We start from the raw sequence: 72,089 nt of genomic DNA, 5'->3' as shown, positions 1-72,089 counted from the left end.
ATTTCCAAAATCAATGCACGCGCGCTCTACAGCTAGGTCCTAACTGCCCTTTGCCACCATGGATTTGCTTAAAACCTCCTGCAATCAAAAGTATCCATATCCAGCTGTGCTCCCAAACCCCAAAATCCACCCACAAACACCTGGAACCCCGCAAACAGCACCTCAAAGACAAGAAAGTCAGCAAAAACGCAAAAAAAACTTTTAACCTCCGATTTTGTGCAAACCACTTTTATCCGGTATTAGACATTCCCAGCAATGGCCCAAGACCCGTCAACCCAGGCGGAAAGATGGATAAGACCTCCAAACAGCCAAAAATCAAAACTACAAAAATGGGGACATGGACATTTTCAGGCAAATTTCCAAAATCAATTCATGGGCGCTCTGCAGCTAGGCCCTATCTCCTCTTTGCAACCATGGATTTGCTTCAAACCTCTTGCAATCAAAATTATCCATATCCAGCAGTGCTCCCAGACCCCAAAACCCACACACAAACACCCGAAACCCCCCAAACAGCAACTGAAAGAAAAGCAAGTCAGCAAAACCGAAAAAAAACTTTGCCTCCGATTTTGTCTAAACCACTTCTATCCAGTATTAGACATTCCCAGCAATGGCCCCAGAACCCAGCAGCCACCCACATAAAAGCAGAACACCCTAAAACTGGCAAAAAGCAAAAATGGGCCTACTACCTAGAATTCATTCTAAATACACTGTGCAGCTAGGCCCTAACTCCCCTTTTTCACTATGGATTTCCTGAAAAACAAATGCAATCAACATTAGACTGTGCCAGCAGTGCTCCCAGACCTCAAAATCTACCCACAAACACCTGGAACCCCCCCATAACAGCACCTCAAAGACAAGCAAGTCAGCAAAAACTCAAAAAAAAATTCACCTCCGATTTTGTCCAAACCACTTTTATCCGGTATTAGACATTCCCAGCAATGGCCCAAAACCCGTCAACCCAGGCGGATAGAAGGATAAGACCTCCAAACAGCCAAAAAGCAAAACTACAAAAATGGGGACATGTACATTTTCAGGCAAATTTCTAAAATCAATCCACGCGCGCTCTACAGCCAGGCCCTAACTCCCCTTTGCCACCATGGATTTGCTTAAAACCTCTTGCAATCAAAAGTATCCATACCCAGTAGTGCTCCCAGACCCCAAAACCTACCCACAAACACCAGGAAGCCCCCAAACAGCACCTCAAAGACAAGCAAGTCATCAAAAATGCAAAAAAAATGTTGCCTCTGATTTAGTCCAAACCACTTTTATCCGTTGTTAGACATTCCCAGCAATGGCCCAAGACCCCAGCAGCCACCCTCAAAAAAGCAGAACACCCCAAATCTGTCAAAAGGCAAAAATTGTCCTACTACCTGGAATTCAGTCCAAATACGCTGTGCAGCTAGGCCCTAACTACCCTTTTCCACCAAGGATTTCCTGAAAAACAATTGCAATCAACATTAGACTGTGCCAGCAATGCTCCCAGACCCCAAAACCTACCCACGAATACCTGGAACCCCCCCAAACAGCACCTCAAAGACAAGCAAGTCAGCAAAAACGCAAAAAAATGTCACCTCTGATTGTGTCCAAACCACTTTTATCTGGTATTAGACATTCCCAGCAATGGCCCCAGACACGTCAACCCAGGCGTAAAGAAGGAGAAGACCCCCAAACATCCAAAAAGCAAAACTACAAAAATGGGGACTTGGAAATTTTCTGGCAAATTTCCAAAATCACTCCATGTGCGCTCTGCAGCTAGGCCCTAACTCCTCTTTGCCACCATGGATTTGCTTAAAACCTCTTGCAATCAAAAGTATCCATACCCAGCAGTGCTCCCAAACCCCAAAATCCACCCACAAACACCCGGAACCGCCCCAAACAGCACCTCAAAGACAAGCAAGTCAGCAAAAAAACACAAAATAAATTTAGCCTCCGATTGTGTCCAAACCACTTTTATCCGGTATTAGACATTCCCAGCAATGGCCCCAGACCCCAGCACCCACCCAAAAAAAAAGCAGAACACTCCCAAACTGGCAAAAAGCAAATATGGGCCTACTACCTGGAATTCAGTCCAAATACGCTGTGCAGCTTGGCCCTAACTCCGCTTTTCCAAAATGGATTTCCTGAAAAACAAATGCAATCAACATTAGACTGTGCCAGCAGTGCTCCCAGACTCCAAAACCCACCCACAAACACCTGGAACCCCCCAAACAGCACCTCAAAGACAAGCAAGTCAGCAAAAACGCAAAAAAATTCACCTCAAATTTTGTCCACACCACTTTTATCCGGTATTAGACATTCTCAGAAATGGCCCCAGACCCGTCAACCCAGGCGGAAAGAAGGAGAAGACCCCCAAACAGCCAAAAAGCAAAACTACAAAAATGGGGACTTAGAAATTTTCAGGCAAATTTCCAAAATCACTCCATGTGCGCTCTGCAGCTAGGCCCTAACTCCCCTTTGCCACCATGGATTTGCTTCAAACCTCTTGCAGAACAAAAGTATCCATACCCAGCAGTGCTCCCAGACCCCAAAACCCACCCACAAACACCGGAACCCCCCAAACAGCAACTCAAAGACAAGCAAGTCAGCAAAACCGCAAAAAAACTTTGCCTCCGGTTTTGTCCAAACCACTTCTATCCCGTATTAGACATTCCTAGCAATGGCCCCAGAACCCAGCAGCCACCCACAAAAAAGCAGAACACCCTAAAACTGGCAAAAAGCAAAAATGGGCCTACTACCTGGAATTCAGTCCAAATACGCTGTGCAGATAGGCCCTAACTCCCCTTTTCCAGCAAGGATTTACTGAAAAACAAATGCAATCAACATTAGACTGTGCCAGCAGTGCTCCCAGACCCCAAAACCCACCCACGAACACCTGGAACCCCCCAAACAGCACCTCAAAGACAAGCAAGTCAGCAAAAACGCAAATAAAGTCACCTCTGATTTTGTCCAAACCAATTTTATCCGGTATTAGACATTCCCAGAAATGGCCCCAGACCCGTCAACCCAGGCGGAAAGAAGGAGAAGACCCCCAAACAGCCAAAAAGCAAAACTACAAAAATGGGGACTTAGAAATTTTCAGGCAAATTTCCAAAATCACTCCATGCGCGCTCTGCAGCTAGGCCCTAACTCCCCTTTGCCACCATGGATTTGCTTCAAACCTCTTGCAGAACAAAAGTATCCATACCCAGCAGTGCTCCCAGACCCCAAAACCCACCCACAAACACCCAGAACCCCCAAACAGCAACTCAAAGACAAGCAAGTCAGCAAAACCGCAAAAAAACGTTGCCTCCGATTTTGTCCAAACCACTTCTATCCGGTATTAGACATTCCCATCAATGGCCCCAGAACCCAGCAGCCACGCACAAAAAGCAGAACACCCTAAAACTGGCAAAAAGCAAAAATGGGCCTACTACCTGGAATTCAGTCCAAATACACTGTGCAGCTAGGCCCTAACTACCCTTTTCCACTATGGATTTCCTGAAAAACAAATGCAATCAACATTAGACTGTGCCAGCAGTGCTCCCAGACCCCAAAACCAACCCACGAAAACCTGGAACCCCCCCAAACAGCACCTCAAAGAAAAGCAAGTCTGTGAAAATGCAAAAAAATGTCACCTTCGATTTTGTCCAAACCAATTTTATCCGGTATTAGACATTCCCAGAAATGGCCCCAGACCCGTCAAACCAGGCGTAAAGAAGGAGAAGACCCCAAACATCCAAAAAGCAAAACTACAAAAATGGAGATTTGGAAATTTTCAGGCAAATTTCCAAAATCACTCCACGCGCGCTCTGCAGCTAGGCCCTAACTCCTCTTTGCCACCATGGATTTCCTTAAAACCTCTTGCAATCAAAAGTATCCATACCCAGCTGTGCTCCCAAACCCCAAAATCCACCCACAAACACCCAGAACCCCCCCAAACAGCACCTCAAAGACAAGTAAGTCAGCAAAAATGCAAAGAAGAATTCACCTCCAATTTTGTCCAAACCACTTTTATCCGGTATTAGACCTTCCCAGAAATGGCCCCAGAACTGTCAACCCAGGCGGAAAGAAGGAGAAGACCCTCAAACAGCCAAAAAGCAAAACCACAAAAATGGGGACATGGACATTTTCAGTCAAATTTCCAAAATCACTCCACGCTTTATCTGCAGCTAGGCCCTAACTCCTCTTTGCCACCATGGATTTGCTTAAAACCTCTTGCAGAACAAAAGTATCCATACCCAGCAGTGCTCCCAACCCCCAAAATCCATCCACAAACACCCGGAACCCCCCCAAACAGCACCTCAAAGACAAGTAAGTCATCACAAACGCAAAAAGATTTCACCTCCGATTTTGTCCAAACCACTTTTATCCAGTGTTAGACATTCCCAGCAATGGCCCCAGACCCCAGCAGCCACCCACAAAAAAGCAGAACACCCCAAATCTGGCAAAAAGCAAAAATGGGCATACTACCTGGAATTCAGTCCAAATACGCTGTGCAGCTAGGCCCTAACTCCCCTTTTCCACCAAGGATTTCCTGAAAAACAAATGCAATCAACATTAGATTGTGCCAGCAATGCTCCCAGACCCCAAAACCCACCCACGAAAACCTGGAACCCCCCAAACAGCACCTCAAAGACAAGCAAGTCAGCAAGAACGCAAAAAAATGTCACCTCTGATTTTGTCCAAACCAATTTTATCTGGTATTAGACATTCCCAGAAATGGCCCCAGAACAGTCAAACCAGGCGTAAAGAAGGAGAAGACCCCCAAACATCCAAAAAGCAACACTACAAAAATGGAGACTTGGAAATTTTCAGGCAAATTTCCAAAATCACTCCACGCGCGCTCTGCAGCTAGGCCCTAACTCCTCTTTGCCACCATGGATTTGCTTAAAACCTCTTGCAATCAAAAGTATCCATACCCAGCAGTGCTCCCAAACCCCAAAATCCACCCACAAACACCCGGAACCCCCCCAAACAGCACCTCAAAGATAAGTAAGTCAGCAAAAATGCAAAAAACAATTCACCTCCAATTTTGTCCAAACCACTTTTATCTGGTATTAGACCTTCCCAGAAATGACCCCAGAACCGTCAACCCAGGCGGAAAGAAGGAGAAGACCCCCAAACAGCCAAAAAGCAAAACCACAAAAATGGGGACATGGACATTTTCAGGCAAATTTCCAAAATCACTCCACGCGCTATCTGCAGCTAGGCCCTAATTCCCCTTTGCCACCATGGATTTGCTTAAAACCTCTTGCACTCAAAAGTATCCATATCCAGCAGTGCTCCCAACCCCCAAAATCCACCCACAAAACACACCGACCCCCCCAAACAGCACCTCAAAGACAAGCAAGTCAGCAAAAACGCAAAAGAAAATTCGCCTCCGATTTTGCCAAACCACTTTTATCCGGTATTAGACATTCCCAGCAATGGCCCCAGACCCCAGCAGCCAACCGCAAAAAAATAGAACACCCCCAAACTGGCAAAAAGCAAAAATGGGCCTACTACCTGGAATTCAGTCTAAATACGCTGTGCAGCTAGGCCCTAACTCCGCTTTTCCACCATGGATTTCCTGAAAAACAAATGCAATCAACATTAGACTGTGCCAGCAGTGCTCCCAGACCCCAAAACCCTCCCAGAAACACCTGGAACCCCCAAAACATCACCTCAAAGACAAGCAAGTCAGCAAAAACGCAAAATAAAAATCGCCTCCGATTTTGTCCAAACCACTTTTATCCGGTATTAGACATTCCGAGAAATGGCCCCAGACGCGTCAACCCAGGCAGAAAGAAGGATAAGACCCCCAAACAGCCAAAAAGCAACACTACAAAAATGGAGACTTGGAAATTTTCAGGCAAATTTCCAAAATCACTCCATGCGCGCTCTGCAGCTAGGCCCTAACTCCCCTTTGCCACCATGGATTTGCTTCAAACCTCTTGCAGAACAAAATTATCCATACCCAGCAGTGCTCCCAGACCCCAAAACCCACCCACAAACACCCAGAACCCCCCAAACAGCAACTCAAAGACAAGCAAGTCAGCAAAACCACAAAAAGACATTGCCTCTGATTTTGTCCAAACCACTTCTATCCGGTATTAGACATTCCCAGCAATGGCCCCAGTACCCAGCAGCCACCCACAAAAAAGCAGAACACCCTTAAACTGTCAAAAAGCAAAAATGGGCCTACTACCTGGAATTCAGTCCAAATACAGTGTGCAGCTAGGCCCTAACTCCCCTTTTCCACTATGGATTTCCTGAAAAACAAATGCAATCAACATTAGACTGTGCCAGCAGTGCTCCCAGACCCCAAAACACACCCACAAACACCTGGAACCCCCCAAACAGCACCTCAAATACAAGCAAGTCAGTAAAAAAGCAAAAAGAATTTCACCTCCGATTTTGTCCAAACCACTTTTATCCGGTATTAGACATTCCCAGCAATGGCCCCAGACTCCAGCAGCCACCCGCAAAAAAGCAGAACACCCCAAATCTGGCAAAAAGCAAAAATGGGCCTACTACCTGGAATTTAGTCCAAATACGCTATGCAGCTAGGCCCTAACTCCCCTTTTCCACCAAGGATTTCCTGAAAAACAAATGCAATCAACATTAGACTGTGCCAGAAGTGCTCCCAGACCCCAAAGCCCACCTACAAACACCTGGAACCCCCCCCAAACAGCACCTCAAAGACAAGCAAGTCAGCAAAAATGCAAAAAAATTCCCTCTGATTTTGTCCAAACCAATTTTATCCGGTATTAGACATTCCCAGCAATGGCCCCAAACCCGTCAACCCAGGCCTAAAGAAGGAGAAGACCCCCAAACATCCAAAAAGCAAAACTACAAAAATGGGGACTTGGAAATTTTCAGGCACATTTCCAAAATCACTCCACGCGCGCTCTGCAGCTAGGCCCTAACTCCCCTTTGCCACCACGGATTTGCTTAAAACCTCTTGCAATCAAAAGTATCCATACCCAGCAGTGCTCCCAAACCCAAAATCCACCCAAAAACACCCAGAACCCCCTCAAACAGCACCTCAAAGACAAGCAAGTCAGCAAAAACACAAAAGAAATTCGCCTCCAATTGTGTCCAAACCACTTTTATCCGGTATTAGACATTCCCAGCAATGGCCCCAGACCCCAGCATCCACCCGCAAAAAAGCAGAACACCCCCAAACTGGCAAAAAGCAAAAATGGGCCTACTACCTGGAATTCAGTCCAAATATGCTGTGCAGCTAGGCCCTAACTCCCCTTTTCCAAAATGGATTTCCTGAAAAACAAATGCAATCAACATTAGACTGTGCCAGCAGTGCTCCCAGACCCCAAAACCCACCCACAAACACCTGGAACTCCCCCAAACAGCAGCTCAAAGACAATCAAGTCACAAAAACGCAAAAAAATGTTCACCTCCGATTTTGTCCAAACCACTTTTATCCGGTATTAGACATTCCCAGCAATGGCCCCAGACCGGTCAACCCAGGCGGAAAGAAGAAGAAGACCCCCAAACAGCCAAAAAGCAAAAAAAAATGTTATATAGATTTTGCAAAACAAAGAAAGACAGACACACAGGAATAAAAGTGAATAAGGACGAAAAAGAAAGTTAGTTATTCATTGACTCATTTTCAGGGCTAGGTGTCAGGGAAGAAGAGCTCGTCCTCAAACTCTACGAATTCAGGTGGGAGTAGGTCACCTGACAGAGAAGAACTTCCCTCATCTAAGTTGTTGTCCTTCTCGTCTTCTTCCTGCTTCCATTCTCGTATTTCGTAATCTGGTGGTATGAGGTGCTGATCATCTTGATCATTGTTAACATCTCCACATTTTTGGGCGACAGGCGGGTCCTTTTGCAAGTTACAATGCCACCAGCACTGAAAGCACGTTCAGAAGACATGCTTGCGAGTTGGCAAGACAAGTAATTTATAGCCAGGTTGGTGATCTCTGGTCACAATTCTCTTTTATCATGCCATTACACCAATGGGTCATCATGAACATAGACCTCTGTTGAGTCATTCAGATAGTCCTGCACCATCGACTCAAGGTTCTCCAGGGTTCCTCCACTTTGCTTACTTTTTGCTGGGACCTTTTGAGAAGCAAACCCAAGCAGAGTTAGCCAATCCTCTTCTTCACACAATGTTACTGTTGTGTCTGGTGCAGATGATACGGTTGCTGGTGTCTTTAACGGCTGAGAGGGAAAATCACTCATTTCTGCCACAGCCACAGATGCAGAAGTGGATTATTTTGACTCCAGTTGGCCTGCTGATGCTGATGTACTGCCTTTTCCTTCAATTTCCTGCCGTTCTCTTTCAAACCGACTGGCTGAAACAGCTAGCCAATGTTTGTACTTTGTAACATCTGAGTGATCAAAAGGAAATAATACTCTGCCTGCCACTGCCTTTTTGTACCGTGGATCCAGAATAGTAGCACAGATGTAATGCTGTTCTGTGTGGATCTTTTGAAGACGTTCATCGCACAGTAGGCGCTGTAATAACTTCTCCGCCAACTCAAATGCTTGTCCTTTTTTGCGCACAATGGGGTAGCTTTTCCCAAATTACAGTCCTCCCTTCTGACTGCACGTGTGAAGACCTCAAAAGGACGAAGCATGTCTGTCAGGCTTTTAACTAGCTTCCATTGCTCCACCTGTATCCTCAGGTCCTTCATAGCTGTACCCTGTGTAAAGAAATACTTATCGACTACTGCATACTGCTCAAACAGACGCTCAAGCATGTAGAAGGTTGAGTTCCAATGTGTTACCACCTCCTGGATGAGTGCTTTCACTGGCAGTTTACGTTCATGTTGCAGGCACCTCAACTGCTTCCGGGCCTTAAAAGAATGGTTGAAATGTGTGCACATTCTTCGGAAGGTGGTCAGTAACTCGCACACTGGACTTTCTTCACTCAAGAATTTTTTAACAACCAGGTTTATACAGTCACCAAACACGGCACTCTGAAATAGTTACCCTTATCCATGGCCTTAACTACATTGGCGCCATTATCCGTGGAAACATGACCAATAATGCATTTTCTTGGGGACAGCCATTTAAAGACCTTTGTGTTAAACTCATGTAAAATCTTTTCTCTTGTATGACTTTTCTCCATGGCAAACATGCCTAGTGTTGCATGTTTCCGAGCAGCTTCATAAACTTTGTCTGGGTCAACACCTGCGGTTAGCTTTGCTTTACCCCTGAAAAAGAGACCCAGTGTGCAGTGATGCACATGTAATCAACGACTTGGCAACTGGTCCACATGTCTGTTGTCAGATGTATAGTGTGAACAGCACTCTTCTGCAAAGCTGCCCCAATCACCTCCAGCACATCTTCATATAGTGCTGGAACCGCAACTCCGGCAAAATAGAACCGGCTAGGAACCTTCCATTTAGGGCAGAGCGTTGCCACTAATTCAAAAAAACCAACCCCTTCCACAAAAGAAAAAGGGAGAAGGTCCAGCGCTAGCATTTTAGCCTGCTTAGTGTTATACAGACGCGTCATTGGGTGGTTGCGTTCAAATGGCGCATCTGAAAACAACATGCTTCTAATGGTGGGCTGGACCATTTTACGGGATGATGATGACTTCTTTGACCCAGTTACGCTCGGTGATGATGAACTTTTTCGCATTGGTGTCTCACTCTCTCCCACACTCTTAGTGTGGCTCATATATCTTGCAGGGGGTGTGCTGCTGACAGGGGTACTGGGTGTAAGTGAAGAAATGTTTGACGCTTCTTCCTCCTCGTCATCATCAGATGAAACATCAACGGATACAGTTTGTTGACTTGCAATTCGGGCTTCCTTGATCTCCTTTAGGTGCGAATGCCATTTGACAGTGTGCTGTCTCTCAAGATGACCTCTCTGGCCTCCAGTACCATAGTTGGTACCAAGCTTACCACGACTAACTCGAAACTTACAAATGGTACAAATGGCTATGTTTTCCCTTGTTGGGCTAACACTAAAGAAGTCCCAAACTGCAGACTTTAAATGTCTGTGGCGGGCAGAGGAGGCGATACTGGGAATGCTAATGCCAGATGAAGTGGAGGATGTGTGTTGTCGAACTTTACTACGTTGTGCACTTGCAGCACCACTAATTGAGGAAATGGAGGTCGAGGTGGATGGAGGTCCTTTCTGGTGAGAAAATATGGAAGTGGTAGGTGGTGGTGTACAGGTTAACTGCATTGGTGGGGGTCCCATTGCCACGTCACCAACATCACGCTCAGCAGCATTTTGGGCTAGGGTAAAAATGTCTGTTTGCTGCATACCTGCTGGGGCTGCAGTGACGTCTATGATGACTGCGTCCTCGTCGTGAGAGTCTTCATCAGCATGAGTATACGCCACTTCTTGTTCAGCGTCATCATCACACTCCATAACTACGAGACTTTCGGGGACCTTCCTTTTACGCTTAGCTACCTTTGTCAGATCATGGTGTGCCTCACTCTCAGACGGCCATGGTGGTTCCCGATTTTCATCCATATCATCAGAAGGAAGGGTGCTTGAAGAAGATGTAGACACCATCCTTGATCTTTTCCTTGCTAGGGATCTGGAAGGCAATGAATGAGCAGGAGAAGTGGCTTCCTCAAATGATACCTCGGCTTGAATGTCGATTTCCTGATGTGCCCCTACTTCGGGAGGAACAACTATTGTGGGCACTTGTGCTGCTCCGTGCACCTCTGCTTGCGCATCTCCTTACGCCGCCCCTCCTTCCACATGTACTTGGGCTTGTACTTGCACATGTGGTTGTTGTTGTGGCTGTGGTTTTTGAACACTTGTCAGATGAGTTACAACAACCTTTGTTGATTGAGAGATGCTGCTACTTTCTTGCAATGAGCCAACATCACTCGTCGATGGTGATTGAACAACTATACTGGCTGCCTCTGCAGCACTCAAGGGCTTGGACTTAAGTTGGTGTGGTGGTGGTGGCACTGAGGCCAATGGAGCGTGGCTGCTACTCCCAGCTTGGTCCCCAGCAGACCCCGCAGCTGCTACAGGCGTACTTTCTTTTTCCAAAAAATGCGGCGGTCGGCACACCAGTCTCCTTGGTAAGTGGCGCCACTTGCTTCTTCTGCTCCTTACTGGCAACTTTCTTGCTAGAGGATCTACAGACAACTTATTTGGGGGACATCTTCTTCAGATGTCAAAACAGCAGGCCACAGTTGCACAAGTTGCAGAGTGGTCTGTGGTCACACATGATGTTGCGCTGCACACACTGCAGCAGGACTAGTTCCTGGCACTGATGAGGAATGATGAGTCTGATGATTCGTCTTTCTGAACTTAAAAGCAAATGAAGCCAGAGGAACATCAGTCAAATAAATGTTACATATGTTGCGCTTCAATTAATAGTTTGCAAGTAAGCATTTTTATTATACACGCCCCCCAAAATGGAAAGACCAATAAAATGCACCAGTGACAGAGTACCCCTAGGTATAATGGATGAAAGCATGGCAGACTGGGTGCAGGCCTATGGCACAACAAAGCACACTGCCTGGCTTCAAAATGGCCCCTAGACCCCCACCACATGGCCAGGCCCTGCCTGTACCAGTCTTCAAAAGGGCCCCCACCCACATGGACAGGCCCCATCAACACCCCCAAAAATAAAAAAACACACAAAAATCACCACAATCCAATGCCATCCATGCCCTCCGTGATGTTTACATTAAAGAGACCCCACAGAAAGACTCGGTCCATGCACCACTGAGTACCTCTGGGCAAAAGGCCCCAACAACAGACCCAAAAATAAAAGAAACACACAAAAATCACCACAATCCAACCCACTGACTACCCCTGGGCATAATGGATGAAAGCATGGCAGACTGGGTGCAGGCCTATGGCACAACAAGGCACACTGCCTGGCTTCACAATTGCCCCTAGACCCCCACCACATGGCCAGGCCCTGCCTGTACCAGTCCTCAAAATGGCCCCCACCCACATGGACAGGCCCTATCACCACCCTCAAATATCGAAAAACACACAAAAATCACCACAATCCAATGCCATACATGTCTGCAATCATGTTCAAATTCAAGACACCGCACAGAAAGACTCCATGCACCACTGAGTACCCCTAGGCATAATGGATGAAAGCATGGCAGACTGGGTGCTGGCCAATGGCACAACAAAGCACACTGTCTGTCTTCAAAATGGCCCCTAGACCCCCACCACATGGACAAGCCCTGCCTGTACCAGTCCTCAAAATGGCCCCCACCCACATGGACAGGCCCCATCACCACCCCCAAAAATCAAAAAACACACAAAAATCACCACAATCCAATGCCATCCATGTCCTCAATTATGTTCAAATTCAAGACACCCCACAGAAAGACTAGGCCCATGCACCACTGAGTACCCCTGGGCATAATGGATGAAAACATGGCAGACTGGGTGCAGGTCTATGGCACAACAAAGCACACTGCCTGGCTTCAAAATGGCCCCTAGACCCCCACCACATGGCCAAGCCCTGCCTGTACCAGTCCTCAAAATGGCCCCCACCCACATGGACAGGCCCCATCACCATCCCCAAAAACTCGAAAACCACACAAAAATCACCACAATCCAATGCCATCCATGCCCTTAATCATGTTCAATTTCAAGACACCCCACAGAACGACTAGGCCCATGCACCACTGAGTACCCCTGGGCATAATGGATGAAAGCATGGCAGACTGGGTGCTGGCCTATGGCACAACAAAGCACACTGCCTGTCTTCAAAATGGCCCCTAGACCCCCACCACATGGCCAGGCCCTGCCTGTACCTGTCCTCAAAATGGCCCCGACCCATATGGACAGGCCCCATCAACACCCCCAAAAATCAAAAAACACACATAAATCACCACAATCCAATGCCATCCATGCCCTCCATGATGTTTACATTAAAGAGACCCCATAGAATGACTCAGTCCATGCACCACTGAGTACCCCTGGGCAAAAGGCCCCAACGTTTATGTTTATGTTTGCAGATTTCTAGAGCGCATGGCTGCCCGTAAGCATCCCAGCACTAATGATAGAGTAGGTAGGAACAGGTGAGTGGATTTTAAGGGAACAGCCAGGTCTTCAGAAGCCAGCGAAAGGAAAGAAGATTGGGCTGGGACCGGATCTCCAGTGGAAGTGCATTCCAAAGTCTGGAGGTGTTGTACGAAAACAGGCGTCCTCCTGATCGGGCCCTCTTGATCCTGGGTGTTGACGTCAGGTGAAGATGTGTGGAGTGAAGGGTTCTACTAGTTTTGAGTGGGGTGATAAAGTCTTTTAGGATAGGAGGGGCATGCCATACAGGATTTTATGGGTGATACACAAGGCCTTGAAGTGTATCCTTTCGAGTATTGGCAACCAGTGCAGTGACCTGAGGGCCGGCTTCGCTGAGCAGCGGTTGTCGGTGCCCGTAAGAATCCGAGCAGCAGTATTTTGTACAACCTGCAATTTGGCTGTCACTTTTTTTGGGGCGCCAAGATAAAGTGCATTTCCGTAGTCCAGTCTGGACAGTATAAGGCCCTGAATCAGGAGCTTTCTGGACTGTGAAGGCAACAGCGGGAGAATTTTTCGCGCGGTGCGAAGGAGGCCGAAGCAGGCCCCGGCTGTTTTCCTGGCTTGAGTATTAAGTGTTAGGCCTTGATCCAGCCAGATCCCAAGGCTTTTGATGTCGGACTTTGGGGTTGGAGGTGGGCCTATACATGGAGGCCACAGCGTCTCAGGACGGAAATGTGGCTGATTGCCCATAACCAGGATCTCCGTCTTATCGCTGTTGAGCTTAAGATTGGACCTGCCCATCCAACTGGCTATATCCCTCAGACAGGAGTTCAGATCAGTGGAGGGATGTTCCTGTTGGCCTAATGATACCACAAGCTGGGTATCATCAGCATATGTCAGGAGCTTGATACCGTAGGGGGTGATGATTTTTTCAAGTGGGGACATGTACACATTAAAAAGTGTAGGGCTCAGGGAAGAGCCCTGGGGGACACCACAAAGATGGGGGGTTGTGTTGGAACTAAAATTGCCCTCGGCTAACTGAAATGACCAATTGTACAGGATGGACTTAAGCCATGATAAAGCAAGTCCTGAAATGCCCAAATCTCTCAATTGCTGAAGCAGCGTAAGATGATTGACGGTGTTGAAGGCTGTGCTCAGGTCCAGGAGGATCACTGCCACTGATCCCCCTGCGTCAATGATCTTCCTAGCCTCTTCAACCACCGCCATCATTGCAGACCGTACCCTGGCCTGGTCGGAATCCCGTTTGTGAAGGTTTAAGTAGGTCGCTTGCTTCTAGGTAGTCCGATAACAACAGCCCAAAAATCAAATAACGCACAAAAATCACCACAATCTAATGCCATCCATGCCCTCCATGATGTTTACATTAAATAGACCCCACAGAAAGACTCAGTCCATGCACCTGTCAGGTTCCTGCAGCACCGCGCCTACCCAATCTTTAGGGAACTACATCTACCATGATCCTTGTAGGGAGGAAGTATAAGGGAGGTGTTTCCAGGAAGAGAGTTGCTCGTAATTTTGTGTCCTTTCTTTGTGTTTTCGAGTTCCTGGGAGAAGACAGCGTCGAGCTGCTTCAGAGTTTTGTGAAGTGAGAGCACTGATCAAGATTTCCCGGCATTGAGGTATTGCAACATTGTATCAGCTGGGAGCCCTGTCCGGGCGCTTGCCGGCTTTGCAACATTGTATCAGCTGGGAGCCCTGTCCGGGCGCTTGCCGGCATTGTAACATTGTATCAGCTGGGAGCCCTGTTCACGGGCGCTTGCCAGCATTGTGAGAATTGCTACTTTGTTTCCTTGGCTAAGGAAAGCACCGTCTTGTGTGTGCCATTTCCAAACCCGGCTCTACTGGGTTTTCTGTTCCCGGAGCTTGGCGGCGGCTGCTGCAAGTTACCGTGGAAGGATCATTTCTTGTCCTGCAATGTCCGGAGTAGAGTGGTATTCCACTACCTACTGCCGGCTAGTTGTTTTTGTTTGATCTGAATCAGATTCTAATAGCGGAGCGTGGTGGTGGTCGCAACCACACACTGCCGTTATATGGTTTAAAAGACTCTTGTTACTACATAAGTGTACACCAACGTATCGCATCTTTTGGGCTTAAAGATATCATATGCGAATTCAAGGGACAGTACTGTGCTTAATGGAGTGACAACGTGGGGGATTATACCACAAACTCTTTTGAGAATAAATCCGGATGATAGACTTGTGCATTATCTCAAAGACTAATTTAGAGGAACAAGTCATTTTTACCCGGGGGGGGGTCTATTACAAAGGTTCTTTCTCCGCATAACACGGTGTGTATTACAAAGGGTACACTGCTGCTAGATCTTACACCTGTGTGTTATATGTTATGATAACCATTGTGTTTCCTTTCAGGAAGTTGAACTGATATCTCATTTAAACTTGTTGGAGGAAAGTGCACAGCCCTGCAAGGTATTCAGAGTTTGAGAGAGTATTACTGAGAGTAGCCTTGATATTTGATTGGTGTTATAAACGTATGCTCTGTCGTTTCAGATCCCTTGTCCCTGCTGACCCCTTCCCGTCCCCGGTCTCTTTTCATTATTTATCCCTCGCCTGATGGTTCGAACCCCCTGTGTACACATTCAGGGTGTTGGTAACATCAGGAGGTGGACCCCTTTGTTCATCAATCGGATTCTGCGGAGCAGGCCCTGACAGAATTACGAGCCCACGATATATGCTCCGCCTGATACGATTGGTGAACAAACATGGCTACCCTGGAGGAAGTGTTGCAAGCGCTTGTTATAGTCCAACAAGAGTTAGTGGCCTCTAGAGCTGAGGCTACGGCTTCTAGAGCAGAGGCTACCGCCTTCAGAGAAAGGGTGGATAGGTTAGTTGGTAACCCTTTTGATGCTGCTACGCTCAATCCCCGTATCCAAGTAACGGTACCCCCCCCTATACCGTTGGCAAGTCCTGAGAGGTATTCGGAGGATTAATCCAAGACGCAGATATTTCTTACACAAATCATGATGCACTTTTCTTGCAAACCCTTTCCCAACCACCATTCTAGAGTAGCGTTCGCCATCTCCTACATGATAGGGGATGCAGCAAGCTGGGCTGTCCCACTGGTAAGGAGAGATGATGCTATTCTTTCAGATTGGGGGGCCTTTAGGACCGAGTTTGAGAGGGTGTTCGATAGACGGGCCACCACATTCAGGGCTGACAGGGAATTGATGGAGTTAAGACAGGGACGTAATGAATTGATTACATACTTAACGTCATTTAACAGATTGGTGGCAGAGTCTTCCTGGCCTGAAGAGAAACAGATGTCCATTTATTATCAAGGGCTACGGGATGGGATGAAAGATGTCATAGCGCAAATAGATTCCCAACCGACTACCTGTGCCGGTATGATCAATCTTTCCTTACGACTCGATGGTAGAATGTCAGAAAGATCAGGGGACAGGAGAAAATGGGACAGAGGTTCCCCTAGGCCAGAGTATTTCAGCAAGAAGGGGCCATCATCAATAGGGGAGAGCCATGAACCCATGGAGATAGGAGCAGTGAGAGCTCCCTTAACTAGAGAAGAAAAGGAAACCCGTAGAACTCAGGGGCTGTGCATGTATTGCGGAAGAAAGGGACATTATGTGAGAGAATGTCCCTCCAAGCCAAAGACTACAGGGAGTTGGGTTAAGAAAAGGTTAGCCATATCTAGCACCGAGTCATATGACAAATATAATGAAGGAAGGGGTGATCAGACTCCCTTAAAGCTACCTTCTTTGGTTTGTGAGGTTCTTCAGGATTCGGTATCCCACATCGTGTTGTCCATGTGTCTGGTGAGTCAGTTAGGGGGTCATCAAGTTCTGGTGATGATTGACTCTGGGGCCACGGGCAACTTCATAGACAGCGGACTAGTAACATCTTTGAACTTGAGACGCATACCCCGGATGCACCCAGAAGAAGTGTGGGCGGTGGATGGGAAACCCTTAAAGTCTGGGAAGATCACTGAACAAACAGAGGAAGTGTTGTTGGTGATAGACTTACCCGAAGGGGAACACCAGGACAGGTTAACCCTCAACATAATCGAGGCTCCACAATATGAGGTGATTCTGGGCATGCCCTGGCTATCCTACCATAACCCAGATATTGATTGGAAAGAGAAGAAATTGAGGTTTCTTTCACCTGTATGTCAGGAACATATGTCAGCACATCCGGTTACTCAGGCTAGAGAGCTGTCTATTCCTTTTCAGGTGGCTACTGCGGCCGAAAAGGAGGTTTCATTACCTAGTGCATATCAGTCGTTTGCGGATGTATTTAGCGAACAGTTGGCTAATGAACTACCACCCCATCGTTCATACGACTGTTGCATTGATATGGTGGAAGGAGCCCTGATGCCCTCCTGTCGTGTGTATGCTTTATCTGTGCCCGAAACTACTCACCTCAAAGAGTATCTAACTCATTATCAAGCTATAGGTTTCATCCGCCCTTCCAAGTCCCCTGCAGCCTCTCCTTTATTTTTCATAGCGAAAGCTAATGGTGAATTGAGGGCTTGTGTTGATTACAGAATGCTGAACAAAAACACTGTCCGTAACCGGTACCCTCTTCCCCTTATTCCGGTGCTGTTAGATCAAGTAAGGAAGGCCTGCATTTACACAAAGTTAGATCTTCGGGGGGCGTATCACCTTGTGAGAATGAGGGAGGGCGATGAATGGAAGACGGCCTTTAAAACATGCTATGGGTTGTTCGAATATACTGTTATGCCATTTGGATTGTGTAACGCCCCGGCCGCTTTCCAATACTTCCTGAATGATGTTTTGAGGGATCTGGTAGACATCAGTGTGGTTGTTTACATTGATGATATCTTGATATATTCTTGTAATGTAGGGATTCATCACGACCATGTGTCACAGGTCCTACAGAGATTGAGAGAGAACAATCTGTTCTGCAAGCTTAGTAAATGTGAGTTTGGAGTAACCACTGTGGAGTTCCTGGGGGTCATGCTATGTCCAGAGGGGTTGCAAATGGCAGAGAGAAAGGTGCAAGCAGTACAATCCTGGCCCACACCGAAAACAGTGAAAGAAGTCCAATGTTTCCTGGGTTTTGCGAACTATTACAGGAGGTTTATTGATGGCTTTTCGCGCATTGCTGCGCCTCTTTCTCGATTACTAAGAAAAGGGGTGGTGTACGGTTGGTCGCAAGAAGCAGAGCATGCTTTCACTCATCTCAAGAGGGCGTTTGTCACCGCGCCCATTTTGGTTCATCCACAACCTGAATTGCCCTATATTGTGGAGGCTGATGCCTCGGATGAGGCAGTTGGGGCTATTTTGTCTCAGAGACATGTGCAAACAGGTCAACTCCATCCAGTAGCGTACCTCTCCAAAAAACTGAGCCAAGCCGAGAAAAACTACACCATAGCAGAAAAAGAACTACTTGCTATTAAAAAGGCCTTCCAGGAGTGGCAACAGTATTTATGGGGGGCCATACATCCAGTGACTGTGTTCTCGGACCACCGTAATCTGCAATACATGCGAACAGCTAGACATCTGTCGCAGAGACAGATGCGGTGGATGCTGTTTTTTGCGGAGTACAATTTTTTGATAACCTTCCGCCCAGGTGCCGAAAACAGGAAGGCGGATACTCTGTCACGCTTGGGTGATACATTGGAGGTAAAGGCCGATCCTCCAATGGATGCCATCATTGAACCTAGTAAAGTGATCTGTGTTCTTAATGCTGATGTCTTCCTAGAGACAATCAAGGGACAAAAGACCGAGGCTGCCTGAAGGTCATGGAGTAGCAAAGACACCAGACGATCCCTCGTCCGTGGTCTGCCCTTCGTAGAAAACAAACTATTTTTGCCTACCATGGAAAGCAGGAAAAAGGCTTTTGAGTGGTGTCACACTTCACCAATGTCAGGTCATCAAGGCATAAAGAAATCAGTGCTCTTGGTTCAAAGACAGTTCTGGTGGGATACCTTGTCCAGAGACGTAACACTTTGGGTGGGTCAGTGTGAGGAGTGTGCACGGGCCAAGACATTGCAGAGTCAGAGCAAGGGAAAACTTATGCCATTGCCCACCCCAAAGAAACCATGGCAGAGTATCAGTATGGACTTTATCACAGGGTTGCCTTCTGATCATGGACATACAGCTGTGCTAGTGGTGGTAGACAGCCTCACGAAAATGGGACATTTTATACCATGTAGGAACCTCCCCACGGCTGGTCAAACAGCACAGCTGCTTTTGTCTAATGTCTTCCGTTTCCATGGGATTCCTGAAGTCATCATTTCAGACAGGGGACCTCAGTTCATTGCGAGCTTTTGGAAGTCGTGGTGTTTGGCGTTGAAGATCAAAGCCTCTTTGTCAACCAGTTTCCATCCCCAGACAGATGGTCAGACTGAAAGGCTCAATCAGACATTGAAGAAATATCTACGATGCTATGCTACTGAGGCTCATGATTCCTGGGTGTCCCTGTTGTGGCTAGCTGAATTTGCCTATAATAATGCCTGGCATAGTTCGTTGGGGGTGTCCCCTTTCTATGCTAATTACGGATTCGATGCCCGGGCCTTGCCTATCACCATTACTGAAGAAGTGGGTAATCAACCTTCGGTGTTGGGTTCGGTCCAACGTTTGCATGCGGTCCAAAAGAAAGTGTCCAAACATTTGGTTCGAGCCAAACAAGAGTACAAGACATGGGCTGATAAGCATCGAGGTGTGGGTCCTGTTTACCAGGTGGGGGACAGGGTGTGGTTGTCCACCAAAAACATCAGGTTCAAACTCCGTTCGGTGTTCCATCCTAAATATATTGGTCCGTACGTTGTTGTGAAACAGGTGAACCCTGTGGCGTATAAACTGAAACTTCCTGCCTCGCTTCGAATCCACCCGGTTTTTCACTGTAGTTTGTTGAAACCGGCCTTGTCTGCTCGACGGAGGGCTCCTCCTCCAGTGCTGTGCAACGATGGACTGGAGTATGTGGTACGCTGCATAAAAGACTCTAAACGTCGCAGAGGCACATTGTGGTACTTGGTGGCCTGGAAGGGTTACTCGGCTGAGGACGACTCCTGGGAGCCATCTACGAATGTGCATGCTCCTGTTGCTGTTAGGTCATTTCACCGAAGAAATCCTGCCAAGCCGGGGCCTAGGAGGCGCTAGGAGGAAGGGCATACTGTCAGGTTCCTGCAGCACCGCGCCTACCCAATCTTTAGGGAACTACATCTACCATGATCCTTGTAGGGAGGAAGTATAAGGGAGGTGTTTCCAGGAAGAGAGTTGCTCGTAATTTTGTGTCCTTTCTTTGTGTTTTCAAGTTCCTGGGAGAAGACAGCGTCGAGCTGCTTCAGAGTTTTGTGAAGTGAGAGCACTGATCAAGATTTCCCGGCATTGAGGTATTGCAACATTGTATCAGCTGGGAGCCCTGTCCGGGCGCTTGCCGGCTTTGCAACATTGTATCAGCTGGGAGCCCTGTCTGGGCGCTTGCCGGCATTGTAACATTGTATCAGCTGGGAGCCCTGTTCACGGGCGCTTGCCAGCATTGTGAGAATTGCTACTTTGTTTCCTTGGCTAAGGAAAGCACCGTCTTGTGTGTGCCATTTCCAAACCCGGCTCTACTGGGTTTTCTGTTCCCGGAGCTTGGCGGCGGCTGCTGCAAGTTACCGTGGAAGGATCATTTCTTGTCCTGCAATGTCCGGAGTAGAGTGGTATTCCACTACCTACTGCCGGCTAGTTGTTTTTGTTTGATCTGAATCAGATTCTAATAGCGGAGCGTGGTGGTGGTCGCAACCACACACTGCCGTTATATGGTTTAAAAGACTCTTGTTACTACATAAGTGTACACCAACGTATCGCATCTTTTGGGCTTAAAGATATCATATGCGAATTCAAGGGACAGTAATGTGCTTAATGGAGTGACAACGTGGGGGATTATACCACAAACTCTTTTAGAATAAATCCGGATGATAGACTTGTGCATTATCTCAAAGACTAATTTAGAGGAACAAGTCATTTTTACCCGGGGGGGTCTATTACAAAGGTTCTTTCTCCGCATAACACGGTGTGTATTACAAAGGGTACACTGCTGCTAGATCTTACACCTGTGTGTTATATGTTATGATAACCATTGTGTTTCCTTTCAGGAAGTTGAACTGATATCTCATTTAAACTTGTTGGAGGAAAGTGCACAGCCCTGCAAGGTATTCAGAGTTTGAGAGAGTATTACTGAGAGTAGCCTTGATATTTGATTGGTGTTATAAACGTATGCTCTGTCGTTTCAGATCCCTTGTCCCTGCTGACCCCTTCCCGTCCCCGGTCTCTTTTCATTATTTATCCCTCGCCTGATGGTTCGAACCCCCTGTGTACACATTCAGGGTGTTCGTAACATCAGGAGGTGGACCCCTTTGTTCATCAATCGGATTCTGCGGAGCAGGCCCTGACAGCACCACTGAGTACCCCTGGGCAAAAGGCCCTAACAACAGCCCAAAAATTGAAAAACACACAAAAATCACCACAATCCAATGCCATCCATGCCCTCCATGATGTTTACATTAAAGAGACCCCACAGAAAGACTCAGTCCATGCACCACTTAGTACACCTGGGCAAAAGGCCCCAACACCACCCCCAAAATCCGAAAAACACACAAAAATCACCACAATCCAATGCCATCCATGCCCTCAATCGTGTTGAAATTCAACAAAACAGTTGTATCATGCACCCATAACTAACCCTGGTCCTACTGGATACTGTGGCTACCCACAATATATTTTATTTAAAGCTCTGAAAAAGTTCCAAAATTGTAGTTGCAGCAACTGTAATGCCCCAAAGAAACTTACTTGTGAAATTTCTAATCCAAAAGTGATCCAAAGAAAATCAAAAAGGCCTCAAATCCAAATATCCAGAAGCATCCACAAAAAGTAATCCTTCCAGGTCAAGATGCAAATCAAAGTGACCAGGACATGAACAAAGCACTGGGTGGAGCCTGCTGGACAGGAAGAGGAAGTTGGAGACTGTGGGGCACTTCCTTCCTCCCACCCCCTCCCCCTGAAATGAACTCCTTGCAAAGCAAAGTGCAGGCAAATGTCAACCTGAGGAGTGATTCTGATAAAAACCATCATTTTCAGAAGGTTTATGCTGCATGCTGGTGGATTTCTTGTGCAGAATAGCAAATTTTGCAATTTCGCGAGTGCAAGATTGTTGCTGCCCACCGCATCTACGTGTTCGCAATTGTTTACTCCTGCGAGGCGTGATCACAGGCCTTTATGACGTACTCGCGTTGACAAACTCTCGCTGTGCAAGGTGGCAAGCCGCGATGACATAATCGCGGTCGACAAACTCCCGTGGGATCCCGCAGCAAGATCCAAAACGGCGCAGCACACGCAAAACATGGAGAAAAATAAGTCTGCAAACGCTGAATGACGGTAAGTAAACGCCGCGCGCCGCAATATTGTATCACCAAGGAAAAAAATCCGCTGCGTGCGAATTTGCAAATTTTCGGGAAATTCGCGAGAATTTGCGGGTTGCGGATTTTCCGAAAATCCGCAAATTCCGCGAGCGGAACGGATTTTACGTCCATGCTTAACAGGACCAAAAAAGAACCACAATTGCCAGTTTATCCAACAAGAATTCAAAGTTGTGCACAAAAATTCTACTGTAGTATTTTCGTCTGGCAAATAAGTAAATGCTTTCTCATTGTGTATTGTGCATTGTAAATCATAGGGGAGTAAAGGACTCCCCATTTATGTTTCCATTTTTTTTATTCTTTGTAAACTTCTCATTAAATATCTTGGCACATATGTTACGGTTTCACAGAAAGTCATGAAGATATTGTGTTTTTGAAAATGTTTAAAACACATATATACACATATTTTAATGGAGGTTTGAGAACAGTTGCTTAGTAATAAAGAGGGTGATTATGGTGGCAGACGGACTTCAGTCCATCTGCCGTTGTGTCTGGGAGTGGGATAGCCCACCTACAAGGCAGTGGTTTCACAGGTGGTATTACAATGCCACTGCGACGGTCCCATCAATTATCTTTAACATTGAGGTGGGTGCTGATGGGACATGTAGGGGGTAATATGGGCACCCCACCAATGCACCCCACCCCACCAACTCCAGGTGGGCCTGCATTGGGCCCCCAAATACAATCCATGCCAGCCTATGAATGGTGGTTCCACCACCATACACTGGCTGAGGGGGATGCAGCATTGTAATTTGGCGGATGGTGCCTGCTCGGCACCACCACCATTTTATGGATGCTGGCTGCACTGCAAGGCAATTGGATGGATTACCTGTGGCGGATCCATGGCTGGAGGAATTTGTGCCTGTCACAGTCAGATTTTCGCTGCCATCTGGAATTTTTTTTAGGGCAACACCCAACAGACCAGAGAGGGGCAAGCCAGAGAAGAAGGGGGAGAGGTCGGGTACATCAGAACTTGTACTCAGCATGGCAAATGTTGTCCCCCAGAAACACGTCCAGTCGGGGCAGAACTCCACTGTAGCCACTGTACCAATAATATAGTAATTAACTTATCGGACCACCAATTGACTCAGGAGAAGCTCAGGGTTCTTAATAAGGGACTTTGGGTTCATAGCCACCCCTAAACATGACAGTTTTAAATTTTGATGTGAATTTTATGGCCTCATGCGAGAGGTCAAGCTCAAGAGGTTTTATAAGGGCAAAGTAAAAGATCCACCCTTGTCCTTTTCTACGAACCTACGTCGTCCCTCTCAGTTTTGCCCATCTAATAACCTGGTGGGTCTGGAGGTTCATGTCTTTGAATAGAAGGTCCTACAGGAAATCATGAATTTGGAAAAAAAAGAAAGAGGTCCTGGTTACAGGAATATGAGTGGCACAGACTGAAAAGCTGTTAAATCACTACAGAGTAATTCTCTGTTAACCGTCAAACCAACCAATAAAGGTGGAGTGGTGGTGGTCATGAACACCCAGGACTATGAGGCTGAGGTAGCTAGGTTGTTGAGGGTTTGCCATAATTACAAACCTTTGGCTTGGTACCCCACCAAAGAGCTACAGGCATCTATCAGCAAATTGGTTTCTGAGGCTAAGGAGAAGAAGTGGCTCACACACAAAGGTTGCAGTTCGTAGTAAATTTGAAACCCAAGGTACCAGCTTTTTACATCATGCCGAAGATACACAAGACCCAGCGGTCTCCTCCCGGATGCCTGACAGTTTCGGGTATTCAATCCATGTTGGAGCATTGTCACAATTTTCGAACTTCTTCCTGAGGGAATGAGTAATTACATAGCCCTCATACATTCAAGACAATACTGATATTCTCCACATCTTAGACACAGTGGAGTATGACATGGACATACAGTTTATGGTCACAATTGTCATCGAGTCATTGTACACCAGCATACCCCAGGAAGCCACGCTGGTGGCAGCAGCATGGGCCGTGGGGGATTGCGAGAGGTTCTATGACATCCCACAATCTTTCATGTTACAATGTGTGGAGATTGCCCTCACACAAAACTTTTTGCCTACAAAGAACAGCTGTACCTACAGGTGTTGTGGACTTCAATGGGGGCTACTTTTGACTCCAGCCTGGCCTGTATTTATGTGGGCCAGTTTTAGTCCAATTACATCAAACACCCTTCCAATCACTTCCAGAGGAACATTGTTCTCTGGAAGAGATACATTGATGACGTGCTGTGTGGGAACCGTAGACGATTTATACACATTTTTGAATTGGCTTAACGGTCTTAATGAGTGTAGAAAATTCACTTTTAATAGGAATCCTGCTATCTATCTGGATCGTGACATCTATGCTGAGAACAACAAGTTGGTGATAATGTGCATCAGAAACCAACCGATAAAAACTCCCTACTGCATTATACCTCGTATAACCCAAGAGCCCTCCTCAATAATTTATCAGTAAGTCAGTTCCTGCGGTACCGGTGGAACTGTCTCTCTACCTAAACCTACTCAGTACAGGCAGAGGAGCTTGCTAGGAAATTGAAGAATCGAGCATGACCATAAAAAGGTGATCAAACAAGCATGAAAGAGGGCCCCTAATACACCTAGAGCTGCCCTATTTGGGAGTAGTACTAGGGTGAGAGGTAAGTGCATACCAGTGGTTACGACATTTGGGTCATTATCCACCAAAACTCACCAAATCATTAGAAAGCATTGGCAACTGTTTGACATTACTAAAATGAAGATGCCACAACCCAGGTTTGCATTTAAGCAGTCTGTGAACCTACGTGACCGCCTGGTACACACCCAACCTGTTTAAGAAATAATGGAAACCAGAGTGCCTTCTGGGCACTGCCCCTGTGGGTGGTGCTTGGTGTGTGAGCTCATAGAGGTTTGAAAGAGTGTAACACTGACAAATGGAAAAACTTGGTATATTAACAGGTTTATCAACGGTATTTCTGTTAATGTCATCTACAGGCTTATGTGACCGTGTGGTCTTCGTTACAGCGGACTCACAACACGTAAAGTCAAAGTCAGAATTCAGGAGCAGTTAAGCACATTAAAAACAGGTGAACTGAATACTAGCTTGGTACAGCATTGCCAAACACAGAAGCATCATTACAAGCACATCATGGAAGAAGAGGGGCCAGGCAATACAAAAGGATATCTGGTTTGTTAAACAATTAGTCTCCAATAACCAGATCGTAAAGACGTAGTTTTTACTATTAAATCTTAGTACATGTATCAAATTTACAAAAAGGTTGGATTGACAATCTTTTGCCGTTTTACTAATGTATATAACGTATTATTTTTTTACTTCTATAAGAATGATTTTTAAACAATTGTTGTTCTAACTTTTCTTTTAATTGTATATAAGTCATATTGCAAATGCTTTAAAGTACCTGTGCAATATAAAATAAAACTTATTTAATTCATTCATACAAGCACATAAAGTGGGTGGTCCTGGAAAAGGTAATGGGTGATCAACATAACATGGAAAGCAGATTGGGCATAAAAGAGGCACATTGGATTTACCAGGAGGAGGTTGTGGACCAACAGGGCCTGAAGGATTTCATTGAATGGAATGGAGTAGGAACAAACTAGAGTAATAACATCTATAGACTAGTTGGGACCCACTGAAAATGTTACATTAAAAGAAACATAACAGTTGCAGCTTACACAGGGTTATAGGCAGATACACTGTGTATATGGTGTTGGTGATATCGGCCTGGTATGCAACAGAAGTATAGACCTGGTTGCGCCCTCCCCCCCTTTTTTTAAATCTTGTGGTATGTGGCTATTTACTTTAGAACATCAAAATAACCCTAGGCCATTGAAGAAATATCTGTGAGGGAAAAACTGGGGTACAATAAGATGATGCACCCACAAGATGTGCCACGGTTTTTAATTTTTTTTTACCATGAAATAACTGTAAGCTGGGTCGAGCATGATTTCCACTTTCCTGCACAGATATTTGTGAAATATACATCTAGATAAGAGTATCGACTGGTCATGTAAGTAAAGAACCGGGGTACAATATCATGATGCACCCATAATGATAATGATAATGATATTTATAAAGCGTGCAAATACCAAAAATGGTGTCTCGGCGCTACCAAAAATGGTGTCTCGGCGCTATAGATCGGCCATAAGATGTACCAATGTTTTTAAAGCTGTTTGACTATGAAATAACTGTAAGCTGGATTGAGCCTGATTTTGGCTTTTTTTGTACACATATTTGTGAAATACACATCTAGATATGAGTATAGACTGGTCATTCTAGGATGGCGCCCGCTGAGATTAATGATGTCCCGTGAGATGAGAAACCTGAAGGAAAGGAGCATGACGTGATGTGCGTGCGCCGGAAGGAGCACACTGAAATGAGCAGGTCGCATTCAGATCAGGAGATGTTGAGCGAAAGCCAAACACTCTAGGAGACCTGACAAGCCGCATAACCAAGGGTCGGGCCAATTTTTGCTTATGTTTTAGTGTCGGGCCAGCGATTGCGGAGAGTATATTGGGGGTGCACCGGGGAGGCCTATGAAGGGACCCTGAATGTTTTTTGGGGCAGACATTTCTTTGGCATATAACTATAGTGTGCAGATATGAATCGGAGGTTTATTAATCAAACCTAAAAAGAGTAATCAGACCCTGGACAATATAAGATAAAATAGTCACAGAGAGGTGCCAATAATCCATTTTTCCTATTGGTTTATAGGCTGAAAACAAGCAGCTGTGGTAATATATTCTAGAAGTGTGGACTCGTACACACATTCGAAAAAGAGGGGGCGCAGTTATGCCCAGGAGGGGCAACGACCCGGTAACTATACCATAGGGATGAATATGGTTTCCGAATGGACTGCTGTTCTTGTGTACTGTGCTGACTGAGTGATGTGTGTCGTATTGTCTTTGTCTCCTCCAGGTAAAATACATAAAAAGATTGTTGCAATGTGGCGAGAAGTGACTCTTGCCCTGAAGAAATTGCCAAAAGTTCAGTCATGGCAATGAAACATGTTGGCCCTCTATGACGAAATAGATAGGTGGCAACATTGTGTCTTGATTTTAATTTGAGCAGACACACAGAATAGAATAAAACAGTACAGTTAATGGTTGTCTAGTTCGTTTTTAGTCTCTGGGTAGCGGTATTCACTTTCAGTTCCCACTATTTCGTTATTGGGTCAGAATAGATGGGCATAAGGACAGGTTATTCGTGTGCCGGTCTTGCGATTCACCACACTGAGCACGTGACCTCCTCTTAACATTTTCTACAATTCTACACTTTTTCTGTTGTGGCATGGCAGTTACTAATGATGAAAACCTGAGTTTACGAGTGAGAACCTATCTGTAAACTCCCATGGTGTTTCTCCCTTGAGGCACTGCCAGCCTTTTCTCCACCTTTTTCTAAACACTTGATTCTTTCCACTACAAGGTGGGATTCGAACCAGGAGAGACCAAGTACAAGAATTTTAAACAAAGGTGAACATGGATTCCCAACAACAGACAGTATAGTTCTTGCTGCTGTTGACAGACATCATTTTTTGTGGCCAATGATGGCGAAGAGAAATCCAACCATCCTGTTCAGATAAAGTATCAGGTCCTTATTGTATTGTAATATTGTGAGTGCGGGGCGACCTGATCTGTATCCCTCTATAGCTCCTTTTTGTTAATGATCTTTAATGAGGAACCAGAACCTAAATGCCAAAGCAAAGCCTGGGACATCCCGTCTGGCGAATGAAAAATAGTTGCCAAATTTGTTAAGTGCACTTTGTGCAACAAAAACATTTTAAGGGCCATTGCAAACACATTTTCTTGTGGAACAATAAGCATGCTGTACCATTTATAAAACATTCCACAAGAACCATCTGCAGAGGGCACGGAAGGGGAAACCTGGAGAGAGGCAATCAACCTCTAAGGCTACACCACCTTCTGCTGGAAAGAGAGTACCTAAGGAAGTAGAGAGGCTGTAGCCACAATTATCTCCAGACTTAAAGAGTATTGGTATCTTTTGTCTCAACTGCAAAACCACCCTCACAGCTGGTGAGCAGTCAGTTGATGTTATTTTATTTAAGAAAATATACAAACAATACAAAATGATAAAAAACAAAAAAGAAACAGTTACAGAAACCGAACAAAAAAAGGTTCTTCTTAGAACTGATTTCCACGGTTACAAAAAGATAATCTGTGTGTCTGTGTGTATATATAGGAAGAGTGGTTGTATACGTGGGTGACTGAGTGTGTTAGTGGTTGCATAAGTGAGTGATTAGGTGTGTTACTTGCTGTATGAAGGAGTGCCTCTGTAAGTGCCTGTATGGGTGGGTCAAAGGCTCTGCAAGTGCCTGGATAATTGGGTGAGTGCCTGCATGACTGACCGACTGAGTGTGCGAATGATTGTGTGAATGAATGGCTGTATGAGTGACTTAGTGGTGACTATCTGTATTAGTGTTGGAGTGACTTCATGAGAGAGTGAATGAGTGAGTGAGTGTGTGAGTGAGTTTATGAGTGAACAAGGGGGTGTATGATTTGCGGTATGAGCGAGTTAATGTGTATGTAAGTGTTAGTATGAGTGAGTGAGTGGGTATGTGTGGGAGACAGTGACAGGGTATGAAAGGGGATGTATGAGTTAGTGAAATAATGTATGAGTGCCTCTATGATGTAGGAGAGTGGGTGTGTAAGCAGCTGTGCAGGGGAGTGAATGTCTGAGTGCTTGCATGACAGAGTGATTCCGTGGCTGCGGGTCTGTATAAGTGAGTGACTGGATATGTTTGCAGCTCTAAGTGTGAGTGACTTGGTGTGAGGGGTTCTTTGAGTGGTTGCCTGCATGTGTGACTAGCTCTATATGTAAATAAATGTATAAGTTGCAGTCTGAGTCAACTAGTTGGGGTTTGGCCAACTATAAGAGTGAACACATGTGTATGTTATTTCCTGTATGAGAGAGTGAGCACTGTCTAAGTGGCTGTGTGGGTAAGTGCCTACATGATTCAGTGACTGCATGTGTGACTGGTTATATGGAGGAGGGAGTGGGTGTGTCAGTAGTTGTGTAATTGAGTGAGTGGTTGTCTCAGTGCTATATAGGTGAATGTCTGGCTGTATGAGTAATTGATTGGATGTGTGAGTGTCTGCAAGATTGAAGGACTGCATGTGTGAGTGTGTATTAAGCATGGGCGGAAAATCCGTTACGCTCGCGGATTTTGCGGATTTTCGGGAAATTCGCAATCCGCGAGATTTGCGAATTTCCCGCAAAATCCGCAAATTCGCACGCAGCGGATTTTTTTTGCGGCGCGCGGCGTTGGTGATACAATTTTTGCGGCGGGCGGCGTTTATCATCGTTTGCCGAGTTGTTTTTCTCGATATTTTGCGAGTGCTGCGCCATTTTGGATCTTGCTGTGTGATCCCGTGGGAATTTGGCGAGCACGATTACGGCATCGCGGCTTGCCAACTTGCACAGCGAGAGTTTGTCAACGCGAGTACGGCGAGATCACGTCTCGCGGTACTTCGCAATTGCGAGATTTGAGATGCGGCGAGCAGCAAGAATCTCGCACAAGCGAAAACATAAAATTTGCAATTCTGCACAAGAAATCCACCAGCAAGCAGCATAAACCTTCTTGAAATGATGATTTTTATCTGAATAACTCCTTAGGTTGACATTTGCCTGCACTTTTTTAGCGAGGAGTCCATTTTGGGGAGGGGGGGAGGGGGGTGGGAGGAAGGAAGTGCCCCACAGTCTTCAACTTCCTGTTCCTGTTCAGCAGGCTCCTCCCAGTGCTTTGTCCATCTCCTGGTCACTTTTCATTTGGATCTGGAGCTGGAAGGATTACTTTTTGTGGATGCTGCTGGATCTTTGGATTTGAGGCCTTTTTGACTTTCTTTGGATCACTGTTGGATTAGAAATTTTACAAGTAAGTTTGTTTGGGGCATTACAGTTGCTGCAACTAAAATTTTGGAATTTTCGATTTTTGGGCTGTTTTGGGGCCTTTTGCCCAGGGGTACTCAGTGGTGGGTGGACTGAGTCTTTCTGTGGGTTGTCTTGAACTTAAACATCATGGAGGGCATGGATGGATGGGGATTGTGCTGATTTTTCAGTGATTTTCGTTTTTTGGGGCTGTACTTGTGGCCTTTTCACCAGGTGTATTTGAGTCTAGCATGGGCCTAGTCTTTCTGTGGGCTGTCTTGAACTTAAACATCATGGAGGGCATGGATGGACTGGGATTGTGGTGATTTTGCAGTGTTTTTCGATTTTTGGGGGTGTTCATGGGGAGGGACAGGCCATGTGTCTGGTGGCCATTTTGAGTGCTGCTACAGGCACTGGCCATGTGCTGGGAGAGGCAAGTGGCCATTTTGAATGCAGGCTTTGCTGTTAGGCCTGCAACCATTTTGCCTACTTTTCAACCTTTATTCCCAGGGGTAGTGAGTCTTGCATGGGCCTAGTCTTTCTGTGGGTTGTCTTGAATTTAAACATCATGGAGGGCATGGATGGATTGGGATTGTGCTGATTTTTCAGTGATTTTCGTTTTTTGGGGCTGTACTTGTGGCCTTTTCACAAGGGGTATTTGAGTCTAGCATGGGCCTAGTCTTTATGTGGGCTGTCTTGAACTTAAACATCATGGAGGGCATGGATGGATTGGGATTGTGCTGATTTTTCAGTGATTTTCGTTTTTTGGGGCTGTACTTGTGGCCTTTTCACCAGGGGTATTTGAGTCTAGCATGGGCCTAGTCTTTCTGTGGGCTGTCTTGAACTTAAACATCATGGAGGGCATGGATGGACTGGGATTGTGGTGATTTTGCAGTGTTTTTCGATTTTTGGGGGTGTTCATGGGGAGGGACAGGCCATGTGGCTGGTGGCCATTTTGAGTGCTGCTACAGGCACTGGCCATGTGCTGGGAGAGGCAAGTGGTCATTTTGAATGCAGGCTTTGTTGTTAGGCCTGCAACCATTTTGCCTACTTTTCAACCTTTATGCCCAGGGGTAGTGAGTCTTGCATGGGCCTAGTCTTTCTGTGGGCTGTCTTGAACTTAAACATCATGGAGGGCATGGATGGATTGGGATTGTGCTGATTTTGCAGTGATTTTCGTTTTTTGGGGCTGTACTTGTGGCCTTTTCACCAGGGGTATTTGAGTCTAGCATAGGCCTAGTCTTTCTGTGGGCTGTCTTGAACTTAAACATCATGGAGGGCATGGATGGACTGGGATTGTGGTGATTTTGCAGTGTTTTTCGATTTTTGGGGGTGTTCATGGGGAGGGACAGGCCATATGGCTGGTGGCCATTTTGAGTGCTGCTACAGGCACTGACCATGTGCTGGGAGAGGCAAGTGGCCATTTTGAATGCAGGCTTTGTTGTTAGGCCTGCAACCATTTTGCCTACTTTTCAACCTTTATGCCCAGGGGTAGTGAGTCTTGCATGGGCCTAGTCTTTCTGTGGGTTGTCTTGAATTTAAACATCATGGAGGGCATGAATGGATTGGGATTGTGCTGATTTTTCAGTGATTTTCGTTTTTTGGGGCTGTAATTGTGGCCTTTTCACCAGGGGTATTTGAGTCTAGCATGGGCCTAGTCTTTCTTTGGGCTGTCTTGAACTTAAACATCATGGAGGGCATGGATGGATTGGGATTGTGCTGATTTTTCAGTGATTTTCGTTTTTTGGGGCTGTACTTCTGGCCTTTTCACCAGGGGTATTTGAGTCTAGCATGGGCCTAGTCTTTCTGTGGGCTGTCTTGAACTTAAACATCATGGAGGGCATGGATGGAATGGGAACTGAACTGATGTTCCTCTGTCTTCCATTGTTTTTAGGTGCACAAGACTCAAGAGAATCACCAGTGCCAGGAAGAAGTCCTGCAGCGGTGTGTGTGTGCAGCATAACGTCACGCGACGTCACGTCTGGCCTCAGACAACTCTACAATTCGTGCAACTGAGGCCTGCTGTCTGACCTGCTCTGAAGAAGATGGCCCCAAAAAAAGTTCTCCGTAGCTCCTCTAGCAAGAAAGTTGCTAGTAAGGAGCAAAAGAAGCAAGTTACCAAGGAGGCTGGTGTGCTAACCGCCACGTTTTCTGGGAGGAAAAAAAAGTATGCCTGCAGCAGCTGCAGGATCTGCTGGGGACCAAGCTGGGAGCAGCACCCCTGCTCCATTGGGTTCAGTGCCTCCACCACCACGCCAACTTAAGTCAAAGCCCTTGAGTGCTTCAGAGGCAGTCAGTGTACTTCTCCAATCACCATCGACCAGTGATGTTGGATCATCGCAAGAAAGTAGCAGCAATGTCCCTGAATCAACACAGGTTGTTGTAACTCATCTGACAAGTGTTGAACAACCACAGCCGCAACAACAACACCATGTGCAAGTACACACCCAAGTACATGTGGAAGGAGATGCGCAAGCAGAGGGGCATGGAGGGTCAAAAGTCCCCACAATAGTTGTTCCTCCCGAAGTAGGGGCACATCAGGAAATCGACAATGAAGCCGAGGTATCATTGGAAGCCACTCCTCCTGATGATCATTCATTGTCTTCCACATCCCTAGCAAGGAAAAGATCAAGGGGGGTGTCTACAGCTTCTTCAAGCCCACCTCCTTCTGATGCAAGTGATCCATCTTGGGAACCAACACTGCGGTCTGACAGTGAGGCACACCATGATCTGACAAAGGGACCTAAGCGTAAAAGGAAGGTCGTCGAAAAACTCATACCTATTGAGTGTGATGAGGCTCAACAAGAAGTGACAGATACTGCTGGTGATGAAGCCTCTCACGATGACGACGAGCCAGTCATCACAAAGGTCACTGCAGCCCCACCGGGCATGCAGCAAAGAGACATTTTGACCCTATCCCGAGAAGCTGCTGAGCGTGATGATGATGTCGACGAGGAGGCAATGGAAATGGAAACACAACAATCATTAGATTTGGAGTTACGTAGTACACCAACACCTACCACTTCCATATTTCTTCCTCGCAAGAAGGTACCCACCTCGACCTCAATTCGTGGTGGTGAAAGTGCAAAACGTACTGAAGATCGGCAATCCACATCCTCCACTTCATCTGGCATTAGCAGCAGGACCACCACCACCAGTATCGCCGCCTCCTCCGGCCCCCAAAGACATTTCAAGTCTCCAGTTTGGGACTTCTTTAGTGTTTTCCCAAAAATGGAAAACGTAGCCATTTGTAGCATTTGTAAGCTTTGAGTTAGTCGTGGTAAGCTTGGTTCTAACTATGGTACCGGAGGCCAGAGAGGTCATCTTAGGAGAGCGCACCCTGTCCAATGGTTTCCGCACCTAGAGGCGGTCAAGGAAGCCGGAATTGCACGTAATGAAAACGTTGATTTTTCATCTGATGATGACGAGGAGGAAGAAGACGATTCAAACACTTCACTTACACCCAGTACCCCTGTCAGCAGCACACCCCTTGTGAGGCACACTAAGAGTGTGGGAGAGAGTGAGACATCAATGCGGAAAAGTTCATCAGCGAGCGTAACTGGGTCGAAGATATCATCATCATCCCGTAAATCCTTGGTCCAGGGCAACATTAAAAAGATGTTGTTTACAGAAGCGCAATATGAACGCAACCGCCCACTGACGCGTCTGTATAACACTACGCTGGCTAAAATGCTAGCTCTGGACCTTCTCCCTTTTTCTTTTGTAGAAGGGGTTGGTTTTCTAGAATTAGTGGCAGTGCTCTGCCCTAAATGGAAGGTTCCTAGCCGGTTCTATTTTGCCCGAGTTGCGGTTCCAGCACTACATGAAGATGTTCTGAAGGTGATTGGGGCAGCTTTGCAGAAGAGTGCTGTTCACACTATACATCTGACAACAGACATGTGGACCAGTGGCGCAGGCGCTGATTACATGTGCATCACTGCACACTGGGTCTCTTTTTCAGGGGCTAAAGCAAGGCTAAACGCAGGTGTTGACGCGGACATTGTTTTTAAAGCTGCTCGGAAACATGCAACACTAGCCATGTTTGGTTTGGAGAAACCTCACACAGCAGAAAACATTTTGGATGTCTTTAACACAAAGGTCCTTAACTGGCTGTCCCCACTAAAACGCCAGGTTGGTTATGTATCCACGGACAATGGTTCCAATATAGTTAAGGCCATGAGGGACGGTCACTATTTCAGAGTGCCATGTTTGGCGCACTGTATAAACCTGGTTGTCCAAAAATTCTTGGGTAATAAAGACAGTGCAGCGTACAGTGTATTGGACACCTGCCGAAAAATGTGCAAGCATTTCAGCCATTCTTTTAAGGCCCGGAAGCAGCTGAGGAGCCTGCTATATCAACGTCAAATGCCAGTGAAAGCACTCATCCAGGAGGTGGTAACACGTTGGAACTCAACCTTCTACATGCTTGAGCGTCTGTATGAGCAGTATACGGAACTCGATCAATATTTCCTTACAGAGGGTACAGAGGAGCTGAGGATGGGTGCGGCGCAATGGAACATAGTTCAAAGCCTGACACGCATGCTTCGTCCTTTTGAGTTCTTCACGCGTGCAGTCAGCAAGGAGGACTCTAATTTGGGAAAAGCTATCCCATTGTTGTACATGCTGGAGGACCAACTAAAGGAGGTGTATTCTGTGTTTGAAAAAGATGAAAAAAACCAAGACTCTTTGCTTCTGGCTGAGAAATTATTAGAGCTCCTACAAGGTGATGAACGTCTTAAAAAGATCCACTCAGAAGAGCATTACATTTGTGCTACTATTCTGGATCCACGCTACAAAAAGGCGCTGGCAGGCCAAGCATTCTTTCCTTTTGATGATGAACATGTTCCAAAGTACAAACATTGGCTTGCCTTGTCAGCCAAGAGGTTTGAAAGAGAACGGCTGAAAATTGAAGGAAATGGCAGTACATCAGCAGGCCATCCCCAGTCAAAACAATCCACTTCTGCACCTGTGGCTGTGGCACAAGTGACCTCTCAGCCGTTAAAGACACCGGCAACCGGATCATCTGCACAAGACACAACAGAAACATTGGAGGCTGAAGAGGATTGGCTAGCTCTGCGTGGGTTTGGTTCTCAAAAGGTCAGAGGCACAGCAAGAGCTAAGCAAAATGGAGGAACCTTGGATGAGGACCTTGAGTCGATGGTGAAGGACTATCTGAATGACTCAACAGAGGTCTATGTGAATTCTGACCCATTGGCGTATTGGCATGGGAAAAAAGAATTGGGGCCACAGCTCACCAACCTGGCTTTAAACTACTTGTCTTGCCCACTCGCAAGCGTGTCTTCTGAACGGGTTTTCAGTGCTGCTGGTGGCATTGTAACTCCCAAACGGAGCCGCCTCTCGCCCAAAAATGTGGAGAGGTTAACAATGATCAAGATGAATCAGCACCTCATACCACCAGATTTCAGAGTACGAGAAAGCGTGCCGGATGAAGAGGGGGTGGCCAGCAACATAGATGAGGGAATTTCTACTCTGTCAGGTGACACTGAGCTCACCCTGCCTGAATTCGCAGAGTATGATGACGAAGCCTTATTCTTATTCCTGGACGGTGATACCGAGCCCTGAAAATGAGACAACGAATCAATAACTCTCTTTTTCGTCCTTATTCACTTTTATTCCTGTGTGTCTGTCTTTCTTTGTTGTGCACAGTTAATATATTTCAAACTTTAATCAGATAATCACAAAATCAAGCCCATCAGCAGAACTGTCTTCACTGGTTTGCTAATTGATTTGAAGTTGCCGCAGTCTGCATTCCTCAGGTTCACAAGTTCAGAAGAACATGCTCCTCTATCCTCCTCCTCCAGACTTCTATTTCCATCAAACCAGAGGCCTGGTTTACGCCCAATGAAGAAAGACTCAGCACTTGTGGGGGTGTTGTTGTACCTCTTTGCAGGTGAGTTGACGGCTCTGGGACCATTGTTGGGAAGCTCTAATACCGGATAAAAGTGGTTTGGACCAAATCCCAGGCGGAATTATTTTTGTGTTTTTGATGACTTGCTTGCCTTTTAGGTGCTCTTAGGGGGGTTCCGTCTGTTTGTGTGTGAGTTTCGTGGTCTGGGAGCACTGCTGGGACACTCTAATCTTGATTGCATTTGCTTTTCAGGAAATCCGTGGTGGCAACCCCGACTTATGGCCTAGCTAGTTACGCAGCGCGTTTGGACCGAAGGCCGAGAAATATTGCAAGTATGAGATTTTGCTTTTGGCCTGTTTGGGGGTGTTATGCTTCTTGGCGGGTGTGTTGGCGGGTCTTGGGGCATTCCTGGGAAGGTCTAATACCGGGTAGAAGTGGTTGGGACAAAATCCAGGCCGATTTGTTTTGGGCTATTTCTGACATTTTGCTCAATGTAGCGTTTTCGGGGGCCTGTTTGTGGGGCTTCCTGGTGTTTGTGGGTGGGTTTCGGGGTCTGGGCGCACTGCTGGCTATATATACTTTACTTTGCAAGAGGTTTGAAGCAAATCCATGGTGGCAGAGGGGAGTTAGGGCCTAGCTGCAGAGCGTGCGCGGAGTGATTTGGGAAATTTGTGAAAAACTGACAAAGTCCCCATTTTTGTACTTTTGCTCTTTGGCTGTTTGGGGGTCTTCTACTCGTTTTCTCCTGGGTTGACGGCGCTGGGGCCATTGCTGGGAAGCTCTAATTCCGGATAAAAGTGGTTTGGACCAAATCCCTGGCAGAAATTTTTTTGTGTTTTTGATGACTTGCTTGCCTTTGAGGTGCTCTTAGGGGGGGTTCCGTCTGTTTGTGGGTGAGTTTCGTGGTCTAGGAGTACTGCTGGGACACTCTAATCTTGATTGCATTTGCTTTTCAGGAAATCCGTGGTGGCAACCCCGACTTATGGCCTAGCTACGCAGCGCGTTTGGACCGAAGGCCGAGAAATATTGCAAGTATGAGATTTTGCTTTTGGCCTGTTTGGGGGTGTTATGCTTCTTGGTGGGTGGGTTGGCGGGTCTTGGGGCATTCCTGGGAAGGTCTAATACCGGGTAGAAGTGGTTGGGACAAAATCCAGGCCGATTTTTTTTTGGCTATTTCTGACATTTTGCTCAATGTAGCGTTTTCGGGGGCCTGTTTGGGGGGCTTCCTGGTGTTTGTGGGTGGGTTTCGGGGTCTGGGCGCACTGCTGGCTATATATACTTTACTTTACAAGAGGTTTGAAGCAAATCCATGGTGGCAGAGGGGAGTTAGGGCCTAGCTGCAGAGCGCGTGCGGAGTGATTTGGGAAATTTGTGGTGGCAACCCCGACTTATGGCCTAGCTACGCAGCGCGTTTGGACCGAAGGCCGAGAAATATTGCAAGTATGAGAATTTGCTTTTGGCCTGTTTGGGGGTGTTATGCTTCTTGGAAGGTGGGTTGGCGGGTCTTGGGGCATTCCTGGGGAGGTCTAATACCGGGTAGAAGTGGTTGGGACAAAATCCTCGCGGGAAAGCCTTTTGGCACTTTTTGTAACTTAGGGTTCGTTAGGGTTAGCCCTAGCAGCAGGATTGCATGTGTTTCGGGGTGTTCTAGATTTTTGCTACTGAGTTCTGGGGTCTTAGAGCACTCGTGAGAATGTGTAATTTTGGTTGCACGTCATTTGAAGAAAATCCATGGTGGGAAAGGGGGGATTTTGCATAGTTAAAGAAAGCCTTTGCCACTATTCTTAACTTAGGGTTCGTTAGGGTTAGCAGTATTTCTATTGCATGTGTTTGAGTGGGGGGGATTTCGAGTCTTGGAGCGATGCTGGCTATGGATACTTAAATAGACTCTGTGGTTTTTGGTCCTCCAGACTAGAATGGATGAGCTAAAGGTTTTCAAATTTTTGCAAGCATGAGTCCGTGCCTCTGCCATCGGTGACTTTGAGAGCTAAATGACTCTGCCACACTATCTAGTCAGTAAGGAGATTGGGGGTTCAACTACAAAGTCTGTTATCACTGAGGTATGTGGAAAGTCTAACAGTTACAGCACCTATTATAATTGATAAGCTAAGCGATGCATTAGTTAGTGTCCATAGTTCTGTTTGTGCAGATTTGTCCCTGCAACAGTAGTAGAATGGATTGTCCTCCTATCCAAACCAAAAGTAAAGTAGTATCTTATTCTTTCTTGGTGGTGGTCATTCACCTTTTTATTGTTGGCAATGGTCAAAGCATAAACATTTAGAATACTTGAAAATACATTATGGACAATCCCAGAGGACTGCACTCAGTGCATAGAGCTATTACTGACTAGAATGGGAGTCCAATGGAAATGCCAAATGTGCAATCTTAGTTAGCTACACAGACAGACTAATAAGAATAACCTAGTAATACCACACGGAGTCATAGTCGAGGCAGGATAAGAATTTAGATCCTGTCTACAAGAAGATCAAAGACGATTTAGAAAAAATCGAATGAGGAGCGCTACGAAAAAATAAGTACTCTATATTAAAATTAAAACTTACTGGGGCCCGCAAAGGAGCCCTCGACTGCCCGGTCCTGGCCTGCATCGACAACAGCACCCTCCTCCTCCTGTGTCCTCCTCTTGCCCCTGGGGGAAGCTGATGTACAACATGAAAGAAAGAAAAACAGAAAACATGGATGATATTTCTCAACCAAATCAAACCTTTCAAAAGAACTAACAAAGTAACAAAATATTTTTGCGAAATAGCAAATAGGGACCGACTCCACGGGATATATTATTGACCAATCTCATGTGGTCGACTACGTCATTACTTTAGTATTGCTTGATTTGCGGACCGTCGAATTGGAAACTCACTAAACAAAGTACTAAAAAGGTTTGCCTAGGATTGGCAGGCAGCAGTCCGCAGCACGCAAAGTGACAGCCAAAGTCTATTGTGATTGAAGATCAGCGACAACACTAAAGTTTCCTATTACATTCACCAGTCATTAAAATACTCAAACTATTAATCCACCACCACTATTTCTTCTTATCGCCATGTGTACAAAGGAAGGACTGGACTTGAGTGTGTAGGGGCTGATTTAGAAGGCCCTTGCGGCTCTTTTGCTCCATTGTTGCGTGACTTTTGTGACGCAGCGACAGCACAAAAGAGGTGCAATGGTGCGGCGTATGTTAACAACGTGACGCATATGGGAGATGCATCACGTTGTAAAGCCCTGCGCCAATAGGGGGGCTTCCGGCGCAAGGGAGGGCGTTCCTGCGCAGGAACGCATCCTAAAAGTGGCTGAGGGAAATCTACAAGATTTCAATCAGTCACTTTGAGGACAATTATGCGTGACTCAAACCCTGCGCCTGCTTGAAGCAGACGTACGGCTTGACGCAGCATTGGGGAGATTGGGCACCCCAGAGCATTGATGGAGCTGCACCATCGTTGCGACGCAACTCCAGCAATGCGCCGCCTTTAGGGCACAGATGCGTAACGCTTTGGTGACGTTTTGGGCCCATGGCGCGCCGCATTGTAAATACGGCGCACCATGGGTGATGGTGGCGTGACGCACAATTACTGGCGCATCCCTGCAACTTTGCAGGGATGCGCCGGTAATTAAAAATCTGAACCTTAGTGTGTAGCATTACGCAATTCTTTCAACTACACTCATACATAATTTCACAGGCCAATGAAATGAACACAAAATCTAAAATAAATAAGCATAGTAGCAACACTACTGAGAAGAAGGAGAGTAGTGTACCTGAAATGCACAGAAGATTTTGAAATAAAAATGTACCTACAATGTAATGAGCAGCATTATTGCTCTTGGTAAAAAACAAAAATTTGCAATATAATAACACAGCAGGAAAAAACATAGTAGTAAAGACATAGCTACTACTACTCACCAAGCCCGGGGATCTCAAGGCCAAGGAGGTCGAGCAGATCTCGCTCACGGGTCAGGACATCCGTCCAGCGGTGGGTGGCCTGGTTGTAGGTGCACCAGACCTGAGAGTGGTGGTAAATGGCCTGGCACACCTTCTCCCACCGCTTCCGGCGCTCCCGGGCCCCGTACCCGGCACTGATCTTGCCGCCTCCCATGATGGTCCTGGGGAGGCGGCGCTGAACATAAAAAACGAGTTGGGCCACCTCCTCCGGGGTAAAGATCTCCCGTGGCTTCACTAGCTCCCCCCTCAAACGCCCGCACGGGAGCCGGACACGGGGTGCGGGACCCTTCCCCTTCTCGGGATGCTTCCCGGCTCCCTTCACCATGGTCTGGGCGGAAAGGAATGAAGAAAATAGAATAGGGAAGAGAAGAAAAGAAAAGAGTTTACAAAAGTAGTTTAAAATTAACCAAAAGTAGCAGTAAACACAAAAATATAGGGCTAGAAAAATAGAGGGATAGATAATAAGTAAAATAGATTAAAAAAAACTTCAAACAAGCAAAGGATGGCAGTGATTGACAGAGGATACAAAGACCATGCCCAGAACCATAGCAATGAATGAGAAACAAGATGGCCGCGCCTGTTCACGACCGCGCGGGTAAGTTCGCGCGAGATTTTCCTTGCGAACACGCGCGAGACTGTACTGGCAAGCCGCGGACTTTGCGAGATTACACTTCGCGCCCGGAAACGGAAATACGTCAGGCAAACAAGATGGCTGCGCCCTTGAACGACCGCGAGGGTAACTTCGCGCCTTGCGCTACGAGCGGCTCGCAAAAACGCACAAAACCTTGCCAACTAACACGCCGCAAAAAAAACAAATTGCATATTCGCACGAATTTGCGGCTTCCGAATCCGATCTCGCGCGTGTTCGCGCCCCGCGAAATTGCAGAAAAACGAGTTTTTCAAAACTGAAAGCACTCGGCAGGGGCAAGAGTTCAAACTCATCATTAGTAACAATTCCCGGTAGTGCTTCCTGACTGGGGCCCCTCCAGAATTCAGTTGCTAGTTGCAACAATTGTATGACCCTGCTCTGACCCTCACAGCAGGCTCATACAATAGCTACAAGTAGGCCACAAAGGTCCTGGGGAAAAAAAATGCACTGCAACAGAAAGCAAAATTACAGATAAGGAAGCAGGTGCCAGACTGGAATTTTAAAACAGTGACACATTAATAAACTAACCCCAAATTAATTCATCTCAGTTGAAGCAGGGCTGGTGTGCTTGCTTTTCCCCCCCATAATCTACAGTAATGATGAACCAGAGGGTGGCATTGATGTAACAGAGGGTTGCAGTGGTGAAACAGAGGGTGCTGGGAAACTGTGATGATGAACCAGACGTAGAAACATAATTTGCGACTGTTGCGCGCCGAAATGGAAGTTCGCAATTGCGAACTGGTACGAAACCCTCGCGAACTGGCAGAAATCCTTGCGAACAAAAAAAAAAAACGCAAATTCGCAAGAATTCGCGGATTTTGCGGATTGCGAGTTCGCAAATCCACAAAATTCGCGAACGCGAGATTTGCAAAATTCGCCCATACTTAGTGTGTATATGGGTAACTGAGTTCCTGTATGAGTGAGTGACAGACTGTGTGAGAGGCTAAATGGATGAGTGAATGCCTGTGTGAGCTTCAGCATGATTGAGCGAGTCATTGCATGACAGACTGCATAGGTGAGACACCGCATGTGTTAGTGCCCGTATGAGTTAGTGACTGGGTGTGTGGGTATTTGTATCAGTTACTAATTGACTGCGTAAGTATCTGTACATTAGCTATATAAGTAACTGACTGTGTTAGTTGTTGTTTAGATAAGAAAGTAAGTGTGTGCATCACTGTTTATAGGCTTGAGTGGATGTCTTTATAGCTGTATGGATGAGTGATTGGGTGTAACAGTAGTTATAAGGGAAAGTGACTGATTATGTTATTGATCATATACATGGCTGTCTGGTTGTATAAGGTACTGTGCTGTTGACTGAGTGCAAGTTGTAGTATCTGCATTAGGAAGAAACTAAGGGGCTGATAACGATGTCAGTAGGATTGACACTGACGTGCTGTTTGTGTTGGCCTCACCAAGATATACACCAAGATATACAACCACGGGCAGACCGCTGCATTACAATGCACCACAATGGAGGTGGTGCCTTCTCAGGGACCGCTGTGGGTATTATGATCTACCTTTATGCCAGCCATTTCATGATAGCTCTTTTGACATGAAAAGGTTGGCAGAAAGGCTTTTTTGGGACCCCTAGTAGGGCCACTGTCCCCCCTGGTCCTCCGCTGTAGGTGCTAGGGGGCTCCTGTGGTGCCCCCCTAAACAGCCCTGCATTGTGTGGTTTTGATTTAAGATTGCTGTAATTGGACTGTGTCCATCCAGTTTCAGGCTTTAATTACAGAGAGTGTAGTATTTAGAAGAAGTATTAACTCATTTCTGGAAGATCAAAATACTGTTAAATTGGGAAGAACTTTTTAAATCCATTACCACTATTAAACTCAATAATGTCTAAAGCACTGATGAACCATGTAGAAGAAATACTTTACATTACTTTTGTTATCCAGAGTTCCACCTTAGAACTTTGGTTGAAGAGAGAAAAGTTGTGTAGTTTGAAAGGAAGTTTTGGCTTGTATTGAAGGTTGATGTCATGGTATTTTGCTCTTTATATACACAGTGTAGTGTCCTGAGGTTGTATTAATTCTATTCTAAAAGATGATATCCAAAGTAGAAAAAGTTGTTCAGGAACTTGATATTTGTCCAACTTTAAAGTTTATAATTTGAGTTTCCAATTTAGAACACACTGCTCTGCTTCTTTGTAGCATTACTATAAGGCATTTTCCAGGTATTTCTAAATCAACACAGACATAACATTTGATCTTCAGTTTGGGTGGGTCATATTTTGGTTAGCCTTCTACAACAATTTGTCAAAAGGTACAGTTTTGGAATCTGGAAATAATAAATTGAAAAAAAATACTCAACATTTATTTGAGTGGTAGCTGAATATTTACAATCTTCACAGTCATGGTTCCATGTGTAACTCAGCCAGAGTAAATCATCAATGTTTAAATTTTCAGCTCCTAAAACTGCAAACATAACCATAATTAATTTGTGGGCATCTTGTTGAGTATTGAGTAAATATTACTGATCTACTACATATATTTAAAATATCTTGAATACCTGGAGCAGAATGTATCACAGTTCAGTCAGTCAGTAAACATTGGAGCAAATGATGCAGTATAGAACACAATCTCTTATCTGGTGTTTGTTAAATTTGGTTTACTAGATGTTGCAAATGAAACAGTACATTGAGAACAACATTTTCATAGCAGTTGACACCTGAACTGTTCTCCATATGGTAATGTACAATATCTGCGTCATTATCCAGTTTTCTTTCCTGAAAAGCTTCTAGATAGTCCTTGTGTTCTCTATTTTCTTCAGGACCTTGGCAGTCTTTTGGAATCTTCTGATTTTGATAGATTATCCATTTCTCATTAATGGGGTACTGATCTTAATGTTTTGAATTTCATTGCACTATTTAAAAAAGCAGACTATATTCTAACTCACAACAATGTTGCACATGATATTCCTTCTTTGAATACAGTACTTCTATTAACAAAACCTGCATCCATGCTACAACCTTTTTATTTATGGACAGTTATAGGATTCACTAGGGCTAGTGGGAACTGTTGGCATTGCACATGTAAGTATTTTACTAGCAACAAATGCACTACACATTAGCCAATCTGTTTCACACTATAAATCTGTCAAAATGTGATGGCCACGTACACAGTCTCATCTCTATTCGGAAATGGTTTAAATCAATAACTTTACCCATTGGACCATCTCATAACATTTCTTCAACATTTAAATTACTCAGATGTTCTTTCACAAGCATAAATGCTTTTTTATCCTACAGTCCTGGACACAGACTTCTCCAAAGTATCTAATTGTGCTTGTGGTTTTCCTGTGAGCTGTATTGTCACTCCCTCTTGTTCCATTTTATCGACAGCTGTAATTTCCAAAATCTCTTCTTTTTCTAGTTTCAGTAATTGCTTGTTGGAGTTGGAACACTCTTGAAGTATAGGCATCAAACAGATTTTTGTTCTGCAATAAAATCGGACATTAGTTCTGCTGCTGTGATGATAGATGGAAATGGTTTCTTGATAATGCAGCGTTCTAAAGTACATCTTCCATTGTTTGTTAGAAGTCTTTTTCTAATGTCCTTAAGATAATTTGCATAATCCACATCAGATACTTGTCACATATTTTTCACTAGCTCATTGTATTAAAAATGTAACCACATATTTACATTACCAATACTACCCAAATAATTTTTTGTTTCATTATGGACAAGTGTTTTGAAAACAGGTTGTCCTTTTAGACAAATGATTTCCTTCAAAGAGCACATCATAGTCTGTTCTTAAAATCTACTACATTCTTAAGACGGAGGTGCTCATCCTAGGATCTTCCCTCTCTGCCTGGGACGACTCTTGGTGGCCTTCCGCCCTGGGCACAGCACCCACACCCACAGACCATGCACGTAACCTTGGCTTTATCCTAAACTCATCTCTCTCGATGTCCAGACAAGTCAACGCAGTCTCATTCTCCTGCTTCAACGTACATCGCATTCTCAAAAAGATCTTCCGTTGGATCCCCCTCGAGACAAGAAAAACCGTCACCCACGCACTGGTCACGAGTCGACTGGATTATGGTAACACACTATACGCCGGAATCACAGCAAAATTACAGAAAAAACTACAATGCATCCAAAACGCATCAGCGAGACTCATATTAGACATTCCTTGCCAAGACCACATCGCCGGACACCTAAAAGACCTCCACTGGCTTCCCGTCAACAAAAGAATTACATTCCGCCTTCTCACCCACGCACACAAGGCCCTTTACAATCTAGGACCCGAATGCCTCAACACTCGACTGTCCTTCTACAAACCCACCAGACAACTAAGATCGTCCAATCAAGCCCTCGCCGCTGTCCCGCGCATCCGAAAATCCACCATGGGTGGCAGATCCTTCTCCTTCATTGCTGCCAAGACCTGTAACTCACTCCCCACTCACCTCCGACTTACTCAAAACCACATCTCCTTCAGAAAAGAACTTAAAACCTGGCTATTCGACAAATAATGAACCCCTTCCCCAAGCGCCTTGAGACCCTCTGGGTGAGCAGTGCGCTATACAAATGCCCGAACTTGAACTAAGTGTATGAAGGTAAGCATTGAGTTGGATACCATGGTGACCTCATCAATGATCTAAATTTACAATGTATTCAATACTTGTGATACCTCATTACAAGCATCTCCAAATGATTTCTGGTATTTCAGTTTATTGTCATGTTCGACAGGTAGCATTAGTAGTTGATGTAAAGCAATTCCTTTAATGTTATGTGAAGCTAACCCTGTTGGTGCTTTTACTATACATGACCAATATTATTTTGTAGCCTTCTATATAAAACCAGTCAGTACTTTCACTGGATAGCTTTTCCTACTGCCAGCTTGACCACTGACCACTGATCTATAGTAATATTGGTTTATATGAAGAATATCCACATCTCATGCTCTATATTATCTTCAACTTTGTTAGAATAAAACAATATCAACTAACTGTTTGAAATGACCAGGTTCCTCTCTTGCTTGCACTCCCCCTCATATTCATAGCTACAGCTTCTTCATTTTGAATGATTGGTTCTCCAAGAGGATCTTGAGTTAGTGGTCAATTACATTGGCTATTTCAGCAGCAAGGCTTCTACACCATAGCTGGATTCCCACATGTTTTGAGAGCAATAAACTGCACACATGTCCTACTTGTGCCCCCTGCTGACACTGCACACAATTACCGCAACAGATAGCACACACATCCATCAATGTGCAGGCAATGGCGGACCACCGGGGACTCTTCACCAATGTCGTCGCCAACTACCGAGGCAGTGTGCATGATTTATTCTTCTTCCACCAGTCCATCATCAACCAGCGCTTCCAGGATGGCACCTACGGAACAGCACTGCTCGTTGGTATGTACCAAATGAACACACAACACACCTCAACTTCACAACCATGCAACTCACAACTCTGGGAATGCACACATTACAAACTCACATACAACATGCCAAACAACATGCCCACCCACCATACATGACAGCACAACTTACTGTGGGAACCTGGGGCATCCTTGTACACAAGCCATCAACGGCATGCCTGGTTCCAACCTCTCCCCAAAAGCAGATTTTGGGGAGAGGTTGGAACCAGGCATGTGCAAAGGAGGACAGTGACCCATGAATGGATGTGCTGGCCAGACTGCAGTATGCAGACCACAGACATCCATGTTGACACACACCACTAGTGTTAGTAGTGTAGTGGACAGTGGACACAACCATGTCACCCTAGCCAGTGGGGAAGATTGCGGAAATGTAGCTTGTTACGTCTCTCCCTGTAAGCGTGAGCCGAGTGGGCTGGCCCGGCGTACGCCAGGCCAGCGTAGGAGTGTGAATAAAAAGCACATAGCTCTGGGCGTGGTTCTCTTCCAGAATGTCCAACTTGTCTGCCAGGGCTGCACCTCTCACCCCGTCATGAGGCGGATGCCATTGCCGTGAGCAGTTTTGCCTGCGATCCTGTGCGGCTGCTGCACCCCAGGCCGCTGGTCCCTGAACCTGTCTTGCCTGCCCCTGCACACCAAGGCCTCAATGCCCAACTGCTGACACCCATAATTTCATGGTCGATCTATGTGTGTACGTCGGTGGCATCTCGGCCCGTGGGGTGCAGGTTGTCTTCCTGTACATGTAGCTGATACTGACAAGGTGGAAAAGTGGAATCTGTAGCATTCAACTCTGCCATTTGCCTTGCTTCTGCCCTCTGCATCATGCCCTGGAGGGACACCATCCCCTGTCCTCAGCAAAACTCCATGACATTCCCCTCAGACATTAATGAGTGGAAGCTCAGCTCGTGTTGCCCTATCTCAGTGCACAGCAAGTCATCACCCCATGGCGGTGTGCCTGTGTCGGCCGCTGTGCATCCGTGGCCAAACACTCTGTGCTTCTCAAGTCAGGGACACATGATGTCCGTGCCTTGTACTCCTGATTGTCTGCTCACTGTTGTGGTTGTTGCCAGCACCACCCATCCCCTGAGTGATGGCTTACGCTACCCAACACCCATCCAGCACAGTTGTCACTGGAGATGCAACCCTGGCGCCTGGCGCACATACCCATAGCCAGTCCCACAAAGTCACCCAGTGTGTCTGAGTAGCCATTATGTATGCATATGGGATCGGGGCCATTCCACATTACATTGTGCTGTGTATAGCGTGCGTAGCCATGTTACCGCAGGCAGTGGTGTAGACCTGGTACATGAAACCATGTTGTATCTTCATGTGTGCATAAGCTGGGTGGACTGTTGTACGAAAGTACTGCTTAGGGTTGTGGCTCCTCCACACGTGGATCTGGGTGTGGTTCAGTGTGGGCCTTGCCAAGGATATGGCTGATGCGTGTGTCTCTGTTGCAGTGTCTATGCCACAGGTCCCGCAATGGACGATATTGCAATGTGGCATACACCCAGTGTGCGTGGTCAGCCGAAGGGGTACATGGGGGAGGGCATGCCCACTAGGGGTCAGGGATCACACAGGCCAACTGTTGTGTGTGTCGCTATTAGCGTGGCATTAGCCAAAGATGAACCCTCAGCTGCATGTCAAGTGCAGCCAGGCAGGTGCTCTTCATCTGTGTCATACCTGTCCTTGCAATGGGCCTACGCACACATGGCCAGACACATTCTGCACAGCATCATCACTGTGTCATACTTAGACTTGTAGACATGCCCAGACAGGCATGTCAATGGTGTACCGTAGGGGTACATGTGATGTATTTGTGCTGCGCACACTAGTGAATGTGCTTGGGAGGAGGTGAGCAGTGAGACTACATAGCACACAGTGATGCAGCTCATGTGCACCACACAGTACATGTCATTCAGGAATCATTAGTAAGTATGGGCAAAATGCGCGAATTCGCTTTCCGCATAATCCGTAAATGTGTGGATTATTTTTTTGGCGTGTTCGCGGGCTTTTTGTGTATTCGCGGGCTGCTTGCAGCGCACCGACGCAGATTTACCCATGCAGTCGTACATGGGTGCAGCCATCTTTTCTGCGTTGCGTATTTACGATTCTGGGCGCTATTTGCGAGCTTGCGTTGTGCGCGGTTCGCTATTACGTGTTCGCTTGTGTTTTTGCCTGCTCGCGGGGGAAATATTGCGCAAACCTACCCAGGCGGTCCTCAATGGGCGCGGCCATCTTGTTTTTCATTCATTGCTATAGTTCTGGGCATGCTTTTTCAATCCTCCCCTAATCTTTGCAATCCTTTGTTTCTTTGAACTGTTTTTGGATCTTTTTTACTCATTATCCATCCCTCTCTTTTTCTACATCTATATTTAGATTTTTTTTTCTACTTTTGGTTACTTTAAAGCTACTTTTTTAAACTCTTTTCTTTTCTTTAGTTTTTCCTTATCCTTCATATTTTTATTTTCAGCTGTCCAGGACCATGGCAAAGGGAGCCGGGAAGAGGAAGGGGAAGGGTCCCACACCCCGTACCCGGCTCCCTTTCAGGTGATTGAGGGGGGAGGATGTAGTGGCCAGGGAAGTTTTCAGCGCGGTGGAGGTGGCCAGGCTATTATTTTATGTTCTGCGCCACCTCCCGAAGACCTTGGCAGCAGGGGGCAGGCCCGATCAAGGGCATGGCCTCCGGGAGCATCTCCAGCTGTGGGATAAGGTGTGCCGGGCCATGCGTAGGGAGTCGGGGGTCCGGCGCACCTATGACCAAGCAACGCACCGGTGGGCTGACCTCCTCGACCGGGAGCAGGACCTGCTAGCATGGAGATCCCTGGCCTTGGTGAGTAGCTATTTAATAACTACTTTGTTTTCTTGTGTGTTATATTGCTAATATATGTTTTTCCCAAAGAGCAAGAATGCTGCTGATTTGATTACATTGCAGGTAAAATCATGTTTAAATAGCTTCTGCGATTGCAGGTGCGCGCCTCCTCAGTGGCGTTGCTACTAGGCTTACTTGTTTGTAACTTTGTGCTCGTTTTGCCTGAATATGTATGAGTGTAGTACTTTACAGAACTGCGTAATGCTAGAGAGACTAGAGACTCAAGTGTAGTCTTTCCTTTGTACTCCTGTTGCCACTAAGAAGAAGAGATAGTGGTGGATTGATAGGTTGAGTATATTATGACTTGTTATTAGCAGTAGAACGTTTTTAAGTGGTCTGCAATCATGATGACGGACTGTGTCTGTCACGTTGCATGCTGCTGAGGGCTGGCAGTAGTAGAACCTTTTTGTTGTTGGTTTAGTTAGTGATTTACATAACTTTCCAAGAAGACGGTCTGCGAATCCAGCAATACTGTACTAGTAGCCTCCTAGTTGACCAGATCAGATAGGTCAATACATGTAGTGCAATTGTTGGTAATTTGTTTCCCCGAGATAATTTTAGATTGTGGTCAAAGAAATCAAATATTTCAAAAAAGCAATCATCCATGTTTGTGTTTATTTCAGGAATGGTCCTCTGCAGCCTCTTCTGCTGGCCCCAGTAAGTTGTTCTGTTGTTAATATAATTATACTTCCCTAACTTTTACAGCTCCTATTCATTCCAAACTGTTTCCTAATTCTATTTTTTACAAAATAGTCTTTGATCTTCTTGTAGACTGTTTCTACATTCTTATCCTGCTTCTCTACCATCACTCTCTGTGCTATGAGTTGGTCTGTGTAGGTAGCTAAGCTTGCCCAGTTGGCAAACTCTGATCCAGCAATAGCTCTAGGCACTGAGTGCAGTCCTCTGGGTTGCCCTTGCTGTCTATTCCAGTCGTCTTAATGTTAGTGCTTTGACAAGTTCCAAACACAAAATGTTAATGTCAACTAAGAATAAGCTAGTAGTTGGCTTTTAGATTTGATAGTAGCACATACCATACCACTAGTGTTTGAGGGACTATTCTGCACATACAGAAGTATGGACAAGAGAAATAGGACATTGTTGATGGTAGGGGCAGTTCGACTTTGCACATACCTCAGTCAGAAGTAACTGTGCGTGACTCGGGAGCCCTCACCTTTTTGGAACTTCAAGTCCTCCTGGTGGTGATGAGCAGTAGTTGGTTCTGTCTGTAATTAGAAAAATGCTGCACGTTGAAAAGCAAGTATTCATCAGTTGTGCCAAAAAGTGTTGCATGTTATGGCTAATCATATATGTTAACACCCTCCCCAAATCCGTGACTTTTCTTCAGTCCCAATAATTAAAAATTGTATATGTAATAACATTTTCTCTTCCATTACGAGACAAAATAGGGGGTGGTGTATGGCATCTAAAAATATGACATGTTCTTTCTAGGCGTCACAACATCGGATGCGGCACTACCCACCACCGGTGCCGGGGCCAGCAGCGTGGAGGGGTCCACTCCAGGGGCGGATGCCACCAGGAGGAGCTAAGGGGGATGGCTCAGCAGTGGCGGACGGTGGTAAATTATTATACTCCTTACTTATTGACATTTTAGAGTAGGCTCGCAAAGGAGTGTATGATGTACTGTACAGTAGACAGTACACTAGTACAAGTACACTATACTGTTAAGAACAGTTACTAATTTAGAACTACATCTTTGCCAATCATGGAGAAGACAGTCAACCTTGACTTAGTAATAGCATTAGCGGCGGTAGTTCTCGGGTAAGCAATGGCCCCCTCTATTTGACTTCAAATCAGCTGGGAAACTTTTTTCGTGAAGGCAAGTCATATCAGACAATCTTGAGGGATGTGAAGAACGAAAAGGAAAAAAAGGGTGAAAGGAAGGACGAGCGAGTCGTAACATTTATGACTGTAAAGAATGATACGTGTTTTTGAAAGCAGGCAGAGGTGGCTGATAGGAAGGAATCAGGTGCATGGCTGCTTGAAGCAAGGATGGTTTTGTGTGCTTTTTAAAATTTTGAGTGTCCCTTTGTGTAAACTGTGCTTTTAACTTACCTCACCTCGGCTGATTCCCGGGCAGTAACAGATAGCTAGTCAACCCGCGCAGCGGATCTTATCACTGTCCCGGACTTTACCAACAAACACTTTCTGACGCCATTGCCGGCGTGCACCGAGGCCACGCCCCTTTGAGGCCACGCCCCCCACTCATGCTTAAAAGGGGCTGAGAACTAGCTTCTAACCAGAACTTTACTCCTGAGGTGGAAGCCGGGAGCGTTACGTGTGCTTTTTAAAATTTTGAGTGTCACTTTATGTAAACTGTGCTTTTAACTTACCTCACCTCGGCTGATTCCCGGGGCAGTAACCCATAGTTAGTCAACCCGCGAAGCGGATCTTATTGCTGTTGCGGACTATGCCAACATACACTTGCTGACGGCATTGCCGGCGTGCACCGAGGCCAAGCCCCTTGAGGCCACACTCCCCCCTAGCGCCCTCCCTCTACTATAAATTATGTGCTTCTGGCGGAAGCGCAGCGGGCGCGCCGTCAGTGCGCCGAAGGCGCGCCTAAGGCAAGCCCGTCTGCGCCCATCCGCGTCAGGACGAGCCTAGGGTCAGATACCCTGGAGTTTCCTAATCAATCAAGGCTATCTTACCCCAGAGACTTCCTGCTTCAACTGAACCAGCCCCTCCGGCCTTCTTGCACTCATATCATTAAAGGTGAGAGCTCTTGTGCCCATTGTCCTCATTGCCCATTTAAACTCACTCCAGCAATGACAAATCAGGCCCCCCTGACAATCCTTAATATGGCCTTGTTAAATTGCAGATCCCTGCCCAAACACGCTCACGAAATCCATATGCTACTAGAAGAGGAGCAATTTGAGATTCTGTTTCTTACTGAAACATGGTTCACTCCAGACTTAGAGTCTGATGTCGTACAGGCGCTACCTCATGGCTATCTTGTGCAACACTTGGACCGAGTGAAGGGAAGGGGAGGAGGGATAGCTATCATTCACAAGGACCAATTTTCATGCAGATTTCATGACAGCCCCCTATTGGATTGTGAAAATGTACACTTTAGCATTCAATTGTCCCCTTGTAAATCCCTTTCAGGAGTCCTCATCTACCGTCCTCCAGAGGCCCTGGGACAATTTAGTAGCTCCCTCCTGGAATTTTCCACGGCTATGTCTAGTACCTTACCTAATTTGTTAATCTTAGAGGATCTCAATATTCATTTTCATAATAGCAATGATAACACCGCCTCAGAATTGCTTTTAGACCTAGCTACACATCACCTCCACCTAAAGAGCGACCAACCTACGCATATTCTTGGACATTTACTTGATCCTATTATATGTAATATTGACGATCTTAAAATAAATGTCCCGATCCCTCTGCCTTGGTCGTCGCGATTTAATTGCGACGCTGAAATCGCACCGAAATAAGGGTGTAGATTACATTTTTAAAAGCACATTTGCACTTTAGTTTTGATTACCTAGCAAGCGCTACCTCCCCCCAGAATTTACAGCCGATTTTAGGGCTGGGATTCCAGGGACTCGGGTGGAAGTGACTACGGCGGCCATCTTGGGTGAGTCACCGGTATAAAATCAAACGGCCATGGCTCTGCGCAGCGGACGCGTTCAGCGGGCGCGCCACAATCGCGCCAGAGGTGCACCAGAGGTAAACCCGTCTGTGCCCGTCCGTGCCACGGCCGGGCACAGGGCCCCTCCCCCTGGTCAATATGTTCCTATAACTCCATATACTAGACAGGAGCTACTCTCATTAAACATTCCTAATGAGAAATGTCTAAATACCATAAATGTTGCTAACTGTCAGGGTCCGATTAAGTGTAGTTACTGCGGCCCGCTTACAATCCCCGAAAACTGTAAAACCACACCCCGACCTTCCAAAACTATGAAGGGAGGCTTAATCAATGTTAGATCCATGTGCAAACATGCCGCACATATCCACGATATGATCGAAGAGAATGACCTTGATTGGCTCTTCATCACAGAAACGTGGCTGAAGGACTGGTGCACCCCCGATGTGGTCAACGCCTTACCACAGGGTTATCATATCCAACGCTCTGACAGGCAAATTAAACAAGGAGGAGGAATTGCTATTGTGCACCGAGATTCCATAAAGTGTACCACCTTCGACCTCCCTGACGAAAAAGGAGCAGAGTGTCTAGGTTTTTGCCTTCACACACATGAATCTAATATCTTCTCCGGAGCTCTGATATATCGCCCTCCGGGTTCTCATAAGGAGTTTCTGGAGAGTTTTACCGAAACATTCAGTAATATCATCCCTAAATATGCCAATTTTACTATCCTGGGTGATATAAACTTCCACTTGGACACAATTACTGACCCTAACACTAGGGAGTTTCTAGAACTTCTCAATATGTGGGGGCTATCGTTACTAAACAGAGACCCTACTCATGAAGCTGGTCATATGTTAGACTGTATCTGTACAAATCTAATGACCCTTAAGGCAAATAAACCATGCCCCCAGACATGGACTGACCATTCGCTGATTCCCTTGGAACTAACTATAACAAAGGAACCAGCGAACAAAAGGCAGCTAATTGTACCCCCCCCAAAATAAATATGACTGGAGCAAAATTAGTCAGGACCCAGACTTTCAGGATCTTATGATACCGGGCAAACCCACCCTGACGGGGGACACTGAGGTAGACAATGAGATCTTTAATCACTGGATTACGACTAGCCTAGGACAAATTAGCACTAAAGGATCTAAGAACATGTCTAAGAAAAAGAAAAAAATAGCACCCTGGTTCTCACAATCTCTTAGAGACAAGCGTGTTGAGGTCAGACTATTGGAGAGGAAATGGAGACACTCATACACAATGGAAGAACGACAAATTTACAAGGAAGCAAGAAATCAGTATCATGTGCTGATTAAAAACACCAAAAAAGCATTCTTCTCTGAGGCAATCTTGTCGGCAGAAAATAAGCAGAAGGAGCTCTTTAAAATAGTGGATGACTTTCTAAATCCAAAGATTACCAGACAAGACATTCTCCCCTCTCAGACCCTCTGTGACTCCATTACGAACTATTTTGAGGCAAAGGTCCAGGATCTCACAAAAGCCTTCCCCACACCATTGTTGAGATATAAAATAGGAACATCAGACCCAGATACCAGAAAGACGGAGCTGAATGAATTTCTGCCAATTAGTCTGGAAGACAGCCGCCAGGCAATCTTGACTGGAAGATCCGGTTCACCTTTTGATCCATGCCCCCCCAAGATACTACACTCTTTGATTGACCTAGTGAACCCGATTATTAATAACATAATAAATTCCTCTCTTACATCAGCTAAAATCCCTCAGGAATGGAAGTTAGCGGCGGTCAAACCCCTACAGAAGAAAGCGATGGCCGATCCCACCACTCTATCAAACTTACGGCCAATCTCATTACTACCGTTTCTCTTCAAACTCACCGAGGCAGTTGTAAACAAACAACTGACCAAATTTCTGGAGGATGAGGATCTTTTACTCCACAACCAATCGGGTTTCAGAGCCGCCCACTCAACTGAATCAGCTCTCCTTTATACAACGGAGACACTGAGGGCCGCCATGGTTCAGGGGGACAGGGCAGTCCTTGTTCTCCTGGATCTGTCGGCGGCCTTCGACACGATCTCACATGAGATACTGATTAACCGTTTAACTACGGTGGGCATTGGGGGCACGGCCTTGGCATGGATGGAAAATCTCCTTGCGGACAGGAAACAGACTACTGTCCTTGGACAGTATTTATCAGCAAAAAAATCGAATCGAACAGGTGTACCCCAGGGATCAAGGCTAAGCCTGGTGCTGTTTAATCTATATATGACACCTCTAGTTGAGCTAATAACATCATTTAACATCAATACAGTATCATACGCAGATGATACTCAGCTCATCTTAGTATTAGACAGCAAATCTACAAGAGCGGAGGAGAATCTTGGAAAGTGCCTCACCGCTACCTTTAACTGGATGAAGACTAACCATCTTAAATGCAACACGGGCAAGAATGAAATTCTCCCTGTGGGTCCCCAAAATCTGTTCTCCCCCCAGCTATGGTGGCCCCCTAATGAGGAAATCCCGCCAAAAACAGTACTATCCGCACGTAACCTGGGAGTCAGATTTGATGAAAAACTCTGTTTTAAACAACAAGTGAATGCAGTGGCAGGATCGTGTTTCAACATCATACGTGGTCTTCGAAAGTTTTTCAACTTCATCCCTTTGGAAGCAAAGAAGACAGTTGCAGTGGCACTAATTTCATCACGTTTAGACTACTGCAACAGCATATATGCAGGAGTGAATAGATCTACCCTACATAGGCTGCAGGTTGTCCAAAATGCTGCTGCACGCCTGGTGCTTAATCTTCCAAGGAGATCTTCTGCTTCTGCTGCCTTAAAACAGTTACACTGGCTCCCCATACACAAGCGAGTGCTCTTTAAGATACTGGTAATTACTTTTAGAGCATACCACAAAAAAGGGCCTAAATATCTGCTCCCACGGTTCAAGCCGTACATACCAAGTCGGAACTTGAGGTCATCAGACATGTGTCTTCTAACAGTCCCCAGATTTAGACTAGCCACCAAAGGAGGAAGATCTCTTGTTGTCCTTGGTACTAAAGCCTGGAATAAACTCTCACAAAGCCTACGGCAAATCCCCACTGAAATCGAATTCAGGAAAGCCCTGAAAACCTGGATTTTTAATCTACCAGACACGGCTAGTAAACAGTTAGTCTAGGCTCAAATAAACCTTCAGGTACTTTGAAATTGATGTGAGTAGTATTTCCGGCCCACCATTCTAGGCTACGGTTTTTACAGCGCCAAGATGCTCCGTGGAGCGATAGCATGCGCTCTATAAAAACTATTTTACAATTACAATTACAATTTTACAATTACAATCACCTGCTCATTCCCTTTAGGTGGGAGATTCCGACCATCTCTCCTCCTAACCAACCTCCCGGTAGACTGGCTCGTCCTTGGGCCAAACTAGATACCGAAAAATGGAATCAGGTCTTGGAACTTTCCAAGCCAAACCATGAAACTGACCCCAGAGTTTTCTTCCTGGATCGAAAATTCTCTCAACACGATCCTCCCAAAAAAAACGTACCTGAAATCCCGTAAAAATATTTCCTCTCCATGGTTTACCCAGGAGACTCACCTTCTGAAAAAGCTCTGTAAAAGGGCGGAAAGAGTGTGGCGGAAAGACTTCTACCCCAATAGCAAGAGGGATTATAGACTGGCTATTCTTAACTACAAAAAAGCCCTGAAAAACACCCAAACAGCTTTTTTCCAGGAGAAAATTAGTGCTGCTTCTTGCTCGTTGAGGGAGACTTTCGGAATTGTAAAACAACTTTTAAAAACACCAGAGCCCATATGTTCGACTGACCTATCGGACAACCACTGCAATGAGCTGGCCACTTATTTTGACCAAAAGATTCAAAATATTCTTCAGCAACTTCCCCCGCTCACCCCTACGGACCCCTCTTCTATGTCCCTAACGCAGGTCCAGAACCTCAATTTGAGACTTGACACATTGTCCCCCATTCTGCAATCACTTAAGAGTGGTTCCCCGTCTGACCCCGCCCCAGTTAAAATCTTAAAGCAGATAGCATCTACCATTCTTGCGCCAATGGTAAACCTAATTAATGCCTCTCTAGCAGTTGGAATAGTGCCCCCTAGTTGGAAGAAGGCGAAGGTTAGAGCCCTGCTTAAAAAAAACCAATCTAGACCCCCTCAATCTATCCAATTTTAGGCCTATCTCTCTTCTTCTGTGTATGGGTAAGTTGACAGAAAAATTCATCAATGCCCAGCTGTCTAATTACCTGGAATCAAACAAATTACTTAAATCTTCACAGACATGCTTTCGCCCTGGCCAGGGTACTGAAACAGCGATGGTGACGGTGGTCGAAGAGGCCAGGAAGATCATGGATGCAGGAGGATCAGTGGCAGTCATCCTCCTGGATCTAAGTGCGGCCTTCGACACGGTCAACCACCAAATCCTGGCACAGCGGCTCAGAGATCTTGGAATCACAGGTGTCGCCCTGTCCTGGTTGAAATCCTTTCTTCACTGCCATTCAATCCAGGTGATAGAGTGTAGTTACATCTCCAAAGAGACCCCTATTCGTTGTGGAGTGCCACAGGGCTCATCCTTGAGCCCTACGCTCTTCAACGTTTATAAGTCCTCTCTGGAAAAAATTGTCACCCCATATGGTATCAAACTTCTGACTTATGCGGATGACACCCAGCTGGTTGTCTCTCTCAGTCAGCAGGAAAATCCTACTATCGACCTTTATTCCTGCCTGAGAGACATAGTCAGCTGGATGGACAGATCTCATTTGAAACTTAATAGTGACAAGACTGAGATACTGGTGATGGGGAATCAGTCCCACTTTTGTCCGGACTCTCTCTGGCCCCCATGCATGGACAGACCTCCTATCTCCAAATCCGAGATTAAAAGCCTCGGACTATGGCTGGACCAAAATCTTACCATGCATACCCAAGCAAGGAAATGGCTGGAGTCTGCTACGGTCTCTTGCACTCCGCCCGGAAGATCCTACCGCTGCTCCCTTTCCAATCGAGGAAACTCCTGATCCAGGGCCTCATTTTGTCAAGGTTGGATTATGGAAATGCACTGTACCTTGGCGCACCGCGGAAAGTAACAACTAAACTCCAGGTAGTGCAGAATGCGGCTGCATGGATTCTTACCAACACCAAGAGTCGTTGCACGGCCAAGCCGGCCATCAGAGCACTACACTGGCTGCCCGTCTTGAAAAGAGTGCAGTTTAAGGCGCTCTGTCTAACGCTCAAAATTCTCAACGGGAAAGCCCCCATCATCCTCAAAGATCTGGTTACTCCATACACCACCTCCAGATCCCTCCGATCTTCCAACGCCCACCTAACTCTGCCACCTAGGATCAAGAGAGCACGATCAGGAGGTCGGCGCTTCTCCTACAACGCTTCCAAATTGTGGAACTCCCTCCCTCCTGATCTCCGTGTACAACCTAATCTTCTGGCATTCTGAAAATTTCTGAAGACCTGGCTGTTCCCGTAAGCTTCCCCTCGTGATTCCGCCTGTACTTCTGTTCAGTGCTGGGATGCTTACGGGCAGCCATGCGCTCTAGAAATCTCCTACCATTAACATTAACATTGGAGGAGAAAGAAAAGATGACTGTCTGTGTGGGTGAATCAGAAAATGCATGTGTGGTGTGCATTGCAATATATCATTTGGGTGAAACTCAAATGCAAGTCAAGACGGTGGTTAACCAAATAAAATTAAAAGGGTACTAGTTGGTTGTTGAGAAAAAGTAAACTTGGTACAAGTTGAGATATTAAGAAGAATGATAGACGTTTACTTTGGAAGCCTAGATGATATCTCCTTCTTCCTCATAGATAGCAGAGGTGTATGTATAGAGCAGACGCTCAGCAGATGAACAGTGTTACTTTGAACAGCATGTCCGTGCCAGAGTAGCAAAGCTGAGGAAATCCAATACTAGAAGTTGTGCTTGTTCATCAAATTTAAATACTCCCTTGACTAACAGTACAGTAGTTTACTTTGCAAGCACAGCATATATTGTGTATGTATTGTATAGTTGACATTATATCAAGTCAAGTCTCTTCCTCCGGCAATTATGGGTACCACACTCACTCCCTATGTTAATAATTTTCTTTCAGATGTGTCATGGGTGGACTATTGCTGTTGTTTACTCAATCTATTAAAACAAAGCACCTAAAGTCATCCATCATATAAGCAAAGATCATGTGATCAGCATGATATATGATCAGAAATCAATAATCTTAATTTTCCTTTTGTCGTAGTCAAGGTCCGGGGTGGCAGTGCGAAACAAAAATTACATTGAGCAGTAGCCCTTGATGTAACCGAGTATGGCCAGTGCCACCCCTATAGAAAAGTAAGAACTTCCTATCCCCACCTATTTATTTATTTATTTATTTTAAGGTTTTATAGAGCGCAAACTTGACCCGTGAGGGTATCAGAGTGCTTTACATATTCAAAGCGTAGTATAGAGCACAGTAAATCATAGGAACCTGTACATCATAGAGCTTACAGAATTGCGGGGTCATAAGGTGGGCAGGCGATTACCACAAATACTGCACATTTGGGATAAGAGAAACTATACATTGGGGTATTTACAGGGACACGAGTCATACAATATACAGGAAATCATAAGAGTACTGTACAGGGTCGCAGGATGAGGCAATAGTCTCTTAGGTAGCTGAGGAGCAGGTTTAGCCAAGGAATTTAGCCATGAGGAAGGATTTAGCCTCTTTTTTGAAGCGTGCAAAGGAGGCGATTGTTCTGATGTCCGGAGGGAAGGAGTTCCAGATTCTTAGTGCAGAACCAGCGAAGGCTCGATTGTAGGATTTTGTTTTCCTAAAGCGTGCATGCCGGAGGAGGAGGGTGTTAGCCGATCGTGAGTTTCTGCTTCCTCCAGATATCACAAGCTTCTGTGCAAGATACGCAGGGGAGTGTAAGGCCTTGTGTGTGATGCATGCCAGTTTGAGGTGGATCCTAGCCTCGATGGGAAGCCAGTTCAAAGCTTTCAAGTGAGGAGTGATGTGATCGAATTTTTTCGAGCCTGTAAGAAGTCTGGCGGCTGCATTGAGGCAGGCTTTTAAGGGAGCTAGCGAGATCCTAGGTAAGCCGGAGAGGGTGTAGCAACCATATTCCAGTCGAGAAATAACTAATGATTGGACTGTAAGTTTTAGGTCAGGAGCGTCCAGAAAGGGTTTCAATTTCCATAGGTAGTTCAAGTGAAATCTGGCAGATTTTGCCATTGCGTTGACATGGTCTCATATGTTCAAGTTGTGGTCTAAGGTAATTCCCAGAGATTTGTCCGAAGCCACAATGGTCGGAGACATGTTTAAGGCAGTGATGGCTTTAATCCATGTATGGATCTCAGGGTTGTTCTTGGGCGGGGAGATTAAAAGGAACTTGTTTTCTTAGCATTGAGTTTAAGTTGGTTTGAGGATAGCCATCTGATGGTAAGCTTCAGGGCCTCGCTTAAGGTGAGGATCTCCGCAAAGGAAGAGATTTTTATGTAGATCTGGGTGTCATCAGCGTACATATGGAAGGAGATATTTGCAGTGCGAAGGACTTTGGCAAGGGGTTAAAGATAGAGATTGAAGTGGGTGGGGGACAACGTTGATCCTTACGGGACTCCCACGGTGAACATAGAGGGAGTTGATAGTTCGCCGTTGATTCTGAATCTCTGGGATCGGTTTTGAAGATAGGAGCTAAACCAGTCGAGTACTTTACCATCTAATCCCATTCTCAGTTTAAGGTATTCGAGTAGCATCTCGTGGTTGACCATGTCGAAGGTGGAGGATAGATCGAGGAGGATCAGGATACAGGTTTTATCTTGGTCAAGGGCTAGAAGAGCATCATCGATAATGTGGAGCATGGTGGTTTCAGTACTGTGACCCGGTCTGAATCCGGATTGACAGTCGTCGAGTAGATGGAAGTTGTTGATGTGGTGGCTTAGTTGTGTTTGGACACACTTTTCCAGCACTTTGGCCAAGAGAGGAATGTTGGAGATTGGTCTAAAGTTGTCTGGGGAGGCTTGGTCCAAAGACGGCTTTTTCAGAATGGAGAGGACTTGGCCAGCTTTCAGTGAGGCCGGGATCGATCCCTGTTGGAGAGAGGCGTTGATTATCGCAGTCCAGCTTGGAATAATAGATTTGGCAACGGTCGCAAGACAGTTCGAGGGGAGCGGGTCATTGAAATGGTTGTTAGGGTTCAGGGTAGAAAGGATTTTAGCGACAGCATCTTCATCATAGGGTCTGAATTCGGACCAGTGTGCTAGATTCTTCGGTGTGGAACATGGCGGCAAGGGGAGAGACATTGGAAGGTCCAGGATCGGGGGGGAGTGAGGCGGTCTTGAGTTCTATATCTAGGGCTTTGATTTTGTTTGCGAAAAATGAGGAGAACTCCTCGGAGGAGATGAGAGACTTGGGGGTTTCTTTCGTTGTTTTGGACAGTTTGTTCGATTGCAGTTTGACCATCTCAAAGAGTTTGCGAGGTCTGTTCTGGGCATTTCCTAATTCCGATCTGAAAAACTCCTTTTTAGAGGTGATGATATTCTTGTTGTTAGTATTTCTGGCCTGGCGAAGAAGTTTTAGGTGATCAGCCGAGGGTTTGTCGGAGGGATCTCCTCTCATCGTTGAGGGAACCAGTGAACCATGGGTTTCTAGCTTTGGCTTGAGTTCTTTTAGTTTAAGGGGGGCTAGGTCATCCAATATGTTCAACATTGTAGTAGAGTAATGATCATTTAGGTCACTGACCGAGGTGATGTGGTGGGTGGGGGGAGGTCGGTTTTGCAGCAAATCTCAAGTTCATTGAGGTCGAGGTTTTTAGTGGAGCACCGGTTGTGGTGTCCATGACCTCCGTGTGCCAGGTAGTAGGAAGGTGATAGCATGGTGGTCTGACCAGTCGCAAGGGTCGATCGATATGAGTTTGACGGTTGTCTCCTTGGAAATGATCCAGTCTAGAGTGGCCCCTTTCAAGTGGGTTGGGAGGTGGCAGGCTTGGGTCAGGGCAAGATCAGTCATAAGGTCTTTGATGGTGTTAACATGAGGGTCCTTGGGGTCATTCCAGTGCAGGTTGAAGTCGCCGAGGAAAATGTCTTTAGTGTTGGGGGAGTACTTGGTCGTAATGACTTCCATGAGGTAGCCAGTGAAGGATTCATTAGTGCCTGGGGGGTGGTAAAAGATGTGTAGGTTACATAGGTGAGTGGTGTTACTACAGACTGAGAAGGCTAGGTATTCGCAGGAGCTAGTGGAATCTGTTTGAAGCTCTGTGACAAGGAGGTTAGAGCGATGGATGCAAGCGATTCTGTCACCTTTTTTGTTTTGTGGTCTGTCTAGTCTGGTAATGATACATTTGGGGGGGATTAAGAGATCGAAGCATGGGGATGATGCGTCATTCAGCCATGATTCTGGTAGAATGGCTACGTCTGCGTTGTTGTTCAGAATGAGAGCAGTGACATCTGCTGGTGCTTCACTGCGGAACGGCAGTTGACTAAGAGCCCAGAAAGATCAGGGAGGTGGGTAGTAGCAGAGGTCAGGATGGACAAGGGTAGGGGAGCAAGGTTATTTGTGATCGCCCTTCTGTTGCGGAGGGGGGCTGATCTGTAAGGGTCAATAGCGACCGTGCAGATGGGGTAAGCGGCACTCACGGCTGGTAAGCACAGAGGGGTAGTGGCTGTATTATGGTCATTGAGAAGATCCTGGATTTCCTTTTCAGTGAGGTCTTGTGAGTTAGTTATAGGGAGGGATAGGTTGTAGGAGAGGGCGAGGTCGAGGGTTTCCTCATCAGATAGGCAGCTTGTGTGCTTGCAGGGGAGAAGATGTCTCAAGGCTGTGGGTAGAGGGCGTTTGGGAAGCTCTGGGATAGGAGGGGAGGACAGCTGAGGCATGAGGTTTGAGAGAGAGAGTTCAGTGAGGTGGAGGAGGTTAGTAAGATCGAGGATGGAGGAGTGGAAGCTCTGAATTATTTTGGAGGCTCTGGAGTGCAGAGAGTGGATCGCTGCAGATGGGGGGGGTTTGAGGGTGAGGGAGGGTGTGCGATGGGTCGTGGTGCGGGGTGGCTTGAGTGTTAGCGGGGCTGGCCTTTGACACAGTATCGCATGACATCTTGTAATATCATATGGAGACAGCTGGGATCACTGGTCTCACCCTGGAATGGTTTCGTTCATTTTTGAAGGACAGATCCTTCCAGGTGTCAGCACCCCCGTAAGTTTCTCAGCTCCATCACATCGTCCAGGGTGTCCCTCAGGGATCCGCACTCAGCCCGTCCCATTTTAATCTCTATGTGCAGCCACTTGCGGTGGTAGTGGCTAAGTAAGGAGTGGGACCTTACGCTGTTATCATATGCAGATGATACTCAGCTGGTCATCACTCTTACTGAAGGGCCATCTACATCGGCCTCGAGATTTAGGGACTGGTTGGCCGCAATAGCCCAATAGATGACGGACAACTGCCTGCAGCTTAATGCAGGCAAAACAGAGGTGTTGCTTGTTGGGAAGAATACCACCCACTGTATGAGCACTGGTGGCCATCTTCTTTGGGCATCATGCCAGCACCCAGGTCATTAGTCTAAAACTTAGGAGTCTGGATAGACTCCTTGCTCAGTTTCCAGACCAACACCAAAAGAGTGGCAGCTACCTGTGTGGGCCTGTTGAGGAGCCTTAATCCGATACTGAAGTTGTTTTACTCTAAAGTTCGGCAACTTATTGTACAAGCTACTATTCTTTCACGCCTGGACTATACCAGTGTGTTGTTTTTGGGCGCAAACAAAGCCGAGATAGCACGTCTGCAGACAGTTCAGAACTCTGCAGCATGAACTCTGGTATGTCTTCCCCGTAGATGCTCTGCCGGAGCCATGATTAGAAAGCTGCACTGGCTCCCAATTGAATCCCGAATCCAGTTCAAAACTCTCTGTCTGGCGTTCAAGATTCTTAAATCCAGGTGCCCAGATTTCCTGCATCCGCTTTTGATGCCATATGTGCCCCAGCGTAGTTTGCGCTCACTGGGTCACCACCTAGTGATCGTTCCTCGCACCAAACTATGTCGGATTGGTGGTCGCTCCTTCCGGGTGTTGGGAGCCAAGTTTTGGAACTCCATGCCGATGAACATCTGCTGTATGGAGAACTTGTCTGCCTTCCGGAAATCCGTCAAGACCTATCTGTTTCCCCCTCCTTAGGGTTGCGTGTCCCAGCTTCTTCCATCTCCATATGTACTGCACTTGTTGATCTTCAGCGCCGGGACGCCTCTTTGCTGGGGCAGCTGCCGCGCTTACACAGTTTGCTAACATAACATAACATAACATAACATAACATAACATAACATAACATAACATAACATAACATAACATAACATAACATAACTTAATGATAAAGACTATTGGCTACAGTATTTTTCTTTCTTTCTTCATATAGATGCTCCAAAAAAGCCCACCCGCAAGGAGATGGCTGTCCGGGCCAGGGCGCGTAAGCTGGAGGCCATTTGCGTTGAATATCAGTGACTGTGGGCTCGGGAGCAGGAGGAGACGGCAACTACTTCATCCTCCTCAAGTGCCCCCGGGTCCACCAGCCAGCAGCCTCCAGCTAAACGGCGCCATGGCCCGACAGCCTCCCGCTGCCGCTGCACAGCATCAAAAACATCAGCTGCCCCCCTCCCCCAGAGCCTGGATGGCATGTCTGCACCACCTCCAAAAGCAAATGGACTACCTGGAGTGATTGGCAGAGAAGCAACAGCGCCAGCTCCGGGACCTCCGCAAAGAGGTGCGGGACCTGTCCACAGGACTCAGAGAACACCGCCAGAGGAAGTGACTTTCCCTTTACCCTTTTTTTAAAGACTGTTGGGGGGGGGTGTGAATTGGGCATTGGGGAAAGGGACTTGACGGACATTTGGACATTGGTTGGAGTAGGGTAGAGGGGTGTGTTGATTTAGTTTATTTTTGTTAAGGGAAATATATTCATTTATTTTACATACTTAAACATAATATACGCGTTCATATTATTTTGTGTGGTGTTGGGCCGGAGTTACTGTATGTTTACTTTTTTCAAACTTACCAGCATGAGTTATCTAAACGTCCAAACATGTACAAAAGTGCCACTAACAGAGTTAGTGAATTCAATTGCCCTACTAGTACTTTAATAGTACTACTGTGACACTGTCAGTCTCTCCTCTCCTCCGAGTCCTAGCCCATTATTCTACCTCCCCAAAATGCTTATCTTACCTGTGATTCGTGTTTGAGAATAGGGCTAGGCAGAGGGCTGGCTGCATGGCAAATGGCGATTAAAATTGGGTGTTGACTTGAATTCTGGATTGTTGAAACATCATCGTTGTGCTGGTAGCAGTAGTGGTACACACTGGCAGTAGCAGCATATGAAAAAAAGGAAATTAAACATTGAGTGGCCTGTGCGTAGCATTAGAAACAGTACGATAGATAGTATGGTAGAGAACAGTGCCATAAATTGTAGCCGAAGCAGTGCTAAAGTATTCAAAAGACAACTAAGTACTAGTTGCGTGGAGTACGGCTACTATAAGAAATAGTATTAAGGCAAAGGATAAAAGCAATGTAAGCATTAAGCATTCGATTCGTCACGTGTAGGAGGAGGATGTTTTTGATGACCAATCCACAATGGCTCACATGAAATTCTGATTAGAATGATTTTTCTTTTGCTTTGATCCTATCTTCCCAAGCAAGTGTGTGGAATGTATTGTTGTCATTTAGTCACACCTCAATGAAAAACCACACAGCCCGGGGGTAGATGGTTAGGGTTTGAAAATTGGATGGGAATGGGGGTCTGTGGGAAAGTTTTGTGGAGAGAGGAACAAAAAACACAGCATGGACAAACATTAAATAAAGAAAAACAAATCTTTGGATTCCAAGTTATCCATAAATCTTTTAAGCGACATAAAGGAAGTGCACTATTGCATGCATGAAGTTTTTTGCTAAATGGATGGTTAGGTTACTGAAAAGTAGTACTTACTACAACTTACTAGTAACTATGAAGAAACAATTTGACAGTACAGGGCTGCAGTAATGATTATAAATACGCAATTTCACTTGCCTCTCTGCCCTCAGAGAGAATAAACACTTATAGTTATTAGCTCAGCAAATTCATGAGCGTAACGGATTTTTGGCCCATGCTTGCAGCAGGGCTTTGCAGACGGTCAAGGCAGGCACCTCTGAGTGAAGCAACCTGATTTAGCATACCTAGGCTCTTTGTCACAGACAGACAAAGCATATCTAATTGTATGCACAAGCCACATAGTCCTAATTTTACATGATCTGCTGTCTGGATTCTGCCTGGCTTAACAACACTACACTGCCTCGACCACTCCATACCACGACTAGACAGACATGTAGTTCTGCTGTAGTAGTTGTTGTAGAATGTTTTACCTGTTTGCCACTCACAAATTGACCATAGTTCTTCCATAAACTGACGCTGATGATCCATCCATCCCAGTGAGTGACTGTAAAGAAAAAAGATATATTATTTAATCAAGATAATTATTACGGTATATTGGCAAACAGTAAGTCCAAGGACATTTTTCATATTTGAAAATGCAAGGTAGTGGCCCCTGCAGTTGAAGTACAATTTGAATTAAACAAGGTAAAAAAACAGCAGAGTAGACTTGAGTTACATTTAGTGTTTAAAACATTAAATAATAACAGAAGACATATGATTCATTTCATGCACAACAAACAAACAGCAATTGCTTTCATCCGAGCCAGACGGCCATTGCTGTCCACTGCATGCAATCTTCTTCTCATTATTCATTACCTGTTCCACTTTTTGTCCGCATCTTCTTCTGAAAGTGAGGGCCCACAGGGCAGCCTCTCCTTTCAATTTCAGAAGTAACTGTCAGTAATCAGCAAGCATGTAGTCAGTAAATCCAGTCCTACTTGAGGGGACTCGTCTACGAAGACAAAGTTTCTTTATTCTGCGTAATCCAGCCATCTGACTCGAGGGAAATGGATAGGGGGAGTCTGGAGGAGGAGGATAGAGGAGCATGATTGAGTTGTGAACTTGTAAACCTCGGGAATGCAGACTGCTGCACCTTCAAATCAATAAGGAAATAAGATGAAGACAGTGCTGCTGATGGACTTGATGTGATTAGGTGATTAGAGTTTTGTTGTGGTAAAAGTTGCAAAACAAAGAAAGACACACAGGAATAAAAGTGAAAAAGGACGGAAAAAAAAGGAAGTAATTTTCAGGCCTTGGTGTCAGGGAAGTAGAGCTCATCCTCAAACTCTATGATTTGAGATAGGAATAGGTCAGCTAACAGAGAAGAACTTCCGTCACCTACGTCGGTGTCCTCTTCTTCCTGCGTGCTTTCACGTATTTTGTAATCTGGTGGTATGAAGTGCTGATTCATCTTGATCAGTGTTAACCGCTCTACATTTTTGGGCGAGCAGTGGGTCCTTTTTGAAGTTACAATGGCACCAGCAGCACTGAAAACACATTCAGAAGACACACTTGTGAGTGGGCAAGACAAATAATTTAGGGCTACCGATAATATTATGCATGGGCCTGGTGCAGGTGAGGATGATGATACGGTTGCTGGTGTCGTTAATGGCTGTGAGGTAAAGTGACTCCCTTCGGCCACAGATTCAGAAGTGGAACTTCCACAGATTCAGAAGTGGAACTTCCACAGATTCAGAAGTGGTACTTGACGCCGGATGGCCTGCTGATTCAGTAATACTTCTGCAGGCTCCTTCAATTTTCTGCTGCCTTTTTTTTAACTGAGTGGCTGACAGAGCTAGCCAATGTTTGTACCTTGAAACATCTGCTACATCAAAAGGAATGAATGCTTTGCTGGCCATGGTCTTTTTGTGCCGTGGATACAGAATAGTGGCACAAATGTAATGTTGTTCTGTATGTATGTTTTTAAGCCTTTCATTGGCAACTAGGCGGCTTAATAACCTCTCCGCCAACTGATATGCGTCTTGCTTTTCAGCATCATCTCGGAACGTTGAAGACACCGCCTTCAGTTGGTGCTCTAGCATGCGCAACAATGGGATAGCTTTGCCCAAAGAACAGTCCTCCCTGCTGACTTCACACGTGAAGACCTCAAAAGGTTGAAGCATGTCTGTCAGGCTTGCAACTAGCTTCCATTCCTACAACTCTAGCCTCATGTCTTTCATAGTAGAACATACTCATTGATTACCGCCCACTGCTCAGACAGACGCTCAAGCATGTAGAAGGTTGAGTTCCAATGTGTTGCCACCTCCTGGATGAGTCCTTTGACTGGCAGTCTACGTTCATGTTGCATGCTCCTCAGCTTGTTCCGGGCCTTAAAAGAATGGCTGAAATGTGTGCAGATTCTTCGGCACTTGGTCAGTAACTTGCTGACTGTGATTTCTTTTTTCAAGAAATCTTGCACAACAATGTTAATACTGTGCGCCAAACACGGCACTCTGAAATAGCCACCTTGATGCATGGCCTTAACTATATTACTGCCGTTATCCGTGGAAACATAACCAATCATGCAATTTCTTGGATGCATCCATTCATAGACCTTCCTGTCAAACTCCTCCAAAAGGTTAGGTGCAGTATGAGATTTCTCCATGGCAAACATGGCTACTGTTGCATGTTTCCGAGTAGCTTGAAAAACTGTGTCCATGTCAACACCTGCTTTTAACTTGTCTTTAACCCCTGCAAAAGAGACCCAGTTGAAGGATTCGATTTTTACAAGACCGGACTATACTTACCAATAGCCCATAAATATATCATAAAAGAATAACACGGTAGTCGGCAATGGAGAAGATCGAATCGTTTATTCAATCAAATGCAAGCCCTGTCAGGGGAGCCTCGGTCTACACAACCCACTGAGGTGCGCAGAGGAGACTGACCACGTACAAAAGATACAAAGCATATATACGTTTCACACATTCAGGTTAACACCCTACAAGGAAAAATATAAGTTGTCAGTGAGCCAGCAGGAAGACCCATATAAGGCACTATTGATTGCTAGTAGCTAGGCCGCAGCTATTCCGGGGGCAGGTCGGCGAGGTACCCTCTAGTCTATCTTGAGCCCGGGGAGTACAGGAACGGGCTCTGCTAGAATGCACGCATCCCACAAGAAGGGCAGGTGTGACCTTGGGTTTCCCTGAGCTACGCACAAAGGATCAGAGAAGCAGGCTGAGTGATTCAACATAGTTTTGTACCAAGAGCTAACCCACGTGACTTCTGGGCAACAGTACATGGACACAGGGACACGAAACAAGATGGCCACAGCTATATCAATAGGTCTAAGTAGGCCTGCATGAAGCAATCGTAAAGCATACATATATTACGTGATACTACATGGTTATTCATATGCATATACACTTATATGGTTCAGAGTGGGCCAATCATAAGTATATATATTTTATATCCCAACAGACGGCCCTTTTGACCTACTATGGCCAATATAACTACATCACTCCACAAATACCCCCTCATCAATCTGCATGAGATCTATTACCTCCTTCTGGATCATTTGCTTCTCATTCTTTTCCTGCTGGGAAATGGTCAGAGCAGACGTTATCCTAGTTGCACAGAAAGAGCAACATGCCGGGCCACATTGGAGGCGTAAACAACATGTGAAAATAACCCCAAAGGCTCCTGCTAAGATCATGAATATCTTCCAACCCCAGGTTAACAGAAGGCCCAAAACCAGCCGCTAAGGGGCCATGTGCCGTTCTCTACATGAAGCTCGCTGGCTAATCGATGTAATTTCTTGTTAGCGAGATGTATGGTAGGGGCCGAATCGGGAATAAAAATGCAGCAAGAGCTGCCGATCACTCGACAGGCCCCTCCCCTATCTGCCAAGATGACGTCTAACACCATCCGATTTTGAAGCGAAACAAGTCTCGTAGCCTGAAGCTCCACGGTAAGATTAGTCAGTATCTCAGTAGTGGTTTGAACCACGTTCTGTACTATTCTAGACAAACGCCTTATGTTTCAACTATTAAAAATCGAGCCCCAGAATGGGACCAGGCCCTTGGAAATGTCTTCAAACTGCTGCAGCGAGGTATCTGTCTGATCAGTACTATCGGTATCATAGCTCCTAATAGTCCGATTAGAGTCTACCTCTCTCTTTACTAATCAATGGGTCTTATGATAATCAGAAGGGGCAATATAAACTGGAGGATTGAGAAAGGAAAGATAACACCGTCTTGCCCATCCTCAAGGGAGCCAGGTATAAGCATTTTCACCGCACAAAAAATATACGTTAAGGGGAGTGATCATCGGGGGAGTACTGTCGGTCTGCAACGTATAGGTATAATTACAGGTGCTACTCCCTACCCTACTCCCTACTCCCTACCCTAATGTGACCTCGCCCCTTTATACAAAACATTGTGTTCCTTGAAATGCTGGAAATACAAAGTAGAATTAAAAAGTTCAAAATCCTGCATTTCTTCCTGCAACCAGGTGTCATTTTTGAAATCAGCATAAACGTTCATACAGGCATTTGGATCTAAGGAGCCCTGACCTCCATCCCCTTCAGCATCAAATCATTAGTGTCGCTCTATATACTTCAAAATGGCTTCATAATCCCTTTCAGAATATATTTTAGGATTTGCAACATAGTGTGAATACATTAACGACAACAATTGCCACCATGCTTAACAGCTAGCTAGATAGGGTAAAGGAAGGGAGATCAATAACTCATGCTGATGCTTGACTGACGGTAACAATCCACAAACCCAACAATTCGTTTTGTTTGTGGTACTGTGGGTCTGATGCAACATTTCAATAAAAACATTCTTCGAATAAGTTTCCCTATGCCTAGCCTTATGCGGAGGCAGAGAATAAAAGAAATGTTCTTCTGGAGCAGGGGTAGTTCTCAACAATTCCTGCACTGGATGTTGAAATTACAAGTGTACAAACACACACATCACTATTACAGTAATTATGACAATAAAAGCAACAAATGCCACCTTCACTCTGGTGGGCCATCCGGAAAACAGTTGCATATTATTATTATAACGCCGAGGGGCAAGTGGTCATTCATCCTCCATCATAAATTCGAGCAAAAGGAAACATACTCTCTATAAGTCCAAATCTATCTCGGTCCCTTGCTAAAAGTCCAAAACTAATCTTTGTATCCACAAAGCATGCACACCACTAGAGGGTTTCTTCTTCCCACCAAGGGATCTTCTCCCTGTGTCCGTTTTAGAGCCTCACAGGCAGACACCTTTCGTTCAACAAAGAAAAAGCAAACTTGCAGATTCCAAAGGTACGATCGCGGCCCTTAACTCAGTCTTTCTTTCTGAACAGAGCCTTATTACCACAATGTTCCAAGCTCTCTGCGAGTTCAGTCCAGTGTCTCACTCAGTACCCCCATCACTCTACTCAAGGTTTTTCAACACAAAGTCTTGGTCTAATTTCTTCCATTAGAGAGTGGGGTACAGCGCTGTTTTCGGGGCCCCAGATCGTATCGATAACAGCCAGGATGCTCCAGGTCAGAGAACAATTCAGTAGCATGGGTAACAGACTCGGTCACCCCTTGTGGTGCCTCGGGACTGGCAGTTGCTTCTGACTGAGCTGTCACACCTTCCCCTTCAGGCAACACTTCACTTGATTGCCCTATTTCCTGTGCATCCGAAAAGGGCACAAAACTTTTAATCAGCTCTCCTTCCTGCCTCCGCACTCCGTCTTTGTTCTGCCGATCAAAAGGCAGAGGCCACGGCAAGCGCTTCAAATGACTGACATGGATCCAGTGTTTCCGGGCATGCACCTTCACCGCCGTCCTTGTAACCAAGATGATCTGGTAGGGCTAGGACCACCTGGGCTCCAAACTCGACTTCCGTTGATAGTTCTTCACCAGTACCCACTGGCCGGGCTCCAAATGATGTCCAGGACCCTCCGGTAGTGGCTGCAATGTGCCCGATACCTGTTGATGAATAGAAAGCAGATCTTTAGTCAAGGCATACAGGTAATCTGTCATCAAAGGGTAACAATATCCCTAAAGGATCGGGGCCTAGGGACTCCCCATACATTGGTGGGGTGCCCAAAAATTACTTCATAAGGGGACAGCCCGGTTCTAGTATGAGGGGGGACAATAAGGCCAATGGGAGGGCATCAGGCCACTTCAATCCGGTATCTGCACAGATTTTGGCCATTTTCAATTTTAAGATGCCATTATATTTTTCAACCAAGCCTGCTGACTGAGGATGTCTAGCGGCATGGAATTTCTGTCTTATTTTCAATCCATCACAAACACTTTGTACAAGCAGGGCGTTAAAATGGGGCCCGTTGTCCGACCAAATAATTCGGGGGAAACAATATCGGGGAAAAAATTCCTTTATTAGAACCTTAGCAGTAGCAACTGCAGTGGCATCTTTGATGGGGTAGGCTTCCACCCATTTACTAAAGGCACACACCACCACCAATACGTACTTCAAGTTATTCACACGTTCCATCTGTATATAATCTATCTGTATGACTTCAAAAGGCGAAGATGGCGGAGCAAAGTTGCCACTTAAAACAGATGCTCTACCTCTAGGATTGTGCTGTAGACACACCAGGCAATATTTGACAATGTGTGCGGCAGTTTTGGAAATATTCAGGTTATTCCATACTGGGTCTAATACTGCACTAATTCCTTTTGCGCTTATGTGGGCCAGGC

This window comes from Lissotriton vulgaris, chromosome 4_1, assembly GCF_964263255.1.
Source record: "Lissotriton vulgaris chromosome 4_1, aLisVul1.2, whole genome shotgun sequence".
In the NCBI taxonomy this organism is placed as follows: Eukaryota; Metazoa; Chordata; class Amphibia; order Caudata; family Salamandridae; genus Lissotriton; species Lissotriton vulgaris.
Note: the sequence above shows the minus strand (reverse complement) of the source record.